Here is a 60,948-nt window from a genome sequence, read left to right as displayed (position 1 = left end):
AAAAAATTTTAAAAATATAAAATAAAAATAAGAAAATAAACATTCTACTGAAACTATGAGAACAGTAACTGATGCCATCGTGAAAGTCACTCTCAGGTCTTATCGAAATACGATGTTAGCCTCATCAACAAAGACATACATGACGTTAGTTTTTCTTATTGTTTATCTTACCTATGAGTAAAGCAGAAGGTTTGTTTCGTTAAAGTCCGTTGTACATTGCTTGTATCACCACTAGAGAATGTAGTATCTACTTTTCTTTCCTCACGATAGTGGATGGCGCTATGGTTTGTCCTTAACATCCAAGATGATCATACATAAACATTACTTCACTTCATATACAACTAGGTAAGAATTTTTTATTTATTACTCAGTTAGAAATTAAACTTCTTACAAATAGGCGAACTCAGAAATATTCTTCAACTGTCATGCAATATCTCAGGTACCCAATTAAATACCCGAGAACGTCCACATGTGAATCTAGAGATAGTACTAGCAATAACTCGAATACAAGTTAGTTACAAGACTGCAACGTCTTTATGTAAAACAGCGTTGACAGGTTGTTGTTTTTCAGATCGGCTTTCATTTTATTTACCACGTCTTTGCTTGGTGACTTCTCCCGGGACAAAAGCCATGAATATTCTGAAACAGGAGAAACAACTATATTGGTACACGTCACATCGAATTCTGTTTCATGGTAAAGATTGCTTTAGTGCCATTACTGTGTTGTCAATAAGTATAAATCGACTGCAGACTTAAAAGTATCAAAAAAAGCAATTCATTCAGAAAAGTAGCTACGAAATAAATTACTCAAGAGTCGAAGTACTCTAAGGCAACTTCTTTTACGCTACGTTTGATAAGAAAACTTGAAATGAACCTTATGGAAAACAATTCTTTAGAGGCAGAGACCCGTATCATGTCTTCATTTAAGTTAGCTATTCTTTTGATGTAGTCCTGAACTACATTCTGTGTCATATTTGCAGCTTTGGTATTTAGATTGTTATTACTGTTCTAGAAAGGTCTTATGCCACTGTCTTAGTCATTAGTACTTAGCGATACGGCAGTGGTATCATAACACAATCGTAGTCGTCATTTTAAATTTTAGGCACTAGTAGTCATTTATCATATTTAGTCTTTTTATTCAGTAAGTCTCGAGGAATAGCATTCATGAGATGACCAAATAATCCCTTCTTCAAGAGCAACCTAGAATTGAGAAATACATGTTTTCACAATAAAATGCCACCACAACCGATACAAGCCCAATCGCATTCGGGAGGACGACGGTTCAATCCCGTCTCCGGCCATCCTGATTTAGGTTTTCCGTGATTTCCCTAAATCGCTTCAGGCAAATGCCGGGATGGTTCCTTTGAAAGAGCGCGGCCGCTTTCCTTCCCCATCCTTCCCTCACCCGAGATTGCGCTCCGTTTCTAATGACCTCGTTGTCGACGGGACGTTAAACACTAATCTCCTCCTCCTCCTCCCAATCGCACTGATAACCAAGGTCAGATGATACCAGGGTGAGTCAAAAGAAAAACTTAAATTTGTAATAACTAATCGAAATTTCGCGCCGTTATCCTGTAAGCTGGTAAGCTTGCTACAAACAGCGTGCAGGTGGCAGCATAGTGCAGATGCACACATACCGTCGCAGTATCAGTATAAAGAAGGCCGCCCTACTTGCGACTTGCACCAGGGAAGAAAAGCATTCTGTTATTCGGTTTTTGCGTAGTGAAGGTGTGAAACCTATTGAAATTCATCGACGAATGAAGGTTCAGGACGGTGATGCATGTTTGTCACAGCAGCAAGTCTGCGAATGGAGTAGGAAGTTCGCAAATGGTGTAACTTCAGTGGAAGATGCTCCTCGTCCAGTTCAGGCACAACGAGTTGTGACTCCACAGAACATTGCAGCAGTTGAAGCCATAGTGAAGGAAAACCGCCGAGTGACACTCAATGAAATTGCAGCATGTTTACAGATTAGTCATGGGTCGGCACACCACATTATCCATGATGTGCTCTAGTTTCACAAAGTGTCTGCAAGTTGGGTGCCACGGCAGCTGACTCCTGAAATGAGAGAACGACGTGTTGATGCTTGTGAAGAACTTCTTCGGCGCTTTGAACGAGAAGGTGATGGCTTCCTTGCAAGAATCGTTACTGAGGACGAAACCTGGGTTCACTTCCACCAACCTGCTTTTTGAGTATCTTCTTCATCCAGCATACTCACCAGACCTTGCCTCAAGCGATTTCCGTATGTTTGGACCACTCAAAGACGCAATTGGAGAAAAGAAGTTCCGTTCTGATGAAGAGGTAAGCCACGCGGTGCATGAGTGATTGCGCGGACTACCAAAAGCATTTTTTTCTAAAGGAATTTATGCACTTTATAAGCGCTGGAGAACTTGTATTGAGCGTGGGGGAGATTATGTTGAAAAGTGATACAGATTTGTACCATTTCTGCACAATAAATAATATTTTTAAAAAATGTAAGGCTTTCATTTGACTCTCCCTCGTATCTCGGATTCTTTCTTCTATATCAAAAGAGATCATCTACCATTAATTGATGCCACAATGTAGCATAATAAATCAACATTTCTGCCTTGCTCTGGTGAAATAATGGTGTTGATGTACTGATTTGTAAACAGCCTCCACGGCAGAAATTAAGTGATAACTATACAACAAACACAAGGATCCTGCAAGACTGTTTTTGTTACCAACAGAATGTTAGCGACTTTGTAACGTTCTGGCCACCTGTGAGTACTTTATCTTCCGAATAGAAACGCAACGAGGCATTAATGCGTCCCAAGGATATCACACTGTATAGGTGTTTCAAAAGTCTTTCCAGTAGTGGGCGAATCGATCAGACAAGAAACTCAGCGAAAGCAATAAAAAAAATCCTAGTCTTCGATTAGCCCTTAAAGGTCCATAATAGGCACTAGTAATAATTTATCGTTATTTAGTCTTTTTATTTAGTAAGCCTCGAAGAACAGCACTCATGAGATGACCGAATAACAGCTTCCTCAAGAACTTCTGATAAATGGAGGCAAGCGAAGTGATCTATGATTCAGAAACAAGTTGAGTTGGGAACTAATGAACTATCTTACAAATTTAGTGAAGAAGAATTGCAGTAGCCACTCGACAACGTAAGAACCATAAAGCAGCTGGCCTGGATGATATACAGGTGGAGGAAGTAAAACGATTTGAACAAGTCACCACGAAATGGCTTGTCGAATTCTTTAATAAATGCTTGCGAGAGAAGCAGATGTCTAAAGTAAGGGGAAAAACCTAAGTAGTTGCCATTTTAATGCTTGGGAAAGAACCATCCATCCGCAAAAGTTGTCGACTTATTTCACTCCTATTTCATTTTTACAATATATCTGAAAGACTTGTTTTGAACTGTTTGAGCTCTTTGATTGACAAATTATTATTAGCTGAAAACGGAGGCTTCAGACCTCAAAGGAACTACTCAGCACAAGCAGCCAAATCAAATCAACACACAGAGGACGAATTTGAAAGAGATGATATCGTTGATATATCTTCAGCCTATAACACTGTGCAACACCATATGATGCTCCAGATCTACAGCATGGCGCCCGGTTTCGCCTTCGTGAAAATAATTGGCACTTTATTGCACAATCTAAGATTCCTTGTTGATTTTCAAGGAAGACGAAATCAACTAAAATAACGACTTGCCTCAAACAAGTGCTTTGTCGCTTGCCCTTTTCAATACACACATCAAAAAAAGTTTTCCAGCACCTCGGTTCCGAGAGTTCCGGAACCTGTATAGAAAATTGGAATGAACAACATAAACATCATTTCCGCTCTTTTTACTGTTCATGAAAACCACACATTGCTTGTTGTACCACCATCAGCGAGACCTTCAGAGGTGGTGGTCCAGACTGCTCTACACACTGGTACCTCTAACACCCAGTAGCACGTCCTCTTGCATTGATGCATGCCTGTACTCGTCGTGGCATACTATCCGCAAGTTCAAGGCACTGTTGGTCCAGATTGTCCGTGTGTCGGAGCCAGAACCTTACTACCGTGGTTTGAGGAGCGTTATAATGGAATCACGTTGACGTCTAGGCGATCAAATTCTCCTGGGGTAAATCCTATGGAACCAATCTAGGTCACTATCGGGTGCCAACACCACGTACGCAGATCAGCTTCCCGTTATTTACGCGAATTACATGACCTGCGCTTAGACATCTGATGCCACATACCTCCACAAACTACCAATAAGCTATAAAATCTCTGATAAGCAGAATCAGTGATGTATTTCGTCAGAAAGATGGGCAAACAAGCTACTAATCAGATGGTCATAATGTTTTGGCTCATCAGTGTACATGACAATTAAATTATCTGTCTTCTCCCTGATTTGCATATATTTTATGGAAGATTGCGTCCTTTAATCTCTAGAAATAGTACAAATGCTTACACCAGATTCATAGGGTCTAAGATTATTATACGTCTAAAACTTATTTGAGTTTTGTACTATTTGTGTTTGCACTGTTTTCATTACAATTATACATTAGTATTTTGTTCGCTGAGAGACTGAGTGAAAGATCTATGAGTGAAACATCTGATAGATACAACACAAAGCTACTTACTATAGTGGAAAATTCCGAGAATCTTCTTGCACGACCACGCTACGGCGTAGTTGTCGTAATCCGATCCGAGAATCGTCACTGCACCAGAAGCATCTGCAAGTGAAATTTATTAATTATCAACACGTTTTCATAAACTTCAAAAGAACTTACAAGAGAAACAGCACTGATGGGGAATACATTGCACCCTCGCTAGCACTGAGACTTCCATAGTCCTAACTTAACTTCCTAGATAAGTTCTTTTGCTCGAATCCTGCCACATCCAGAATCGTATCAGTGAGTCCCTGCGCTCCTATAGTGTTCGTGTTGGACACGTAATATTTAACTTATGGCAGAGTAAATTTCCTTGTTCTTGCTGCGAACTACGACGATATGCCCGCGAACTGCAGCTCTGATTACCATCATTCAACGTTTCCTCGCGATGCAGTGGTCGCATCAACACAGTTAAACGAAAACGGATTGGAGACAAACCCACTTTATGAAATTTAGTATCGACTACCTGACAGCAGATGATGTGTTTCGGTACGTTTTGAAGACACATACACTGAGGTTCTAAAAGTCATGGGGTAGCGATATGCATACAAACAGATGGCGGTAGTATCGCGTACACAAGGAATAAAGGGCTGTGGGTTGACGCAGCTGTCATTTGCGCTGTGATTCATGTGGAAAGGTTTCCGACGTGATAATGACGGCGCAGTGGGAATTAACAGACTTTAAACTTGGAATGGTAGTTGGAGCTATACGCATGTGACATTCCATTTCAAAAATTGTTAGGGAGGGGTAATACACTGTGTCGAGAGTGTGCCGAGAATATCAAATCTCAGCCGTTACCTCTCACCACGGATAACAGCCTTCACTTAACGACCTAGAGCTATGGCATTTGGGTAGAATTGCCAGAGCTAGCAGACAAGCTTCCTTGCGTAAAATAAAAGGAGCAATCAATGTGAGACGTACGGCGAACGTATCCGCTAGGACAGTGCTGTCAAATTTGGCGTTAATGAGCCAGGGCAGCAAACCACCGACGCGAGTGTCTTTGCTAACAGCAAAACATCGCCTGCAGCTCCTCACTTGAGCTCTTGACCTTATCAGTTGTACACTAGACGACTGTAAAACCGTGGCCTGCTAAGATGAGTCTCGGTTTCAGTTGGTAAGTGCTGATGGTGGAGTTAGAGTGAGGCGCAGTTGTACACAAGGCACTGTGCAAACTGATGGTGGCTTCATAATGGTGCGGACTGTGTTTACACGGATCATCGACTAGAAATGGCTACTTGGAGCCGTTCATGTGCTTCATATCCCCTAACAACAACGGAATTTTTACTGATGATAACACGCCACGACACTGGGCCACAGTTGTTCGCGACTGATTTGAAGAAGATTCTGGACAAGTCGAGAGACTGACTTGGCCACCCAGATCTCCCGACGTGAATCCCATCGAACATTTCAGGAACATAATCGAGAGGTCAGTTCGTGCTGAAAATCTTGCACCGGCAACATTTCTGCAGTTGCCGATGGCTGTTGTGGCAACATCGCACGATTTTTCTGCGGGGGAATTCGAACAACTTCTTGAGTCCATGTCACGTCGAGATGCTACACTACGACGGGCAGAAGGAGATCCGACACGATATTAGGAGGTATCGCATGATTTTTGGCACCTCTGTGTATTTTCCGTATGGTAGTCGTCTTACTGTGGAGTAGCTCTGGTATTGTCGAGTACCTCAAATGTGGAAATTAATATGTTCCCTTCATTTTTATATCAAGGCATGGATTAAATGCTAACTGCTTAACGTGCGTAGATATGATCTCCCACGAAAGAATAGGGAGCAATGATTCTTCATTGGATTGCTCGCATGCAGTGGCTGTGCTCATTGTTATTTCAAATATTCTTCTGAAAAGTTTCGGAGCATCGTGATTAACTCCATCAAGCACAGCGCTTTTTAGCCTAATAGTTCCCATTGAATAAACTAACACAGATATTTTATGTCTCAGTATTGTGCAGTTCGCTGCATCAAAAGCTAACTTCCAACAAATGCACTTCCCACTTACTTATATCTGGGAAGTTGAGGGTGAAAACCCCACTACCATCGCTGCTGGTCTGTAACGCTGTGCCTTCGACGATGGTCTCTTTCCGAGTCCTGTGAAAAAGATGTAACAGAGAAGGACGAGTGAGTCGATATTAAAGGCAATAACAGTACAGATTAACATAAATAACACATACAAAAATATGTCAGCACGAATTCAGTCATAATTTGACCAAAACTTATGGAAATTTTAAAGTGGTATTGATTCTATCCCCGCAATACATGGTAATCAAACTGGTACGTGAGTCAGGCAATGACAAGACAAAATTTAAAACTTCAAGAAGTTACTAACAGCAAGTCTTTTCAAATAGTTCAAATGGCTCTAAGCACGATGGGACTTAACATCTGAGATCGTGACTCCCCTAGACTTAGAACTACTTAAACCTAACTAACGTAAGGACATCACACATATCCATGACCGAGGCAGGATTGGAACCTGCGACCGTAGCAGCAGCGCGGTTCCGGACTCCAGCGCCTAGAACCGCTGGGCCACAGCGGCCGGCAGCAAGTCTTTTAATACAGCGTATCAAGTAAGGGATTACAACAGGGAAATCGTCAGTGTTGCTGTAATCGGAGGTCTTGGGGCACTGCCAGTGAAATGCCTGATGCTTAGTTAGCATACATTCTGAGATATTCCCGTATCAGAGGAACTTTTTTATGGATCTGCAGGACATGGAACGTATCAAATTGGTATCAAGTGGATCGGCGTAGAAGTGATAATACCAGCTAACAGTCTCATGCTGCACGTATTGCTGAACTGTGCTTCCGCCTTCTTTGCGTATAGACTTTTTCGCTAAAGTGAAAGGTATTACTTGTTATAGGAGAAGACAAGTCCCAAAGTAGAAAATCTTCTCATGAGGTAAAAAGAAGTAATTAGTATGGTATTAGTTTCCGTCTCCACCTCTTCTGCGGTTTCAGTCTATATTGGTGAGTATTACAATTTTAACGCCAGAAAGGATACCAAATAGCGAAATTTTACTTACTGTGCAAATACGAGTACAATGTAGTAAGAAGAACGCATGATTAAATTTTTAGGCGATTAGGGGAAGCGCATTGTACGAAATTTAGTACCTAGGGCTGCCAGAAATAACGTCTCTAACGAGGTTGGTAATCGGGGCCATCTGAGCTTGGATGGCAGAGTCGGGTACTTTATCCCATGCTGCTTTAACTCTGTACCAGAGTACAGTCGTAGTGGCTGGTACGCGATACTTGTGCCGTCTTGCAGGGTTTACCGTTCCTACCGATTGTAATTGTCGAACTTCGTCCCTAAGGGCATCGATCTTGTCAAAAACTCGTAGAGCCTTGTCACGGACCTTCTCTTGTATGGTGGTCTCGTGGAGTACGTAGCGGATGTCGACGTTTCTTGTCCACCATGGAGCTCCTGTGATCCATCGATAGCAAATGTTTTGCAGCGCTTGGAGTTTGTTGTAGGTGGAGACGCACGCAGTTCCCCGCGAGGTGGAGCCATACAACATTGTGGGTTCCACCGTTGCCTTATACAATTGGAGTTTAGTCTTAGGATTGAGATCGTTACTCTTCAGGAACGGAATCAATGACCTGGCCATCTTCTGGGCTGCCGTCTTCTTGTCGTCAATATGCTGCGTAATTTTTTTGTCAAGGTAGACACCGAGATACTTCACTGCCGGCGACCATGGGATAAATTGGTCAGCTATTTGGAGTCTGTCGTTCAGAACTGGTTTCCTCCGTGTGAATAGAACGGCTGCCGTCTTCGTTGGGTTGATCGTTATCTTATTGTGCAGCGCCCAGCGTTCCATTACAGCAAGTTGCCGTTGCATCCTAGCGATTAGCTGGTCCAAGTGTCGTCGTCAGAAAGGCCGTATCGTCCGCATAAAAACTCGCCGTAACAAGGGGGACTGTTGGGATGTCATTTATATATAAGTTGAAAAGTAGAGGCGAAATGACAGAGCCCTACGGAATTCCTGCGGAGATCAGTTTCATTTCGGAGTTTTTATCGTCGACTCGGACATACAGTTTCCTGTCCTGCAGAAAGCTGTCTATGAGTCTAATGTAACAATCCGCAATAGGGGTAGTGCGATGCAGTTTGACGATAAGGATGGGCCGCCACACCTTATCGTAAGCTTTTTCGATGTCAAGGAAGACACCAATCGTGAAGTGCTGCTTGTTGTATCCTTCTTATATCCGTTCGGTGATCCGTATAAGTTGAAGTTCGGCAGATAACGTGTCCTTGAAACCGAATTGTTCGGGTCGTATAACATCATGCGCTGTAAGCGTGTCATGGAGCCTCTGCAACAGCACTCTCTCGAGCACCTTGCCAAGGGTTGGCAAGAGGCTAATTGGCCGGTAACTGTTGGGTTCTGCTGGGTCTTTACCTGGCTCAGGTATTGGAACTACTCGAGCCGTCTTCCATGACGTAGGAAAATATCCCTGCAGAAGGCAGCTGTTGAGAATTCGTGTAAGGAGCACAGTTGGCTTCCTGGGCAACTGTTTCAAATCGGTGTTGCTTATGGAGTCGTTGCCCGGCGCATTATTCCGAGTCTTCCGGATAATTTTACGGATCTCTGCTGATGTGGTGAGTTGTGGGCGGCTCGGCACAGGCGCAGCACGAAGAGCAGTCCATTCTGCTGTAACGACGGCTTCCTGTTCCTGCAGGTGGACGTCGTTCACGGGCGTCGCTGGTGTAGACATCTGTTCTTGGTAAGTCGTAGCATACAGCTCCGCCTGGGCGAGTTCGTCATAGAGGAGGCCATCTGGTCCTCTGACGGCTCGTTTAGGTGGCCGCTGGTGTCGTATGTTCTTGACTACCTGCCATTCGTTCTTGGTTCGAAGTAAGAATTCATCCATCTTATCTTCCCAGACCTGCTGTTGCCACTCGGCCACTCTCCTGTGCAGTTCTCGTGTTAAGACGTGTGTTTCTCGTCGATCGATCGGGTTTCTATAGCGGAGCCAACGTCACCTGCTCCTGTTTCTCTGTGTCTTCAGTTCTTGGAGTAGAGGCGGGAACTCGTCGAAAGCTACTACAGGGTAGACCGTGTGAGTAGTTGCCCTCCGTTTGGCTACCTTTATCTTCTGCGTCAAAGTTTGCACCGCGATGTCGATGGCTTCCGGTGTTGAAACGTCCTGCGTCGGGCAGATATTGTTGTCAAGATATGTCCGAAATTGACCCCAGTTCAGAGTTTGTGAGGTTGGGGGCGGAAGGTTGGCCGTTGCGTTTTCCACTATACTGATAACAGTTCGGTGGTCAGACGAAAGATCGTCGACAGTGCGGAGCTGGAGGTTCGTCTCAATATTTTTGATGACAGCAATATCTAGGACGTCTGCTTCTTGCCGATCGACGTAAGGAATCCGTGTGGGCTCTCGTGGGCCATGGACTGTGATGCCCAGTTCTCCTTCCATGGCAATCAATGTTCGTCCACGAGGGTTCGTACGTCGGGAATTCCACGCGACGTGCTTGCTGTTAAGGTCACCTCCTAGGAAGATTTTGTCAAAATTGGTGAAGATACTCCGTAGGTCGTCTGGCTCCAGGTTTTTACCGGGGCTGTTGTACGCCGCAATCGAAGTGATGTTGCCTGCGGTCGATCGAACCGTTACTGCTGTTGCCTCCAGATGCTGGAGGTGAGGTAGTGTTTCATGATGGTGCCGCAGTTCCCTTTTAAGCAGAACTGCGGTCCCTCCACCTCGTTGGCCTTGTCTGTCCGTTCTATAGACGTACATGTTACGAAATCTGAGCTCAGTTGTTGGACGAAGGTGCGTCTCCGATACAAGTGCGATGTCGATTTTGTGACGTTGTAAAAATTCAGTGAATTCTGTTTTCTTGTGTTTCATTCCGTTGGCGTTCCATATACAGATTTTCGGGTTTCTCGTGGTCCCAGGGCGATCCATCTAAAAGTGTTCCAAAGGCCTTCAATACACTTTCGATTAAAGAAAGTATCCCCACTAGTTGTTGCTGCACGGCGGTGAGAAGTTTCGCGACATCAGAGAGCGCTGGAGCTATAGATTGCATCAAATGAGCTGGTGAGACGTAGGTTTCCCGTTCCGGTCGGCGTGGTGATGCTGCGTGGGCGTATGAATAATGCTGGCGGTGCTGTCGAGGTGGAAGTGCTTCAGGAGGAGGCTGTGTTACTGGCTGCCGTGTCGCCGCCGGCTGTTCTTGTGGCGGTTGCTGTCGGTGGGGCGGAGGGTGTGGCGTCAGGTTGGAGTTCCGTATTACACGAGTCCTCCGTTGAGAGGGCTGCGGGGAAGATTGTTGTGTGTATTTCCTGAGAAGTTCCTGGTACTTCTGGCAGCCACGCCACGTGGTAGGATGGTCCTTTTCACAGTTAGCACATTTCGGCGGTGCCCCTCGGGGATGAATACATGCTGAAGATCGGTGTTGCCCTTCACATCGAACGCAGCGAGCAGGCAAGCTGCAATAATTAGCTGTATGTTCGAATCGCTGGCAGTGGCGACATTGAGCAGGTCCTTCTTGTCTGTTGTAGGTTTCAATAACGACTTTAGTATATAGAAGGTATTTGATGTCGTAAATCTTGTAGTTTTCCTTTTGGGCTGGCAACGTGACACAGTAAGCATCGTGAGGTCGTAATTCCTTCGTCTTGTCGTCTCGATTTTTAAACTGGTGGACGTTGATGACAGGGAAACCCTTCTCTATCAGTGTGTCTCTCAGTTCTTCCTCCGTAACTTCGGCAGGTAGACGTTTGACAACCACTTTGAAGTCCTTGTCCTCCGCGGCCTGATGTGTAAAAAAGTGGATGTCATTCGACACAAAGAAATTGATGGCCCCGCCGTGGATCTTCATAGGAGTCAAAGTGATATTTGATCCTGTCTCGTTGGTAGATGGCCTTAAGACTGCCGTCAATATTCGCTTTCAGCGTCTTGTTGAGTTCCATGTAGTTCTTAGCATGGTAAATAGTAACGGGCGGGACTTTGCGTAGTAAGTTCCGGCCAGAGCCATCTGTCCCCTCTTTATCTGCTTCGACATTGACATCACTCGTGTGGTCCATACGTTCTGGAGCATCTGTAATATCTTCCGTCGCAATAGCCGCATAACGGTTGGAAGTTTTCAGTTCTTCTGGACGTTGTCGCTTCCGAGAGCTGTTCTGCTTAGGCGTCTGGTGGAGAAAATTGTTCCACGTCGTCTACTTGGTCTTCATGCTGTGAAGGAGGAAATGGACTAGTGCGGTTGTCTATACTTGCTGACTTCGCAGAATCATGTGTCGTATTTCACGTCTCAGTTCCCATTGTTGCCGATCGTTCTGTGTTAGCTGATGTCTCTCGTCAGAGGGGTTTGACGTATGTTGTCCTCCGCTCTGCATTCGCGTATCGCTCGTCGTGGTCCCGTCCTCATTATGTTACCTGTCAGAATCCGTTGTCGTTGCAGGGGTCGTCGCCGTTGTATCCGTCCTGTTGGGAGCGGCCGCCGGGACGGCCGGCGGGGCAGGCCCCACCGACCGGCCAGCGGCCGGCCCCGGCGCGACCGAGCCGGCTGGCTCGGACGCGCGCGTTCCGTTGTCCACACTCATCGGCATCGGGCGCTCAACTGCCGCGGAAGTCGAACACGCGCCAGAACAAATGAACGTGGTCAGCCTATGGAGGGCTCCGCATCCGCGGCAGCTATTCCGCGCAGCAAGGGCGCCACCGCTAAGTCACGAGCAGACAGCGGCCAATAGCCGCTCCCTCCGGTTTCGTATATAGTTTGCAGTTCAGAAATTTTACATTTACCTGTTTGGGGCGCAGTTCACCCTCCTCACGGATCACAAGCCCTTAATGTCGCTTTTTGGGCCCCATTCACACCTGCAAGAATGGACGGCTCAGCGTCTTCAGCGCTGGGCGTTGTTCTTACGTAATTACACTTAAACCACCCGCTATAAGCCCACCAGTCAACACACTAATGCAGATGCCTTGTGACGTCCCCAGCAGGACCGATCCGGCGTTCGACCAGCAGGAAGTCCTGTGCTTCCACATCGACTCTGCCCGCCGGGAGACTCTCGATGGATTTCCTCTGACAGCCACGCAAATCGCCGCTTCCACGCACAGGGACCCCATTCTGCGGCAAGTCCTCCGCTATGTGACCCATGGTTGGCCTCCCTACCTTACCCGACGTTTGAAAACTGACTTCAGCACGTGGCGTCACGTCTCACACAGGCTTTTGGTGATGGAGGACGTCCTCCTGTTGTCCACGGACTCGGACGCCCATCGGGTGATAATCCCTCCAGACTTACGCCACCCCGTCCTGCACTTATGACACCGCGGACACTGGGGATGTCTTGCATGAAGGCGTTGGCTCGACGACATGTCTATTGGCCCGGGATCGATGGAGACAGTGAGCACCTGGTCCGTGGTTGCACAGTGTGTGTGCATCATCAGGCTAGTCCTCCACAATCTTTCGCACCCTGGCCAACACCCAGCCAACCCTGGGATAGGATCCATCTCGATTTTGCAGGCCCCTTCTTAGGCTTCATGTGGCTCCTCATCATTGATGCCTATTCCAAATACCCATATGTGGTTCGCATGGCGTCCACCACCACTGACGCCACCCTCACCGCCTTGGCCCAGGTGTTGGCCATTGAAGGCCTTCCTCAGACGTTGGTCACAGATAACAGGCCCCAATTCACAGCGTCCTCGTTCCAGACCTTCTGCTCCACTAACGGTATCAAACACATTCGCTCTCCCACCATTCCATCCTTCATCCAATGGCGCGGCGGAACGCCTAGTCCGCAAACAGCAGCTGCTGAAATCAGTGGAGCTGTCGGCCACCACCTCGGCCCTCACCTTGTTTCTAGGCACCTACCGCACAACGCCGGTGGTCGGTCATAGTCCTGCCGAACTCCTTCACGGGCGACAACCTCGGACCCTCCTCCATCTACTGACACCATCCCCTTCTGGGCGCCGCTCTCGCTCCTCCCGGCGCTACGCCCTGGGCATGGCCGTGTGGGCCCGCTCCTATGACGGCATACCTGCATGGACGCCCGCTACGGTGACAGCGGCTTATGGGCGGCGAGTGACGACCGTGCAGACACACAGAGGGCTCGAGCGTCCCCACCATAACCAACTCCGCCCTCGGGCACCTGCCTTGATTCCTCCCCCACCGCCTTCCCTGCTTCCTGGTGCGGACACGTCCCTCATGGTGGAGCTCTTCCCTTCCACCTCCATCTCCTCGCCAGCTCTGCAGACACCCCTTCCGCCTCGCCGGGGTATAGAGACGCCCACTGACCGCCTGCCCTCTGGTGACACCTTGATGGATGCCGCAGACAGTCTGCCCTCCCCTCCCCCAGTAGTCCCTCCGAGCGTCTCACAACCCGTGTCCTCATTCCGCCCGCCTCGGCATCGTCCGGGGCATTTCCGCCCCTATGCACCAATTTCGGGGGAGGGAGGGATCTAGTACCTTCCGCCGCGGAAGTCGAACACGCGCCAGAACAAATGGACGTGGTCAGCCCATAGAGGGCTCCGCACGCGCGGCGGCTATTCCGCGCAGCAAAGGCGCCACCGCTAAGCCACGTGCAGACAGCGACCAATAGCCGCTCCCTCCAGTTTCGTATATAGGGACCCGCTCTGCCCTAGTCCAGCCACTCTGGTACTCGCTCTGGATTTCGTTTCTATCTCGGCGGTACTGCGTTCTGGTCGTTGCTCGTTGTTGACATTTGCCTGGCTCTGGTTCCGAGTGGAGTTACGTTTGGTGTTTGGTGTTGTGGTTTCCACAAGCCTCCGTTGTTTATCTCTTCCTTGTTGTGTCGCTCATAGTCGGTCGTGGTGGGTTGTTGTAAGTTGTCGTTGGTCTGTCGTCCGACTCGTCCTGTGTTTACCCGGTGGTGCGTGCTCCACCGCCGGCGGCTTCCCTGCCTGGCGGCTCCGATCCTCAGCCCAAGGCGTTCCCGCTGTTGGTTGTGGTTACAACACTGTGAAATCCCATACGGTCACATCAGGTGCTGGCTAGGTCCGTGCGATATGACGAATTTAGTCCGGTAACGGTCGTTCTCGTAAGAGCCTTCACACATGGATACGTTACTCGTGACACCTTATGTAATCTTGATAATCACGATTCTGCACTTCCTAATTCCGGCAAATGCTGGTAGACATTTCTCCCCCTTATACGATGCAAGATACAATCTTCCCACAAAAAAAAAAAAAAAAGATTCAGATGAGATTTCTGAAAGAGAAACTCTCTCTGTAATATTTCTTTGTGGAAAAAATGTAGACGGTGTTACTTGTACCTACTTTCCGCGATTGGGCGGAATGTTAATTGACACGTTTCGTTAAAAGTTCTAAAAGAGATTCCAAGACACTGCATGATTAAAGACGGATTTCGATTTATCTGCCAGACTGCTCTCGGTTTTTGCTGCTACGTTATTACTTCCTACTTTAGCTGAATAACATAGTGTGTAGAGTCCAGTTCAGTGATCTGTTTGTCCAGTCAAGCAAATTACGATACTTTAATCAAATATTACCCCAAGAGCACTATCCTCAGCTGTACAGAGAAGCCGCTAAAACTATTTCAATGTTTGATTAAACACATGCTTATGAACGTCTCTTTTTCTGTTATGCAATTTATGAATTCCAGCCAGCGTTCGTATTTTAGACCATGAAACTTCTTGTTTTTGACTGTATCACGAATCAAGTTTTAAATATATTACACATTCTAAAACATCACAACTTTATTTTAAATGCCTGTTTATATTGTAAAGTTTTTTTTCTAGTTCTACTCATCGTATTAGCACTATTTAATATATTTATTTAATGAACTAATAAAAGTTGTTGCTTTGGCAGAAAAATAAAAAGTTGAAAATAAAAAAAAATGATAAACTGGTGTATACAGAAGTATCCTGCAATATTCGCCTCTTAGAATTAGATACACTGTGTCCAAGCACGTCTTCTTAAGCTTTCCGCGTGTGTAGCCTTCAGCATTTAGCTGTATCATTCGCGCACCTGCTCAGATTAGAGCAATGATGGAGGAGGTCAGAGCGCTAAGCAGACATAGCTGTGCTTCTGGAGCACGAGCATACTCCAAGAGCGTAAAGGCCTGTTCTATAGCGTCATCAATATACAATACGAACAATGGTTCGTAGGACAATGTGAAGTTACTTCTAATTCTGTTGATGAGTCTCCATTATAACATACTGCATATAACATACTGCATATAACATACTGCATCCTCCTTACTCTCCAGTTCTCCATGCTGTCAAAAATTTTGTTTTACAATTAACGCAATCGCACCTTTGTTACTCTTCACTGATATGCTTTCATCTCAAATGATTTCAGAAGTCAATAAATACTGCGTTCACCTGATTGCATTGAAATAAGCGTATGTGGCGATGCCATGTGAGAAAAGTGCAAGTTGTATTTCACATGATCAGTGTGTTTGGAACCTAGGCTGGCTGGAACGGGTATCATTCTGTTCGAGATACCTCATTGTGTTTGATCTCAGAATCTGTTGCAGAACTGTACGACCGATGGACGTCGATGAGATGGGACGATACTTTTTAGGATCATCTCTGATGCCCCTCTTGTGATCTGTGCTTTCTTCCACTCACTGCACCATTTTCTGTTTAACAGATCTACATCAACTGAATTCACTGTCAGTGTTTGGCAAAACACGGCAAATGTAGAAAAGTAGGCTTCTTTGTCAGCATCTCTGGCTGTCGTCTGTTTGATACTTTGCCTGATGTTGAGCCAAGAGTTGTCAAAGGTTGATTCTCAACTGTAGTGGTAGACTGCAGTCGAATCTGTGGGCAGAGATAATATGCACCTGTTGCATCAACATCTGACGGCCTTTCCTTGGTGACCTGCCCTGGTTCTCCCCTTGTTATCTGCAACATTCGTTTGCTGCAGCATGGGAATCTGGGATCCGTCTGCCTAATTCTTTTGTGTTGAAACTATTATGTATGTGAATTGCTATAGCTTCTCTGAATAAGTATGTGTAATGGTTCTTCTCCACAATGAGAACCTCAATGTCAGTGAATTTTATTATGTTAGGACCTAAAGCAATTCAAAAACTTGACAGTAGTTTCAACAAGAAATAATAAAGCCTCAAAACACGCAGATTTAGGATTGCTGTGCCGTAGTGAACAACCTCTGCAGGTAACAAAGGGAAAATCACAGTGGGAATGACATCTCCTACTGAAGTGACTCCAGTCACCACTTCCACCGAAAAGGCGGTAGACAAAGGAGCGTGTGCTCCAGAAAGCAAGCTAGGGCTAGCATGCTATAGGAGCAGCGAGACGATCCCACCCAGGGGGGAAAACTCGGCGCCCAACAGGAGTACGGCATGTCTCACAGTCGCCGGTCGCGCTGAAGCATCGCCCCTGCACACTACAACCGCAGCAGTGACCATTGGCGACCTGGCTTCACTCAGCGGCACCCTGATTGCAGTTCTCGATAAGGTTTCACGCCTTGCTTCGACTCTACAGCAGGCCTTCGAGGCCCTGATGATGGGTGTCGGAGCGGTCACGCCGACTGTTCAACAACCGGCCTAACCCACACTTCCGACGCAGTGCCTTCCTGGAGTGGCGACAACAATGGAGCTTGCTGGCCTTCATAGTCCTGGCAGCCCTGCTAACGACAGTAGAAGAGAGATGAATCACATAAAAAGACAACGAAACAAGAGAAGTATAATTTTTGTACAGTTTGTTTTGCGTGGCACTATCATATCACAGACCTACGTTGATGTCTTAACAACTTTCTTGCTTCCCACTGTTGAAGAGCAATTTGAGGATGGTGATTGCATCTTTCAACATGGTCGAGCACCTGTTCACGACGCACGGCCTGTGGCGGATTGGTTACACAACAATAACATTCATGTAATGGACTGGCCAGCAGAGAGTCCTGACCTGAATCCTATAGAACACCTTTCGGATGTTTTGGAAAGCCGACTTCGTGCACCGAGCGGGGTGGCGCAGTGGTTAGACACTGGACTCGCATCTGATTTAGGTTTTCCGTGATTTCCCTAAATCGCTCCAGGCAAATTCCGGGATGGTTCCTCTGAAAGGGCACGGCCGACTTCCCCATCCTTCCCTAATCCGATGAGACCGATGACCACGCTGTCTGGTCTCCATCCCCAAACCAACCAACCAACCAACCAACCGACTTCGTGCCAGGCCTCACCAACCGACATGGGTACCTCCCCTCAGTGCAGCACTCCATGAAGAATGGGCTGCCATTCCCCAAGAAACCTTCCATCACCTGACTGAACGTATGCCTGCGAGATTGGAAGCAGACATCAAGGCTAAGGGTGAGCCAACACCACATTGAACTCCTGCATTACCGATGGAGGGCACCACTCACTTCTAAGTCATTTTCAGCCTGGTGTCCGGGTACTTTCGATCGCATAATCTATTAGTGATGCAGATTGTTTACGAGGAAAAGTGTTACATTTTTAATGATAAGAATAAAGTGGATTTTACTATTATAATCTAAGACTTGCCTAATTTTAACTTACTTTAACAATCACATTTAAAAGTAAGATGGCGTAATGTTTTAAATTATGCAAGACAATTTTTATCTCACTCCCTTGTTAAAGTAAGTTTCAGCCATGGAAATTTAGATTACATTACTGACAACGACTTTTTTGTGCTGCATTTCAGCTGCAAGTGTTTCCTCAACAGAATAAAACAATGATATACTTTTCTTTTTAAGCACTTTGTTCCTGCATCACTAATATCTCTTTAAGTCACATATTTTATCTGTGGTTCCCATATTCATTTGTCACCTGACAATCTCCTACGCTGCTGGGAACGAAAACCGGTCAATGATTAGAGAAACAGTCGGAGAACATAATGAGTGTCTTATTTCTTGTTAGACTATAATATTAGTTGATAGTGTCTTAGAAATCCTTGTACGTAGTTTTCTGTAGCGATCTCCTTGTCTTGTTCAGAGCTAATAGTGAAACGAGACAGGTGAACAGCAGGAGTTGCTTACAAGAAGTTGGTCAGGGAGACGGTGATGTCGATGGTGCTGTTGTCTGCGGCGGTTTCTAAGTTTGCGATGACGCATTTGCTGCCCAGCTCGAAGGAATTCGAGTAGCGCTTGTACTCGTACCACGTGCCCAGCAGCTGTCAACAGAAAAACCAAAAGTCTGGCGTAAATTACAGAAATCACTGGAAACACTGCCAGATATGTCAAGGAAACTGCGGTCTATGAGTTTATAACGTTAGTCGACAATACGAATCGTAGACCCAGTAGTGGGAAGCGTCATGATCTCGATACTAGGTACAGCTAGATTCCATTCCAAAGTAGTGCACACCGTCAAGTTGCAGGGCAAGTGTGGAAAACTATCGCTAAAATGATAAGATTAAGACTTGCTCATAATGTCACTAAATTTTAGAGTCCAGCGAGAGAATGGTGTACAAGTTGTTGCAAAAGGAACAGAATGTTGATTGGAGTGGGATTCAAGTACCTGTCCCAAAGAAGAAGCAAAATGCACACAATAAATATCCCATTGACTATATGGATAAATAAGTTATTAGGCAAAAATTTCTGCCATATTATGAACAGTACACAAAAATGCCAGTTCTGATATACCTTCACAGACTGTCAGAAATGGGCTTCGAGACTAGCATGGTGACTCTGAGAAAAACGGTTTCGTCTAAGGTGTTTGATTTTAGAAGGTTCCAGAATAATGTGCGAAAGAAACGACATAGTTCTTAAAAAAAGAATACTACATTAGATTTTCACCAAAAAATGAAAAATTCTGAATTAAAGCGGCCAGTGGTTTATTTGGACACATACTGTGAATACGTGTCACAGCGATAATGTGTGAGGAGCACTGTCTAATAATAGTGCCAGTCAGTGCTTACTTGTTACACGCGGCACTGCATTGTCACGTGACAGCACTCCGATTCCGAGTGCAACCTTCCCTTTCTGTGTCTTCATAGCAAACATGACAGTGCCGTCAGTGTGGTAGGTCTAATGAACGCTTTACCGCGTAATAAGTTATTACTATTATTAAGGGACGTTCACTCAGTGGCACTAACATACTTTACTGCAGAAGCTAACAGTGTTTTGTATCGTAGACAGAACAGATCAAAACATAATTACAGATACTTGCTGTGACTGTGAGTGCATTTTTTTACTCTTTTAATGTCTTGGTGCTGTTTTACAACTTCGTGGCAGACGAAAAGTGTATGCCATGCTGTGCTAGAACTCGAACCTCGGACCTTGCCTTTCTCAAACCGTGTTCTTGCCAACTGAACTACCCAGGAACGATTCAGAGCGCCCTCACAAAGATGTACTTCCGTCAGTAACGCTCTCTTCTTTCCAAACTGCTCAGAAGTTCTCCGAACACCTTGCTGGACTATCTCTCTTGAGAGAAAGTGCTTCCAGAAGAGCTAATCAAGCAAGGTGCCCAGGAGAACTAGTGTAAACTATGGAAAGAAGAGAGCCCTACTGACGTAGTACAGCTGTGAGGGGGCGCCCTGAATCGTGCCTGGGTATCTCCGTACCTTGGTCTGTTGACAGTGTTAAGAGGCCTATAATTTGCATTGAGGTTTTAAGCTACGTGTGTAACTTAGGTAGATAACACTGGAGCTGATTTAACGGTTTGTTTCGTGGGTGTAAGAATGTCGATTTCCTTTTACGATGTTGTAATATAAAAGTTGGGTTCGATAGTCACGTTCGCCTATTGAGAATTCAAGCTGTTGAGGCGCAGAAGCAATATTTGCCTTTATTAGATACATATTCTAGCCTATACATTAAAATTTTGTATAATCTTTATATTTACAGATGTTTTCACACGTCACCTGCCAGCTACGGGAAGCCAAACAACTCGTTCCAAAAGGTTATGTACAGGCAGAATCTTTTATCGTGGTTAAGGAATAAATTAGGTTTTGGAATCTTAGAAAATACCTGCGCTCCATAGTTCAGTGAATCCGAATCAAAACATGGCAGTGTCAACCACATCTACGATGATTTGTCAAGATTTGAGGGACGCATTGGCTGGTGTTCGAAAAAAAATAAGGAATACACTATAACTAAGCTAATCCGTGAAACTGAAATTTCATCAAAGGCACTTTACCAGTGCAAACAAAAGAATAAGATTATCCCAGTAACACTGCGATTTGAACGTGACCCCCTTTAAATTACTTGCCTTGGGAAGCTACTCAGTGCTGGAGACGGTTTTCCCACTCCTCACAGCAGTGTCGAAGCTGGATACTAGAATAACTCTCAGCTGATCTGTTGCTGCCATTTGAATGTTGTGTTCATGTCCCAAAAGCAACGTCCCTTGACTAGTGTTTTGCTGTCTCGTAAAGAGGAAAAAGTCGCAGGGACCCAACACGAGCGACTAAGGACGCTGAGAAGCCGTAAAAATGTTCTTTCTGGACAACAACCGGTTTACTGAAACTGCTGTGTAAGGCGATTGTCATGCAGCAACATACTATTGGTCCTTGTTTTTGGACTTACAGGCGTGATCTTTTTTGTGTAGTCTTTGAAGAACTTCTCGGTAAAATAGTTTCTTAGCCTCTTGGTCTTGAGGCACAGACTCTTTGTGAACAGTTCTCTAGCTATCAAAAAAAGCATATCAGCATTCAGTTGATCTATTATCTCCAGATCGTACTCAAACATTCAAACTCCGTTACCGATAATGACACGTACCAGAAAACCAGGAACATCTTCAATCGATTCCAAAACGTCAACGCACCTGTCACACCTAACGTCCTACTTGTCCTGCCGGAGGTTTCTCGGAACCGCTTCAGAGCAGAATTTTTTCATCTCAATTCATTGATCAATATCTGATGAACGGTGGTGTGACTCAAATACATCTCAGCCGTAATGATTCTGACTGTCAACTAATCATCTGCGCACATTAGATCCTGGACCCTGTCGCCATTTATATGAGTTACTGAAACCGAAAGGCTTCCACTGCGAGGTTCATCTTCCTTCTGCTATAGCTTTAAACCACCGAAACACTGTCTCCGTACGTCTGCCGAAGTTTTGCAAAACTCACCGTTGCATTGTATTCAACTCGGCAGCAAAATCTCTTCGCACACCATTACTCGAAAACAGTGTCACGCATTGTCAAAAAGCACAGAAAAAGCCTTATTCACTAAAAAAGCGCTACAGACAACCAACGTGACACAAACTTGTGCTCCGTGTTGGTTTTAGACAAATGTTTTAATCCATAATTTAAAAAAATAATCTAAGTATAAATATGGTAAGGTGAAAAAAGTCTGTAAGAGCATTGCCTGCGAAAGCATATTCCAGGCTCGAGACTCGGTCCGGTACATGATTTTATTCTGGCAAGAAGTTTCAATCATTACTGAATCGAAATACTGCATTCAATCTGATTACATGAACACTGCCATCACAGGTATATTTAATCCAGTTCTCACAGCTGTATCACATGCCAAAAAGCTTCAGTCATGTATTACATAGAAATATTTCATTCACTAAGGCTACATAAACAGCTCCAACACAGCAGGTATCTCTAATGGAGTTCCAATTGTTGTAACATATTTTTAAATTATGTAGTGTGACGTACTAAAAAGGAGAATGATGGATGAATATGATATAAAATACAGTGTCTTACGATTGCAGGCTTTCTTGGCGTATTTCAGCTATGAAATTTTCAGGGGTTATCTGCCGAGTGGCGTCGTCTTCCAGTTGCAACGTTTCAGTGGATTGCGTATCCATCACCATCAGGCGAAGACTTCGCCTGAAGATGATGGATACGCAATCTATTGAAACGTTCCCACTAGAAGACGACGCCACGCCTGAAGATGATGGATAAGCAATCCATTGAAACGTTGCGACTAGAAGACGACGCCACCCGGCTGATAACTCGTGAAGATTTCATAACTACAGCTTCTTGTTTGAAACGTAATGCATTTCAGGTGTCGTTATTGTGAAGTGGATTAAGTCAGGTGGGTTGAGGTACCAATGAATAGCCATCATAGCTAGCGGACTTAGGTGTACTCACAGAAGTCGAGTCGATGTTGGCCATCGCAGTGACGCTGGGGCAGGACCCAATTCCCAGTAGCTGACCCAGCGCTGGAGACGCCAGCACCACAAGCAAGAGCAGTACTGTTCTCAAAGTCATGGCTACCTACAACAACAAACTTAACACAAGAGGAGAGATTATTACCCCGGATATCTATTTCAGTGTGTGACTTCACGAGAAATTAGCCACATTGTAGTTGGTAGTTTAAGGAAAAGATACGAAGGCATTAGTAGCTACAAAGAACAAATTTCATATTAACAGGAAACTGTACTTAAACTCAGTGGTCAAAAGTGAAAGTATTCAAAAGACTTCATTGTGCTCAATATTAACTTTTCGTGAAGTTCCTGAACGTTTTGTGTTATCTTAATACGATGCGTTTAACGTCTCTGTGTACTGTAGCAATTCATCAATAGGGTATGAGTTTCGTTGTGACGAACAAATTCACTTCCGCCATCTATCCCATAAAACTTATAACCTGTCTGAGACCTATAATCTTTCAAAGGCCCTGGTCTTCTGATTATTTCTCATTTAAATCATATGGACTGGACATTGGTTCTGGAATACCATGAGATTCAGACTTGAAAGGCACTAGCTATTTTCTTTTCAAATGCATTTACCCTACAGGCCTTAATTTATTAGCTTCAAATATACCTAAAGTTACATTCTTCTCCTTCATAGTTAGCTACTGACATGTCCATAGGAATGAAATTTATTTACTGCCTCTACATTCCTCACAAAACAAGCATCTCTCCAGCTACTAATTATAGTAAGATAAGTGTTTAAAAGTACCTTTATTAAAGTTAGTCAGTCATTTTCTCTGTAAGAATGTATGAAGAACGCATTAAAGTATATTATAGACTGTGCGGGTCCCTTCGTTGTTGGACCCGAAATGCTCAGTGTATTGAATACTCTACATACGTCTATTCTGTCGTCGTGACTCTTCCTTTTTCCTCTTCTGCCCCCTGAGCTGTCGGATTAACTACTCCGAGAGTCTACCAAATTTTGCATAGACGTAGCAAATTCGCCTCAAGACTTCCTCATTCACAAATTTTGCTTAATGCCTCTTTTATTTTCAATTTGTAAGTCTTTGTTTTATTAGCATTTCTCCTTGAAGCGTTATTTCATCAGATGCAAGATTGTTGTATTGTGCGCGCAACACGCCGATGTAGTCGCACCATAGCGAAGACCTCTGGTATTGTAATTCATTGGATTGTTCATTTAGAGATAGAGAGCGGCGAGGCTGTAATGTAGATTTATATAATTGCTCATAATTTAGATAAAATGTTTGAAGTACTGTTGCCGTAGGAATTATAATTATTTTTTTAAATTTTTTCATATTATTAATGTGTAACTAACTATGCGGTTATATTTGTTTGCAAGAGTTATTGTGAAAGCTTTACATTGTGGATCGCGGTTTATACACACTTATACATACAGTAATCTTTACAACTACCATTGTATTAGTTGAAGTACTATCCTTGTACCTGTAGCTCACTACTGCCTCGTGTGTTCGCACACTTCTTCTGTACCCAAACTGATTCTCCTCCAGTCGACTTCCAACACTCGTTCCATTGTGCTGCAGACAATTCATGTTAGTATTCCGCAATCACTATTTATTAAAGTAATAATTTAGTAGTACCGGCACCTTTCAACACCTACTTTCTTCGATATTGAGGTTTTACATTAATCCCAACGGTGTTCCAATAATTCTGTAGAAATGTCATCTGATCCGGGTGCCATGTTTCGATTCAGGTTTTCCAATGATATGTCAAATTCTTCTCGATGCATGGCGTAACACATGTGATCTTCATAGACTTCGTCTTCTTTTTCTCCAAAGTTTGTCTTTGTATTTCCTGCGAGAACAGAAGTCTCTGGTCCAATAGTATTACGTTAACAACACATCGCACTTTAATGGAAGGGTTCTCACACAATCTCTGATATTTATGTTTTCAATCTTTATCCCCTTTTTCTACAATCTGTAGGGTCTGTGTATATTCGTTCCACCTTTGAGCCGTCGTTTCTTAACTTTGTTCTCACTTGTCATCTGTGATTTTGGTCATGCTACAGATGCTTCACTTTCGGTAAAAGGTTCCTCTAATTTTCCTATCGGTGGTATCTGCCTTTCGTGTAGTCATGCACGATTCTATCGCTCTACATATTTCTTATAGCCGTTCGTGGTATACATCTTCTGTCGGTATCATTTTTAGCTGTCCGTAAGCTCTTTGGCCTACTTCGACTGCTGCATTCTTCTGTATCCCTGACTTCGATTCAGCTAAGGTGTCATGTATCGTTCATATATTTTAAGTGAACTTTGTCTTTCTGCGTAGTCGTTGTCCTGTTATATTCAGAATTTCATCTCTCAAAGCTACCATCTTCTCTTCTGCTGTATTGCTGTTGTAACCGATCATAAGATTAAAATTACCTAAGAACAAAAATATTTTTTATGTTATTCCGACTTTGAAAAGCAATACGCGAGGAATTTTTACAACAAAAGATCGAAAAAGTAATATTAAGAGTAACAAGAATAATGATAGTTTAAAAACAAAAGCTCTTTAGCAGTAGTGTAACTTGTCTCTTGACGTCCTTGTCTCTTGTTTTTGCCTGTCTTGTGTATCTTGTCGCTCTTGTGTGTATGAGTGCTTTTCAAAGGGTGAACTATATATCTGAATGAACGTCGTTTCATTCTTTCATAAAAATTTTTCGCTCACATATGACCCCGAGACTTCATTTTTCGTGCTCATAACGTGGACTAGCAATATATTGGCACATGCAATAGGAGACTGAAATCAATACGACAGAGAATAAATATTTAAAACATAAATATGAGCGATAGTGTGAGAACACTTTCATTAAAGTGCGATGTATTATTAACGTAAAACTATTGGATCAGCAGAGAATCAAGTAAGTAAAAAGACGAGGGCTAATAGAAATCCTTGGGTAACAGAAGAGACACTGAATTTAACTGAACAAAGGAGAAAGAAAATGCAGTAAATGAAGCAGGCAAAAAGGAATACAAACGTCCCAAAAATGAGATCGACAGGAAGTGCAAAATGGCTAAGCAGGGATGGCTAGAGGACCAATGTAAGAATGTAGAGGCGTATATCAGTAGGGGTAAGATAGATACTGCCTACAAGAAAATTAAAGAGACCTTTGGAGAAAACAGAACCACTTGCTTGAATATCAAGAGCTCAGATGGAAATCCTGTTCTAGACAAAGAAGGGAAAGCAGAAAGGTGGAAGGAGTATATAGAGGGTCTATACAAAGGCGATGTTCTTGAGGACAATATTATGGAAATGGAAGAGGATGTAGATGAAGATGAAATGGGAGATATGATACTGCGCGAAGAGTTTGACAGAGCACTGAAAGGCCTAAGCCGAAACAAGGCCCCGGGAGTAGACAACATTCCATTACAACTAGTGATAGCCTTGGGAGAGCCAGCCCTGACAAAACTCTACCATCTGGTGAGCAAGGTGTATGAGGCAGGCGAAATACCCTCAGACTTCCAGAAGAATATAATAATTCCAATCCCAAAGAAAGCAGATGTTGACAGATGTGAAAATTACCGAACTGTCAGTTTAATATGCCACGGCAGTTTGGATTCCGTGGAAATGTTGGAACACGTGAGGCAATATTGACCCTAAGACATATCTTAGAAAATAGATTAAGAAAGGCAAATCTACGTTACTAGCATTTGTAGACTTAGAGAAAGCTTTTGAAAATGTTGACTGGAATATTCTCTTTCAAACTCTGAAGGTGGCAGGGGTAAAATACAGGGAGCGAAAAGCTATTTACAATTTGTACAGAAACCAGATGGCAGTTGTAAGTGTCGAGGGGCATGAAAGGGAAGCAGTGGTTGGGAAGGGAGTGAGGCAGGGTTGTAGCCTCTTCCCGATGTTATTCAATCTGTATATTTAGCAAGCAGTAAAGGAAAGAAAAGAAAAATTCGGAGTAGGAATTAAAATCCATGGAGGAGAAATAAAAACTCTGAGCTTTGCCGATTACATTGTAATTCTGTCAGAGCCAGCAAAGGACCTGGAAGAGCAACTGAACGGAACAGTGTCTTGTGAGGAGGATATAAGATGAACATCAACAAAAGCAAAACGTAGATAATGGAATGTAGTCCAATTAAATCGGGTGATGCTGGGGGAATTAAATTAGGAAATGAGACGCTTAAAGTAGTAAATGAGTTTTGCTATTTGGGGAGCAAAATAACTGATGATGGTGGAAGTAGAGAGGATGTAAAATGTAGACTGGCAATGGGAAGAAAAGCGTTTCTGAAGAAGAGAAATTTGTTAACATCCAGTATTGATTTAAGTGTCAGGAAGTCTTATCTGAAAGTATTTGTATGGAGTGTAGCCCTGTATGGAAATGAAACGTGGACGATAAATAGTTTAGACATGAAGAGAATAGAAGCTTTCGAAATGTTGTGCTACAGAAGAATGCTGAAGATTAGATGGGTAGATCACATAACTAATGAGGAGGTATTGACTAGAACGGGGGAGAAGAGAAATTCGTGGCACAACTTGACTAGAAAAAGGGATCGGTTCGTAGGACATATTCTGAGGCTTCAAGGGATCAGCAATTTAGTATTGGAGGGTAGCGCAGAGGGTAAAAATCGTAGAGGGGAGACCAAGAGAGGAACACACTGAAGAGATTCAGAAGGATGTAGGTTGCAGTAGGTACTGGGAGATGAAGAAGCTTGCACAGGATAGAGTAGCATGGAGAGCTGCATCAAACCAGTCTCTGGACTGAAGACAACAACAACATGGGATCAGAGACTTCTATTCTCACAGGAAATATAACAAGAACGTTTAATCTCTCTGGTCTTAAGAACTTTAATTTATTTACATGTAGGTCCGTGTTAATTAAATATTAGGAACTTTTCATAAGAAAGTGACTAACACATTAACAGGGACAGATAAAGACAAGTGCCATATATTTTTTTATGAGGTTAACCCATAACTGGCACTATACTGCGATAAGAAGACCTTACGCAACCAGTCAGCCCACGTAGCAACAGCAAGGAATAAATCACAAGGTAACATCATACTTCTTCTGTTTCAGTTAGTCGTGGCCTAATGCTGCCACTGAAACTCTCAACAATGACTGGTTCATCCAACTTATCCAAGTTTCCTATCTTTATCCAACTTCTTCAGCTTAATATTGATATTTGAACAGATAATTCATGGTCAGAGTCGACACCTACCTTTGAAACTCTAAAATGTCGTTTTGAAATCTCACTCTTTCCACTTCAAAAGTTATCCAGAACCTCCCAGTGTACTCCAGTCTCTTCCACCTATACAATGTTCTAGATTTCTTCCAGCTTGTGTTTTAAACCTTTCTATTGACATTTTTATGTGGAAAAATTTGTACCTTGTTTCTGCAACTTTACAACTAAATAATTAAGGATTACCACTGTTTTTCTATTAAAAAATTGTAAGGTGTCAGGCAACTCCAACACCTTCCATGAAAACCCTGACATGATAAGCAAATCCAGTAGTATGTCACATAGCTCTGAATAAATCGTGGCATAAAATTAACCAAAGTAATACGAGTAACGAGTGAGCAAATGGAATACCACAGACTAACAGAAGAATGCCTAAATGCATGTCATACCCTCCCACTGTGAGACAGACGCAGTTCCGAGGGGAGAAACGAGAACAGAAGCCGAGAGCAGAACCGTGTTAAGCGAGAAGGCCCTACGATAAGGGACGGACACCCACGTCGCCAGCTAACCGCTACGACCACACCACCCGCAAGTTTTTAGCGTGAGACTTTTTCGCGTCTCTGTTACGTTAGGACCACCCCCCAGCCCATGTTAAAAGCTAGAGCCTTCCAGAAGAACAGTATAGATCTTACGATAACGCTAAAAGGACCACACCAGCTGTAAGTTTTAGCGTGAGACTTTTTCGCGACTCTGTTACGTTGCAAACTTTAAAAACATTGCCCCACCACGAAAAGTATAACGTTTCTCATTGGATTGACAGAATTTTTGTAGACGGAGCTTAAGGTTAACATTGAGACCCTGATTGGTCAAATGAAAACACAGCCAGATAGTTTTTTTTAAACGAACTTCGGTAAATTGTAGTAAGGAGAAGTTAGGGGAGAGTTGCATCCGAGAGGGCGAGCTGGACAGAGCTGCGCTGTCCACCGCCCCCTGACGGACACCGACAAGGTAATGAACGCACGCGATGCCGCATACCAGCGCATAAAGCTTCACTCAGAACTGCAGAAGTCTCATCTGTTACACCCCTTGTTGCGTAATACTAGTGTCGATCGTCAATTAAAGCTCATGGTGTTCACATTTGCCACTTGAAGTAAAAATCTGAAACGTGATGATTTTTCTGTTATATTGTTATTGAGAAGCGACATCAGCCACTGCAATTTACGACAAGTTAGATAAGTAATTAATGATAATTGAGGGTCACTGTAGACCATTTTGATAGTTTTCTCTTTTGTGAAACTTAATTTAAACCTAGATTATAGATGTGATATGGCATAGGTCATCCTTCGATCCACTGTAGAACTCAGAAACCCATTCACGGAATATTCGTTCACATTTTTGTTGAACGCAGTCGGTTTTTACCATCCTGTATTAAAACATTTCCTTTTATCAATAGTGCAATTTATAAACGATGTTTTGTGAGTAGAATAAAATTTCCAATGGTAAACTTAACTACTTTTTCGACGTTATTTTACCAGCTAACTAAAAATAGGAAAGCCTTGAACCCCTTCCACTAAATTTAGTTAGTATTAAGATTCTTTTACAGGGAGTGCAGTGGAGCTGACGCTGAGATCATTAAATATTTGCTTATATCATCGCTAGTGTCACTGAACTCTTCTGAATTCTACATGTCATGTGTGGTCTGATGTCTCCTTACCAGCAACAGGTCCCAGGTTCAAACTAGTCAATTCTCTAAAAAACACGCTCAGAGCGTCGTTGCGCGAAAGTGGTAGGGAGACACGATATAGAACAAACAGACACCACGCAGAATGTTTAGAAAATGTTTAGTACAGTAATAGAACCAGGACCGACCTACTCCACCTGCCGACCGGAGTGGCCGTGCGGTTGTAGGCGCTACAGTCTGGAGCCGATCGACCGCTACGGTCGTAGGTTCGAATCCTGCCTCGGGCATGGATGTGTGTGGTGTCCTTAGGTTAGTTAGGTTGAATTAGTTCTAAGTTCTAGGCGACTGATGACCTCAGAAGTTAAGTCGCATAGTGCTCAGAGCCATTTGAACCATTTGAACCTATTCCACCTACGGAGCAAGCTGGCCCTGCAGTTGGGTCAAGTTGGACTACAACATTATATTATTTAATTTAGCTACGCTATTGATCACTTAATGGAAAATATTTCACTTTTAATGCTGACAATGTTTTTAATTACAAATTTCTACAGCTTTATGACAGAAACTGATACCATAAATCATGTTATCATTTTATAATAACAGTATGACAGAAAAGTACATCTAAAATATTTATGTCTTCGCCTGAGTTTTCGACAGGACCTTTCCAGCTCAAAATTCATATAAAAGTCCTTTCACGTCGTTTTTAACAGGTGACCGACATGCCCACCTTCTTATAATTTGTGAACTGAATCCATTCATCACCATTATTACTGTCAAAAAATGACTTAAGACACAGGGCATCCTCATCCTGATTTCCTTCGTCATAAAGAACTTTGTCCGGAATGTCTACTTCCTTTTTGCGCATTATCCGAGGAGTTTTTCATGTGAGTTGGAGCTTGGCCACGGCCTTTTTTTTTTTTTTTTTTTGGAAAATAGATTTTTACGTAGAATATTCGTATTTCTCTTCAAAGTGTTTTCTATTATTTCTGTGGCGTCTTATTTGCATTGTAATTCATATTTCACAGGAACGTCTCTCAGTATTGCTGAAGTACTTTTCCATTTGATGCTGTTTCTTTTCTTGGTGCCATTTCTTAAATGGTTTGACTTCTTTAGCTGTTGGGAAGCACAATTAGTCATGTGATGTGATGTCTAACTTAACAAGCGCTATAACTGACAGCATAGGCCCTCCACTGTGTTCTTGAGCAGCGGAAGGGCCAACTTCAGCTATTAAACCAAATGCATTAGAAACAGGTTTGTATGTTACGTAAGAAGACACAAAGTCACTATCACTGAAAATGTACCTGTTTAAGGAAGACGTATCTGTCACTTTGAATCCAGCCAGTATGTTTCTAGGCATAATTGCGTTTGGTAGAGCAGTTTTCGCAATGCCTGAGAGGTCGTATATTGTCACTGGTCGTTCGTTTGCTGTCGCCCATGCAATGCATTGAGAGTTTACAAACTTCTTCAAAGAGCCGTAAAAAGTTCTATCTACGTGCTGTAATTTGTCGTTGGGGGAGCTGGAAAAGTCAAAAGTGTGACACCACTTTTTTTTTTTTTTTGCAATAATGTAAGACTTCAGCATGTCGATGGGAACTATGGTTGTCAGTCATAACCAAACAAGAATGGTCTTTGGAACACCGAACTTGTGGTACTACACTGAAGCGCCAAAGAAACCGGTATATGCATGCATATTCAAATACAGAGATATGTAAACAGGCAGAATACGGTGCTGCGGTCGGCAACGCCTATATAAGACAAGTGTCTGGCGCAGTTGTTAGATTTGTTACTGCTGCTACAATGGCAGGTTATTAAGACTTAAGTGAGTATGAACGTGGTGTTATAGTCGGCGCAAGAGCGGTGGGACACAGCATCTCTGAGGAAGCGATGAAGTGGGCATTTTCCCGTATGAGCATTCTATGAGTATACTATGATTATTAGGAATCCGATTAACACATCAAGTCTCCTCACATCACTACGGCCGGAAAAAGATCCTGCGAGAACGGGACCAACGCCGACTGAAGAGAATCGTTCAACGAGACAGAAGTGCAGCCCTGTGTCAGCTTGCGAACCATTCAACGACACATCATCGATATGGGTTTTCCTGACTCGTGTACCCTTGATGACTGCACGACACGAAGTTTTACGACTCACATGGTCCTGTCAACACCGACATTGGACTGTTGATGACTGGAAACATGTTGCCTGGCCGGACGAGTCTCGTATCAGATTTTGTCGAGCGGGTGGACGTGTATGGGTATGGAGACAACCTCATAAATCCATGGACTCAGCATGCCAGCAGGGGACTGTTCAAGCTGGTGGAGGCTCTGTGATGGTGTGGGGCGTGTGCAGTTCGAGTGATATGAGACCCTTGATACGTCTAGACGCGACTCTGACAAGTGATACATACGTAAGCATCCTGTCTGATCACCTGCATCCGTTCATATCCATTGTGCACTCCGACAGACTTGGGCAATTCCAGCAGGACAATGCGAGACCCTACACGTCCATAATTTCTACAGAGTTGCTCCAGGAACATTCTCCTGTGTGTCCACTTGAGCATATCTGAAATGCCCTGCAACGTGCTGTTGAGAAGAGATCCTCACTCCCTCGTACTATTGCAATTATATGGACAGCCCTGTAGGTTTCATGGTTTCAGTTCCCTCCAGCACAACTTCAGACTTTAGTCGAGTCCATGCCACGGCGTGTTGCGGTACTTCTGCGTGCTCGCGAGGGCCCTGCATGATATTAGGCAGGCGCACCAGTTTCCTTTGATCTTCGGTGTAAATGTTGCATGTATTTCAAGCTGCTAGTTTCTCTCATCCAGCCTGAGGGATAGGCACCACATTTGCACACAAAGAACCTTACCCGATAAAATGTGGCTAAAAGTTAATCCTAAGGGATATGAAAAATTGAAACACACTATTCACAGTTGGAATAAGAGCTAAAGCCATAGTGATAAGTGACTCTCTTTCAGCAGATGTTATCCGGACTATTTTACATAATCCCCTTCGAGCGACTATTCTATCAGTTCTTTGGACTGTAGCGATTCCTGTTTCACCTACATTGTAGATGTCATTAGGGATTAGCTCAAATCTCTGAATTTGTTGCAGTACTTATCTAAAGATTTTCTAGGAATGTTAATGTCTTTACTCACTGCCCTAAGTGATATTTCATGCTGTTTCATTTTTATCACTATTAACTTCGTAGTTGCTGCAGAAACATTGCCTGTGGGAGTTGCCTTTCTATAATTTTGAACTGTCTAAAAACTAATAGAAATATGACTGATTTCGAAGATACGCATTTATTTGATACTTGAAAATATGTGTCCCACGATGTCCCGTGACTAATAATTTCCAATTTACTTTACAATAGTTTTAGTTGAATATATGAGCACTGGCTATGGGTATTAGAAGAAAACAGAAGAAAAAAAATCAAACATCGTATAGAGTTATCGGTTTAAAATCAATTCAGGAGACAATTTGCTTGCGTAAGAATCAATTTGGTTATGATCTAGATGTTGATTACATTGGACCTATTGAAGATAGTAAGAGTACTTACAAAGGAACAGCGAAGCAGGTTGGCCACCTCATCCGACGTGCCCCTGTTGGAGTGGGCCATTATGCCCAATCACCATGTTGGAATCACTTTATATCGTTTACGAAAACGTTTTAAACATGTCCGTCGTATACAGTGTCAAAATAATCGATAGTATATGAACTTTAATCGCTATACTTATTTGTTTACTAAGGACGTTGTCTTGGCGTATACAACAAAATATCCTGAACAACCAAAATTTACTGTCACTAAGAAGAAAACATAAGACGCGTGACAGTCTTCGTTCGACAATCTAACTGCACTGATGCGTTTGTGGAAAGATGACGGTATTGTTGTCAGCAGTCTCCTTGGTCGGTGGTGTATTCCAACTGCAGTTGAACGAAATAATACCAATATGCCATCGTGCAGTGAGACCTATATGCCCCGGTCTGCCATTATATGATTTTGTGTTGATAATATTTGCCTCACCAGACTTTACTTTCTCTTCCTCCTGCTATCGTACATTAGTAAATGTCGCTATATATAACCATAAATTATCAAGTTATCTTTTCAAGTTCTGTATGCCGCCTGCACGATAAAGAACGCTAACAGTTCACACCTCTATGTGGAAGAAGATATATATATATATATTTTTCTGATGATCACTGCTTCGTGAGCAGTCCCCACCAGGAGAAGCGCTAATGCAACATTTTACCGCGAAACGTTCTGCCCAAGAGAGGTTGCATAACATCGAAAATATAAGGGCTGTAGTTAATCCTCGATTTCAGCCGTGTTACAGTACCATCACAATTATGTGAAGGTGGTTAACGTTGCAAGACCACATCGGTTAACCATATGGGTAACGAGTATTGGCCCTATAACTACTCAAAATGCTGTTACCCCTCTTCAGGAACCATGTTAGCGTGGCCTCTACGCGGATACCACTGTGGTCTGGTTGCACTTACGCTATCTTTGAAGCAATCAAGTTACCCCACAAAGACAAGATCGTCGCTCTCGACACGAGGGGCCACGGAGGGTCTTCGTGGAGACCAGAAGAATAGTTCTGTCACTGATTTACTCATGATACGTCGCTTTGTTATACACATTTCTGTCCGTAATAATTATTTCAAGGTCTTACACAGACCAATTGACACGTTAGTCACTAGTGAATACCCCTTTGTTACTACCGTAAATCGCCTTAACATAATACTGTTTCCTTTTTCCCTTCCAAGTATTTACTATTCATTTCAGTTTTATTTATCGCTTTATCACTTAACACACTACCGACCATTAAAACTGCTACACCAAGAAGAAATGCAGATGATAAACAGATATTCATTGGACAAATATATTATACTAGAACTGAAATGTGATTACATTTTCACGCAATTTGGGTGCATAGATCCTGAGAAATCAGTACCCAGAACAACCACCTCTGGCCGTAATAACGGCCTTGATACTCCTGGGCATTTAGTCAAACAGAGCTTGGATGGCGTGTACAAGTACAGCTGCCGATGCAGCTTCAACACGATACCACAGTTCATCAAGAGTAGTGACTGGCGTATTGTGACGAGCCTGTTGCTCGGCCACCATTGACCACACGTTTTCAGTTGATGAGAGATCTTGAGAATGTGCTGGCCAGGGCAGCAGTCGAACATTTTCTGCATCCAGAAATGCCCGTACAGGACCTGCAACATGCGGTCGTGCATTATCCTGCTGAAACGAAGGGTTTCGCAGGGATCGAATGAAGGGTAGAGCCACGGGTCGTAACACATCTGAAATGTAACGTCCACTGTTCAAAGTGCCGTCAATGCGAACAAGAGGTGACCGAGACGTGTTACCAATGGCACCCCATACCATCACGCCGGGTAATACGCTTCCAACGTGCTGTAAGCAGAACGTGGATTCATCCGAAAAAATGACGTTTTGCCATTCGTGCACCCAGGTTCGTCATTGAGTACACCATCGCAGGCGCTTCTGTCTGTGATGCAGCGTCAAAGGTAACCGTAGCCATGGTCTCCGAGCTGATAGTCCATGCTGCTGCAAACGTCGTCGAACTGTTCGTGCAGATGGTTGTTGCCTTGCAAACGTCTCCAACTGTTATCTCAGTGATCGAGACGTGGCTGCACGGTCCGTTACAGCCATGCGGATAAGATGCCTGTCATCTCGACTGCTAGTGATTCGAGGCCGTTGGGATCCAGCACGGCGTTCCGCATTACCCTCATGAACCTACCGATTCCATATTCTGCTAACACTCAATGGATCTCGACCATCGCGAGCACCAATGTCGCGATACGATAAACCGCAATCGCGATAGGCTACAATCCGACCTTTATCAAAGTCGGAAACGTTATGGTACGCATTTCTCCTCCTTACACGAGGCATCACAACAACGTTTCACCAGGCAACGCCGGTCAACTGCTGTTTGTGTATGAGAAATCGGTTGGAAACTTTCCTCATGTCAGCACGTTGTAAGGTGTCTCCACCGGCGCCAACCTTGTGTGAATGCTCTGAAAAGCTAATCATTTGCATATCACAGCATCTTCATCCTGTCGGTTAAATTTCTCGTCTGTAGAACGTCATCTTCGTTGCGTAGTAATTTTAATGGCCAGTAGTATATTTTCTGCTTGTAGACGGAGAAGAAGACGAAGGAAAAGAAGAAGAAGTAATGTAGAATTCTGTTGAAGTACCAGTATCTAACAACTTCTTAAGATATTCATCAAACTTCGTACATAAGCAAATTTCGTAATTTTATTGTAGGTGACAGTGTTGTGCCTGGAGAGTAGTGTAGGTAGGAACACGTGATGTTTAATGGTCGGTTTTTCCATCTAATGACCGATTTTAATATCATATGAAGGTAAGTGCAAAAAAGACCGCCATAAGAAGTTCCCGCCATTTTCTACTGTTTTTCGTTGTTGTGAGACATGAGGTTGCGATTTGTGCAGCATTTGTAAATACTACTAGTCGTACATATTTAAACGCTGCACAAGATATGTTTGATAGTTGTACAGGTTAATTACCGTCTTTTGCGACTGTAATGAAAGTCTTATCAAGACTAGGTGCGTTTTGCTTCGTTCTAAGCCATCTACAGTGGCCAGGTTTTTTGTTGTTGTTGTTGTTTGCTTATTTCTTGTTGTTCTTGCACGTGTGTGTTTTGGGTATTCAGCACATACGAAATGGTGAGATGACAGTAGTTCTTCTGAACATAGAAACGTGAATTTTTAATGCAGTAAATGTACTGTGTGCTGAATTACCAAAACATACACGTGGGAGAACGACAACAATGGAGTAAATAAAAAAAATCTTAACTCTGAAGATACTTTAGAATAAAATGAAACGCTTCTCGTCTTAATAAGACTTTCATTACAGCTGCCAAAGACGTTAATAACCTATACAACTTGTTTATCTGCAAAGGCAGAAAAAAGGGGCCGAAAAAGAGAGAAGACAACATATGGTGTGGTTGCTATTTGGAGGATATTATTAACTCTTCATTTGTAAGGTTTCATGGTGAGTCAAATTCTACATATTTTTGAAGCTAGCCACGCTGTAGAGAGCAGGGGGCCAGACCTGGGGTCTTTAGTATTTTCAATATTTTCGAAGACGAAGGACAACTTGTAAGTATCCATAAATAAGTTCCAGTTCTGACACCGTTAAGAAAACAGCGTAATACCGACTTTTAAATCATTTTCTTGAAAGAAAAACACCTGACAAAATCACATTTTTTGTTTCCCTGTGGCCTGCCTCCACGCCTCCTCCCGTCACCATCGACCCCCTCTGTGTAGTGGAATAATGATGTCACACACATACTGATGAATACGCTCCTGGTAAGGTTTTCTCGATTGTAGCACTTTTAAATTTTGAGCAGAATGTTTGTTCCTAGGTACATGCTTGTGTTGATCTTGGAAAAGATTTTCACATTTGGAAAAACTTCACTTTTGTAGAGTAATTTTGCAGTTTTCAGAAAACGACTTCTATTAAAGTCTAACTAGAGGCCAGAGTCTGAAAATAGTTTCACGGTAAAACAGTAATTCACATTAAACATTGACAAATTTGGTAAAAGAGATGTGCACAGTTATGAGGCAATATTACGTTTAAGTCTTACATAAAGCAACAAGACTGTTCCACCCTGATCATGATATACTGACGATATTTCTTTCTTTTCGTACGATGGCCCAAAGGGAAGTGTTTGTCAGTTACTCTTCCTTCTGGATGATGTTGGAAACTGCCTGCATGGCAAACCTAAATTTACTCTTCTGACTCTTTACTTTCATCTACAACACTCGTCATCAAGCATTTCTTCGTTTACTCACGTATATAAAGGCTCATCGTCTAAATTCTAAAATGTTAATAAGAATTGTTAGCACCAATAAAGAATGTAGCATGAGCGTTTGATTCAACTGACAAATCATTACCTCTAATTAGCGGAAGGATGTAATTGATCAGTACGCCACAACCAGCAAGCGCTTGGGTAGAGAGACGGTGTTGAACGCTACGATTACGCGGCGTGACTGAGCTTAGCTCCTAAATACTGCGTGCTTTTGTTCTGAAACACGCCTTCACTGTTGGCGCTTCTTATCTTCTCTATCTCGCAGATGCTTATATGAGAAGGCCTAGGTTATCCTGCTGTGTACAGCGAGATAGTAATAAAAAATTCCAAGAAGGAGTATTAGTGACAATTTGACGCCCTCAAACCAAGCGGAAAGTAATGTTACTCAGAAACACGTGTAATAAACATCTTATAGATTAACGCTTGATATCTAAGAAGGTCAGGTTAATAACCCAGGAGAAAAGTGCAGAGAATGTGCTGTGTTGCGAATGGTTTACGAGACGTATTGCCTACTGGCTCTCTTCTCGAGTTTCAGGCTGGCATTCGTTTAACGACTTCCTGTCGTATCACCAACACAAACAGCTAGCATTCCCAAAAGTTCACCATTCATTGCTGGTGGCCGTTTAAGTTGAACCGGCGGCCGGAGATGGAACAGGGGTGATGTGAGTCCAGGTGGTGCAGAGATCAATCTTCTATGGGATGTATGTATTACACTTCACAAAATGGACGTCGGTGACACTCCAGAAATGTTCAAAACAAACCACTGACTTGCACCATGAAACACGAATGAAAAATGGCGCCCCACAGCATTACAAACTCCTCATGGATGATGGAGAAGGGTTGATGTATCAATTTGAGGTAAGGGGGTCTGGTCCGAAAACGAGCGAGTCGAAGGCTATAAGCGAAAACAGTTCTGCTGCTTCTGACAGTGGAATACATGTTCTGTTAGATGTTGTTACCGAGGTTGTAGGGTAGGCAGCTTCCAAAGGTGGTAGTATGGACCAAAACAAGAAAAATATATTTCGTAAATATGGTCTCTAAATGGCATACCTTAGAGCTGTGGGCACTTGTTCACTTTCAGTAGTGTGAAACACGTCTCTTCAACTGCAATATCTTTGGTTTCCATAATTTTGTAGGATGTAATGTGGATCAAAACAAGAAAAAAATGTGCAATAGATGTGCACTCTAAAATACGTACCTCACGAGCTATGGGCAATTGTACAGGAGAACAGACGCGTGTCAAATTAGCGAATATCATTATTTGCAGATAGCTCTTGTGCTATGCGCTTTGGAGCCCCTATTTAGCGGACATTTTTTTTCTTGCCTTGGTCCGTAGTACCTCCTTGAAAAATATGGGGACCAAAGAGCTTGCAGTAGAAGAGATGTTTCGTGTACCATAACGTTTGGGAAAGTTGCAACACCCATAAAGAACAACCTGAATAAATCTCAACTCAAAGACTGCCTACAACAGACTTCCTGCAACCAATAGCTGAGGTTACGGATTACTAGCATACAAGTATATCCACCAGCACTCTTGTGTGTGAACGGGAATATCAGTACAGCCCGAGCTTCTTTGGATGAAAAACCAACAAACCAAGAGTACATTTAAAAGGAAGTGCCACATGTCTCACTGACAAGAGGAGCAATGCCAGCATTTGATTAAGTTCCAACGAGACAGAATGTTCAGTCACTGGTGAATAGATTTGTCGTTTCGCGACACAGTGGTTCGTTCATAGCTTGTTCATAAACAATGGTGATTCTGCGGACATACCGTTATCTTGTCTGTATGCTATAGCGTATGGAATTGTTTTGTCCAGGCTGTAGGTCTGGTGATGAAGCATTACGTACATCAGGCGTGGACCTGCATGCTGCGCTCTGGACTGGTTTCGCGCTTTCCGAAACTTCTCAGACTGCAGTATGAATGAGAATACCGTCGTCGACATGTTGACGCCCATAATCAAGTGCCTGGAATACAGACGCATGTTAGACACCATCATGGAGAAAGCAATTTCGCATCTTGCCTCGTTGAACGCTATTGCGAACAAATTCCGTATTTAACGGTTTGGCACGTCTATATGTCGGGGCCTAGAATGTCGGAAGTTTGAACGTGGTAGAAAAGCTAGAAAATCGGAAAAGGGAAAAGCTAAGGCTCAGTCTGTACGTAGTGGGGGCTAGTGAAGTGAAATGGACAGAAGACAAGGATTTCTGGTCAGATGATTGTAGGGTAATATCAACTGCAGCAGCAAATTGTATAACGGGAGTGGGATTCGTTATGAACAGGATGGTAGGGCAGAGAGTGAGTTACTGTGAATATCAGTGAGATTGTTGTTATCATCAGAAACGATAGCAAACCAACACCAACAATGTCACTTCAGGTACGCATGTCGACATCGGAAGTCGGAGATGAAAAGATAAAGTAAATGAGGATATTGAATGGGTAGGTCAGCAAGTAAAAGGAGATGAAAATCTAATAGTCATGGGAGACTGGAATGTAGCTGGAGGGGAAAGAGCAGAAAAAAGCGTTACAGAAGAGCCTGGGCTTGGTATTAGCAGTGAGAGAGGAGTAAGAATAACTGAGTTCTGAAATAAATTTCAACTAGTAATAGCGAATACTCCGTTCAAGAATCACAAGAAGAGGAGACATACTTGCAATAGATGTGAAATTAGATTCAGCCATGGTCAGGCAGAGATTTAGAAATCAGACTCTGGGTTGTAAGTCGTACCCAGGAGCAGATACAAGAGACTCAGATCACAATTTAGTGGTGATGAGGAGTAGGCCGAAGTTTAAGATACTAGTGAGGAAGAATCAGTGTGCAAAGACGTGGGATATGGAAGTACTAAGTAATGGAGAGTGTAAGTCAGCCTATGGTTGGGGTCTGGCGCGCGCCACTTGTCTATGTAAGCTAATTATTCGGGGCCACCTTCCACGCTCACTCAGAGTGCACCTCTCTTGCGCACGGTGAACTGGTCTGTCAACTAACCCCAGTACAGCTCTGGGCGAGTTGGCTAACTTCACACAATAAGTATGATTAATTTAATTTACCTACCACCTACCTAACTGATTCTCGCTTCCAAAAAGAGGGTTGCAGGTGGTAAGTGTCAGGGAATAGCATATGCAAATGGGAGAAATGCTTAATAAACAATGATTTATTGTCTAAATGATACTTTATTATAAGCTGTACATAAAGTTGGTTATGATTAGAATATTTTCTAGAAAGACAATTCATTCAGTGACATACTGAGAAATCAAATATACTGGCAATATTCCCAGTTGGACGAGTAAGAAGGTTACGAGCGTTCGGTATGGCTCTATCACATCTATACTATCAATCTGAAAGGACGATTAGCAACTGACATCGATAGTGCAGTGATCGAACGCACTTCTACGGTTTGTTCTCACTACAAGGCGCTACTCTGGAGGTCTGATGCTTTGCGTGAGGTACGCGATGGTGAATTGGAATCGTGATCAAAATGTCTACAACCCGGTGGAGCGTATATTACCGTTTTCAGACAGAGCTGCGTCCAGGGGCAGTGCTGGCGACGTGGATTGCTGCATGCAGCCGATTCCGTAGATGACGCCTGCTGATGTGCGACCCAGCTTTACCGAAAACTGTCCGCAGATGTCGACAAACGAAACTGAGAACTCACACTCTTACGCAGAGTGCACAAGAGTATATAAAACGACCGTCTCCTGAGACGACCATGGTAGATCTCTCCCTAAATTTCCCTCCACAGCACAACAGGCAGCTTCTTTGTTTTTCAAGAGAGGAGCCAATCGTTGCTCTGTAACAAAGTTCCTGTTTCTATTGGTATATTATTCACATCTGATATCTTACTCAATCTGTGTTGTAATTAACTGAAATTGATTGCCAAAGTCCTACCTGTTTCAGAGGTACTTTTATCAATAAGGTAGCAACAGGAAGTGACACATTATTCTACATGGGCCCTAAACTTTCATCTTAAAACCCTATATCCAGAATTAGGTTTCAGTTCTAAATATTCATTTACCTGATTTTTATATCTTAATGCAGACTGATCTTTGACTTGGGTAAAGGTGGTAAATTATTCGCAGATCCTAACACCAGAATGACTCTGGGAACGATCTTTTATTACTTTAATGCAATCAAAGAATTCTCTTGGCTGCTAGATTTTACTAGTTTTAACATTCCCTTCCACTTGTAATTTTTCCTAACTTTCGAGCCGTGATGTGGCTCGCGTTTGTAGGTTTCCGCCCTCTGTTCGAGGCCAGACGGTATCGTTTAGTTGGCAAGGTTGCAGTTGTTGACTGGCGCCACTCGGTTTCGCAAGCGTTGCCTGTCAGCTAGTGGTAGCAGCGGCGGTTATCGATATGTAGTAACTGTCACCCTATCTTTGGGGCGACATCGTTGTTTCTGCAGATCGTGTGAGTGGGCCAGTTCGGTTGTGGAATCAGGAGAAGCCAGGTCCGGACAGTGCGTGAACACGCCGGAGCCAATGGCGGCAAGCATGGACTGCCGGATGGAAGGGCTGTGGCCACTAAAGTGCACGACTTCGTCGTAAACCGGATCCAGCAAGCTTTAAGATGAGTGCGTTTCAATCCAAGTAGAGAAACCTCCACCACTTTGATATCCCGCGATTCTCCAGTGACTTGGGTTCGTGTTGCTGCTCGTACTGTCGCTGAGGCAAAGAGGAGCGAGTGGAGTGCCTGGGGAAGGCGGATCTGATTAGCTTCCCTCGACTTCTTATTACTATTTATTGCGTTCAACTTGTTACAATTTCTTAAGTTTAACCAGCGGTGATTTTTCTTGCCTGGAGGCCGCTAACACCCCATTTACCTGCCCTGGGGGTTAATGTATGAAACGACAGTGTACATTTCCCCGCCTTTCCGCTGCTGTCCGGTAAGGCGTGTAGTTTTGACAGCTTTCTTGATTGTAGGCCGATTGGTGATTCCTCTGCTCCGGTGGTTCCTTTCTCGTTCCGGGAGCTCTAAACACAGTATTCTGGACGTAGTCCAAACCGCCGGTTCCGGCTTTAGCGTATTGTCTCATTGTTGCATTTGGTTTATCGGACGTCAGGTAGCTTCTGCAAGATTATCATTAGTCATCCGTTAGACTGCCACTAGTCTGAGTTACCATCTTGTGAAGTGAATGCAACTCGTGGCTGCCTATCTCATCGCTCGCGAAAGTGTTTGTTGCCAGACCTTCTCAGAGGTCGATTCCAGGAGCACCGTCTGGATCAGTTGCCTGTTTTTTAATTACCTTTCGCTATTGTATTTGCTGTTTTACAGCAGGTTTCAAAATTTTTACATTATTGCTGTTCCTGGCGTGTTAAGGCCTTCAGCCGTGATTTTGGTCATTTGCCTTAAATTTTTAATTTGGTATTTTTTATTTATTGTTGAGTCTGGAATTACAAGTTTAAAATAAAATGTGTGTAATTGTAAAAGGCAGCCAGCAGTAACTGATTATGGCTCCGTGCATAATCGTAACCGAATCCTGCCTTCCCTTGATTACCAGCAGGTTTTATCTTTTCCTTCGTATCTGGGTGTACCTTACCTTCTGATTGTCTGAGCGTAATTACGCCCCTGCTATTATCGCTGAATAGTTTCATTAATTGTGCAGTTATTATCTTTCTCATATACTCTTAGAGTAAACAGCATACCGCGAGGTGATGCAATTCTCAACAGCATAGGAATCTCAGCAGTGGCCCACGCCGTTGCTTAGCATTAGTCTGAGACGAGGGTGCTGGGGAGCAAATATGGCTGTGTCCATCCCCAACCAGCAGGATGTGAAATGAAGTAGGAGTGTTGAGCAACAACAGCAGTCAGAAGGTAAACCATCAATAAACTGATTTCTGCCACTTTGTGGCACCCAAAACACAGATATCAAATTGACTGCAACTTTCTGCAGAGGCACAACATAAATTTTCACACACATGTAATTTTAACGTAGATGGAGATCTGCGACACTGCAGCGATATTCAGAATCACTAGGTTTTGCACACCAGTCATCCACACTGTTTATCAGCCGCGTGGGGTAGCTGCTTTTGCTGTTATCTTCCATTGTGGGTGTTTTCTAAATCTCTTCCTCTTGACTTAAAATCGTTTTCTCATATTCACTTTAAATTCTGTTGTCTGTAAACAATGTTTTAATACTGCAGTTACTTTCCAGTAATGTTTGCATGCGTATAACACTGCTGTGGAAAGTCATGGGACAACGATATTCAAATGTACAGATGGTGGCGGCATCGCGTACGTAAGATATAAAAGGGTAGTGCACGGGCCGAGCTGTCATTTGCAATCAGGTGATTCATGCGGAAAGGTTTCCGACGTGATTATTGCTGCATGACGGGAATTAACTGACTTTGAACGTGGAATGGTAGTTGGGGCTAGACACATGGCACATTCCATTTCGAAAATCGTTAGGGAATTCAATAATCCGAGATCCACAGTGTCAGGAGAATACCAAATTTCATGTATTACCTCTCACGACGGACAACACAGTGGCTGATGGCGTTCACTTAACGATCAAGAGCAGCGGCATTTCTGGAGAGTTGTCAGTCTTAACAGACAAGCAACACTGCCTGAAACAACCGCAGAAATCAATGTGGGACATACGGCGAACATATCCTTTAGGACAGTGGGGCGAAATTTTGCGCTGCGGGATATAGCAACAGACGACGGACGCGAGTGCCTTTGCTAACAGCTCAACATCGCCTGCTGCGCCTGTCCTGGGCTCTCGACCATACTGGCTGGTCCTAGACGACTGAAAAACCGTAGCCTAGTCAGATGAGTCCCTATTTCAGATTATAAGCTGATGGTAGGTTTCGAGTATGGCGTAGACCCCACGAAACCATGGACCCAAGTTGTCAACAAAGCAATGTGCAAAACTTACAGTGGTTGTGTTTACATGGAATGGACTGGGTACTCTGGTCCATCTGAACCGGTCATTGACCGTAAATGGATTTGTTAGGCTACTTGGTGACCATGTGCAGCCACTCATGGATTTAATTTTATTGATGACAATGCGTCATTGGGCGACAATTGTTCGCGACTGGTTTGAAGAATGGCGAATGATTACGCCACCAACATCACCCGACGTGAATCCCATCGAACATGGGTAGATTAGTTCGTGCACAAAATCCTGGACCGGCAACTCTTTCGCAATTCTGGAGTGCTATAGAGGCAGCATGGTCCAGTATTTCCACAGGGGACTACCACCGACTTGATTCCATGCCACGTCGAGTTCCTTCACTACGTCGGGCAAAAGGTCAGATACGATGTCAGGTGGTGTCCCATGACTTTTGTTACCTCAGTGTAATAATACATTATCAGTGTAAATAATTTTAACAATCATATCATTAACATTAATATTTTATTGTTACTCTAGTGATTACGTCTTTGCATTTCATTTTCAGCGTTAAGTGTTTGTACAATGTTTCCTGCTTCCTCGTAGTTTTTCTACTCTGGCTTGGCGGCGGGTTCCCGTGTAACAAGTAGTTATGGCGAATTTCTTGTGAAAACTACACCCAGTTTTCCAAACAGACGTGGGTGTCGGCAGACATGTAGCCAGGAGCGGGAGGGGGAGTGCGCAAGACCCTAAGATTCCAATTTCGTACATAAATCAAACGTTCAGTTTCGATGTGTGTAATGCCACAAGAACTAAATTCCATATGCGTTCAAAACACTTATTATATCCCATAGAATTGAAGCGTATGAGTGTCTGCAAGGAGTAGAAAATCTCTGCTCCAGATTCCGGAGGGGGGGGGGAGGGGGGAGGTATCAAGTGACCTCTATCGTAAACACCACCTCTCCCTTTTCCTTTTGACGTTTGTATACACGCATGTCCCATTTTGGAGTTAAGCTATTGATGTGTTTCATTCAGTAACCACATCTCTAATTAACGCAAATTCCCACAATGACACAATTATTCGCGATATTCTGATTGGCTCAATAAGAAAAAGAGGCAACGCAAATTCGAGTGGAAGAACTGAAGAATTTCTTGGAAAGATTCCAGCGCGTTGATGAATGCTGGTTACGACTGTTCTTGGACCCCGAGGTCAAGCAACCGTTGTGTTTGCTGCTTGTTACCGAGATTAAGTGCGTGTGCCATTGTTCATAAATCCACAAGATAGTAGCGCTCCTTCCCGTCTTCAGAAGTTTCCTGACTCTGATACGGTGTGCGGTTATCCACTCACTTGCGAAACACCGATTCCATAAAAGCGTGGCGGTATTTTTTGAAAAACCTCGTAAGCAGCTTTGTGCTCAGCGTTATAGCATGCTCAGTGCGTAACACTGTACGCTCTCAATAGTCGTCCTGGTGTTCGTCGGTACGGTTTCTTATCGTTTGTACCTCTTCAGTAGAGTGAAACAGAAACTTTTGACGTAATGTTTTTAAGGAATGGTTCGGACAATCCAGAAGAAGATTGTCTTCTACTCCTATCATTCGCATGGACTGAAAATTTTATCCGTCTTCTGCTGCACCATCCAGAGTCATTGCATTGATTAAAACTCAGAAAACCCAGTCAGAAACTGTGACAGTAAAATTACCATATGGCCATCATCATTTATGATTTCCGTGGTTTCATCTAAAGCATAACGGTTCTTCTAAAACCTCCATGGCCTGTTTCCTCTCATTCTCAATCAGCTGCGCAAAGAGCTTGTGTGTCAACGGAAAACTGAACAGTAATAGTCATTAAGTCCTTTCTGTAGTACTAACGTTTGGTTACGGATAAAAACATCGCTAAGGCCTGAATTTTTTCCATCAGGTATCCAACAGAGTTGTCCACATACCAATGATATTTGCAGAACCTAGTATCAGTAACCGAGGAAGAGACAGCAATATTTCAGAACTGTTTTGCCGTATTCTTGTACGCATGAACTAAGCTAGTCAGTCAAAAGTTAAGTCACTCCGTTAAAAGAGAGCACTGATCGCTTTTCGGTCTGTCGATGGTGCAGAACTGGCTCGTGGTGAGCATGTAATAAGCCACTGCTGATGGAAGTCATGGCAGTGATGTGATGCGTATATGCTAGTCGTCTGTACGTCTTCACTGGAGTATGGTGGATCGATGGAAGAAATTGGCAAAATGGGAGTATGAATCGCGCACTGGGGGTTCCGTACAAACTGAAGATAGTTTATCCACGTCGGGAATCGAGAACCTGAACGATTTTTATCTTTTATCGATACCGATACTCGCAAGACAGTCGTCCCGGAAATTCCAAGACTGTATCAAAATCTCTAAAGTACTTCCTCAGACTAATCTGCATATTCAAAAAGAAGCGACCATGGGACTTCACTTTATATACGTAGACAGAGAAGATTTAATAAAACATTTCTAATTTACTTACTATACATGCCTACAACTTACATTTTATGTTTGCATGCAGTAATGTTCGTCCATTACGCTTTAGTCGGATGATGAATGCAATTGTGTAGAAATGGCTATAGATATTTTTATGTGATATAATTACAATTTAACAAGTTCCAGATTTTTTTTTTACTTTATTAGTATTGTGATATCTTTCTGTTTGGCAAATTTCGTGATTGTGGGTCAACGGGAAGCACCCTATAGGTTTCGATGAGTGAGTTTTAACGTATCAAAATATGTGACGAAATGGCTAAACATTTCATTGCATTGATTTAATAGCTTAAAAGTTTTATTGCGCCAAGGTACCATAGATCTTCATATATGACATAGATTTGTACTTGATAAGCCAATGTGTTCCAGCGAAATAGGGTGGTAACAGACGAATAGACACAGATTGATAAAAAATTACAAAAAAAATTTTTCTTGTTTTATGATTAGAATTAAGAATTTTAGGATATTTTCCTTTACTTGTACCGCGAAACCTTGCTTCTTCCCAAATTTCATGAGTTTAGGTCAACAGGAAGTATCCTATAGGTTTTGATGAATGAGTTTTCAAGTATCAAAATATGTGACATAAATGGCCGTCTGTTTTCATTGCATTGACTTAGGAACTTAAAGCTTTTACACCGCCAAGGAATCGTAGATATTAATATGTAATATAAGTTTTAACATCACACATCTACTTGTTCTGAGAAAAAGGGTTCTTAATAATTGGACAGACAGGCGACAAAGCGACCCTCTGAAGGGTTCCGTTTTTACAGATTGAGGCTATCGTGTTTGGAGGTGACCATGATCTGAATATGAATCATGTTCCCCAGTTTGACACTCAGTAATGCGCACTGACCAAGTGTCTATAGCGAGTGGTGTAGATCTACTACGTGCAGCTATGTGACACCGTGCAAGAACAATTGCCGGAAAATATGCCGACAAGGATACGAGAAAACTCTCACGTCTTGCTAGTGGTACTTCGTCTTGTATCTGGTTCGAATTATTGCGTCAGTAAGCCGGCCGGTGTGGACGAGCGGTTCTAGGCGCTTCAGTCTGGAACCGAGCGACCGCATGGATGTGTGTGATGTCCTTAGGTTAGTCAGGTTTAAGTAGTTCTAAGTTCTAGGGGACTGATGACCTCAGAGGTTAAGTCCCATAGTGCTCAGAGCAATTTGAATTTGAATATTGCGTCAGTAAATGGAAGGTCAATCTCAACCGGTTTCGGAGATGACATAGCGAAGGAAACTGTATGAAATAGATATTATGAGTAGGGTACCATGCAAACCATCATTGCTCACAGAGGCACAGAAAGCTGCATGTCCGCAGTGGACAAAACAGTACAGAAAATGGACACTATCTGATTGGAGGCGTGGAATGGAGTCCGAAAAGTCGCGATTTTGCCGGTTTTTAAATAATGCAAGGCAACACTGCACTGATGTGCATCGAGAGTGTACCCCTAACCGGAGGTGGCTCTTTCTTCTCTTCCTTTTTTAGGAAAAGGATGGCGGGGTTTTCGTATCCTACCTTCACCCACTCATCATTTAGGTTACCGGGAACATAAACTAGGATGTTTATTACAACATTATTGACGAGAAAGTGTTTCCGCTTCGCCTACGTCTTCGTCTTCGTGGTGGGTATGTTGTAGATGATCATGTCGTCCAGGATGACAACAGCTATATTCACAGAGCTGCTTGCATAATTCGTTGTCTAAGAAACCTCAGGCAACGTATTTCAACTCTACTTGCTCGCTAAATCACCCTATCTCAATTCCAAATAAAATTTCTCACAAGGAACCCCTGTGGTGCAAGCTCACGAGGTATATCTTTTGAAATGTTCATTTTCGAGTGATATATTAACAAAAATGACAGGAAAGGTTTAGCTGATAATGACATACCACGTGCATTGACGATGGGAGGGGGGGGGGGGGGGGGAAAGGTGCCGGGTGGCGACAGAAAATGAGCGTCCAGGAGGTGCAGAAATTAATATCCTATGTGATGCATGTATTACATTTCAAAAAATGTGACAGCGCTGACATTCAAGAAATCTTCAAAACAAATCATTATCTTCCACCATGAAAGCTGAATGGAAAATGGCGCGTCGCAGTGATCACAAACGTTCGTACAATCAAAATCGATGGCGAACTCCTTGGGAGTTAGAAACCGTGTAGGACGTTCAGATAGGCATCCACTCTTAAACAATGCATATAGTCATCCTAGTGTAACGGGGTGATGAGAACTGATGGAATGTGACGCCAAGCAGCCGAATGCGAAACAGTCTGTCGTTGAACTTATCATAAAACTGGTTATCCTTTAAGGCGTAGCTACAGTGCGATAATATGTTTTATAGGCACGCAGAAAGCAGACATTCAGAGGTTGAATCTGTCCAGTTGTTCCAGATAGTATTAATCGCAATGTCACGAAGGAGGGATAGTTTGCTCTAAAGGAGTATGATTTTTTCACGCAGACCAGAAATGAAGCAAAAGCAAGTTATTTTGACGAGATACTGACCAGAAGCAGTGTTTATATCATAGTTGTATTTCTGTTATGGCTATTTTTCCACTCTTGCTTACTGTGACGTAAATAATCCCTTCAACCAGTGCAGGATCAATCACACGAGAAAGAATCGTAGGGACCAGAGCACCTCCAACATTTTGCAGCACAATAAATAACTTTCCAGCCAGTTTACCATCCAGACTAACAGTAGGCGTAACTGTATACGAATGCATTAAGTCATAACGTTGATACAACTCTTTTCGTACCTCTAATTTCCTGAGTTCATTTCATACGCATTTCCTCTTCAAATTCCGATAGAGCGGAGTTCTAAACAAATTGCTTACTGAACTATGGGATAAATTTATCTCATCTACAAATTTTAGGGCCGATTCCGCAGTTTGCTGTACATCGTCATGTTGATGCTTTGTTTGAAATTTCGTTACCTTAGGTTTTCCACTTGTTACGCTACCATCTACTGCTTTCCTTGACATCACTAAAATCGGTTGTGTGCAGTTCGATATGCATAACGTAGTAGGTCACTATCATGCACACCCTGAAAATTGTATAGAGCATCCTTGAAACTCAAATACCCTAGTTTTTGCAAGAAATGTGCCTTGTTCTCCCTTGAATATCCATAGTTTTTCTTATGCACTACACGGTCATATTGCTGCGGGCTTATTTGAAAATTGTTCACAATTTTTTATTGTGCTGCGGATGATGTTCCACGTACATAACCATATTTAGCACGCGCTCCCTGGACAACGATTGTCCTTTACTACTTTTCACTGCAGACGGTATATGCGGCTCGCTGTCCGACAAGGATGATGAGCTACATGGCTCAGGTGCTTCAATATCAGTTTCACTTGTTAAGCACGTATCGTCATAATTGTACTCCTCACATACATTGTCCGCACAATCGAGTCTATATGACACCACACATTACACTGACGCATCTTGCAGAAACACTAATCTTTTCTCACTCCTTGGGTCCCTCTCTGAGGAAATATCAACTCTGGCAACTATTGTAGATATAATGCAATGTTCCCTATGTTTATCGTTGCCATTGCTTTGTTTTGTGTCAACACCACTATCACTGTAGCAGTGTGGAGTTATTCGTTGACTTAATAGTTGAGGAGGAGGGGATTGGTGTTTAACGTCCCGTTGATAACGAGGTCATTAGAGACGGAGCACAAGTTCGGATTGAGAAAGAATGGAGAAGAAAAGCTGCCGTGTCCTTTGGAAGGAATCATCCTGGCATTTGCCTTAAGCGATTTAGGTAAATCACGGAAAATATAAATCGGGATCGCCGGACGCTGGTTTTAACCATCGTCCTCCCGCATGAGCGTTCAGTTGCTAGCCACTGCGCTACCCCTCTCGGTACGAAGCATTTCAACTAAGATTTCCAGCCTCATTCCGTACTCACCACTCGATAAATACAGTCCTGCCCCCTGTTGCCATCAGCAGCCAATATTGTAGCTGCATGGTAGGCAGTATGTGGGACGTCGAATGCGTAAACATCATTGGACTTTTGCAACCTCGCACTGAAGGTTGCATGTCATATTGTTTGGAGCAGCAATTCAAATAAAGCAATCAACAGCCCCACATCTGACACCTGTAGCCGATCTAATCATAAATGAGTGCCTTCATCTGGAAATGGAATACGTGAAAAAGTCACTTGTGCACACTCTTTTCTCGCCGAATTGAGCCCGTTACGAAGGGCAGAGGCAGTGTTACATGGTATTAGTGTGATGTCTATTGCAGGTAAATATTCTTTGAAGATTAATTATAGAAGTAGAGGCTACTAAGGAATTCATCTACTTTTTCCCCTGAAAATCTGTGGATTTGCAATTTGTTGCCTGTGTCTACCAACAAACGGTTATAGACTTCGGCACCAGAGCATAAAACTCTGAGTCCTAGAAAGGGGATTATAGTTTAAATAGAAATTATTTTTACTATTAGTATTGAAGTTGTGCATTGCTCATTTCATTCTAAATTTATCTTTGTTATTAACCATCAACACAATTAAGGGAGAACATAATTATATCGGTAATCGAGGATAACAATCCCTACGCACCTGAAATGAATCCTACAAGATGTCTTGTTATCGGTTCTACGCAATGTCGACACAGCACACTTGTGTAGAATAAATTCATTTTGACCTCATCAGCATGCCCTAAAAGATTGTGCCATAGGACGGTATTCAGTGAAAGTATGCTTGTATTGCCATCTGCAGTTCAAAATAATGAGATTTCCAAGATAAAGAGGTCAGAACCGAGATTTTTCGCTAACTTACTTATTCAAATGCTTGTGCCACCCCAGGGTATTATTGATATGGATGTCAAGGAACTTCCCGCATGGAGCCTCGTGCAGTTAATGCCAATCGATCTGTTTTTCTTGTAACTATACGTCATTTCTAACACGATGGGCTGAGCTGTTTGCTGCGAACTTGTTGTAAACCTACTCTGTCTCCCAATGGAGATACACTCCTGGAAATGGAAAAAAGAACACATTGACACCGGTGTGTCAGACCCACCATACTTGCTCCGGACACTGCGAGAGGGCTGTACAAGCAATGATCACACGCACAGCACAGCGGACACAGCAGGAACCGCGGTGTTGGCCGTCGAATGGCGCTAGCTGCGCAGCATTTGTGCACCGCCGCCGTCAGTGTCAGCCAGTTTGCCGTGGCATACGGCGCTCCATCGCAGTCTTTAACACTGGTAGCATGCCGCGACAGCGTGGACGTGAACCGTATGTGCAGTTGACGGACTTTGAGAGAGGGCGTACAGTGGGCATGCGGGAGGCCGGGTGGACGTACCGCCGAATTGCTCAACACGTGGAGTGTGAGGTCTCCACAGTACATCGATGTTATCGCCAGTGGTCGGCGGAAGGTGCACGTGCCCGTCGACCTGGAACCGGACCGCAGCGACGCACGGATGCACGCCAAGACCGTAGGATCCTACGCAGTGCCGTAGGGGACCGCACCGCCACTTCCCAGCAAATTAGGGACACTGTTGCTCCTGGGGTATCGGCGAGGACCATTCGCAACCGTCTCCATGAAGCTGGGCTACGGTCCCGCACACCGTTAGGCCGTCTTCCGCCCACGCCCCAACATCGTGCAGCCCGCCTCCAGTGGTGTCGCGACAGGCGTGAATGGAGGGACGAATGTAGACGTGTCGTCTTCAGCGATGAGAGTAAATTCTGCCTTGGTGCCAATGATGGTCGTATGCGTGTTTGGCGCCGTGCAGGTGAGCGCCACAATCAGGACTGCATACGACCGAGGCACACAGGGCCAACACCCGGCATCATGGTGTGGGGAGCGATCTCCTACACTGGCCGTACACCACTGGTGATCGTCGAGGGGACACTGAATAGTGCACGGTACATCCAAACCGTCATCGAACCCATCGTTCTACCATTCCTAGACCGGCAAGGGAACTTGCTGTTCCAACAGGACAATGCACGTCCGCATGTATCCCGTGCCACCCAACGTGCTCTAGAAGGTGTAAGTCAACTACCCTGGCCAGCAAGATCTCCGGATCTGTCCCCCATTGAGCATGTTTGGGACTGGATGAAGCGTCGTCTCACGCGGTCTGCACGTCCAGCACGAACGCTGGTCCAACTGAGGCGCCAGATGGAAATGGCATGGCAAGCCGTTCCACAGGACTACATCCAGCATTTCTACGATCGTCTCCATGGGAGAATAGCAGCCTGCATTGCTGCGAAAGGTGGATATACACTGTACTAGTGCCGACATTGTGCATGCTCTGTTGCCTGTGTCTATGTGCCTGTGGTTCTGTCAGTGTGATCATGTGATGTATCTGACCCCAGGAATGTGTCAATAATGTTTCCCCTTCCTGGGACAATGAATTCACGGTGTTCTTATTTCAATTTCCAGGAGTGTATTTTTTCGGGTTCCCATCCAGGAAACTGTGTTGAAATTCCTCGATCTTTGATGAATTGATGAGCGTCACTCCCATCATCACCTGGCAAATTGTTGAGATTACACTTGTTCCATATATACATATATAAATGGTAATACATTATCAATATGCTTGTTATCACTAAATATAACAGTTTTTAAGGAATTTTTCTGCGTATTTAATACCAATTTTTTTTAGTTTCTCTAGTAGTTTTATGATCTACACAGTCCAGCGTTTAGGCAAGATCAGACAGTACCAACAGAATTTTTTTTCTTGTTTAGTTCTACCGGAACTGATACGTAACATTCTATATTGCTTTTCCAGTAGAGAAGTATAGTATCTACAGAAGTATAACTGAACTACTGTTGATACTTTTTTTCGGAAGGTTGAGCCAACACTGTTTTGTAAGTCACCATCTAAAACTTCTTTGAGAAACAGGAAGGGAGAAAACAGGTCTATAATATAGGCCAGTTGTTTATCTCCACTTGTATAAATGGGTGTCACAAGTACAAACTTCAGTCTTTGAGGAAGTACAACTGGACGCATTGACTGGCTAACAAAGTTAACTCAATAGTGGTGCAACCAAGTATGCACATAAAATAATGTCGTGTGACAAGGGCCTCCAGTCGGGTAGACCGCTCGCCTGGTGCAAGTCTTCCGATTTGACGCCACTTCGGCGACTTGCACGTCGATGGGGATGAAATTATGTAGATTAGGACAACACAACACCCAGTCCCTGAGCGGAGAAAATTTCCGACCCAGCCGGGAATCGAACACGGGCCCTTAGGATTGACAGTCTGGCGCACGCTGACCACTCAGCTACCGGGGGCGGACAGTATGCACATCATTCTAGTTCTTTGGTTGAAATACCATCATAACCAGAAAAGTTACTGCTTTTTCGTTACCTAATGATTTTAATTAATTCGTTAACAGATGATTGCCGTAACTGATGTTAGTGGTGCTGAATGTAATATCTGGCTAAGTAAAACTAATACACCAATTATGTCAGTGTATTTTCAGCTGCCATTAGAAATAAATCATTAAATTTAGTGGCCAAAGATTTGAATTTAGTGTCATCTCTCTCACTACTATTGTTATCAAGAGACTGAACTTAATTTGTCTCATCAAGCTTGCTTCTTTCAACTTAATAACCCTCCAGACTGCCATTGAAGACATAGTGAAAAAATTTACAATACTGTTTTTTGTCCCCTCTTAAGTGCTGGTTATTGTAGTTCTCCGCAAAAAAACTCTTCTTAGCACAATATGCCTTGAATCTAGATGTTAGCCACCCTTTCTCTCGACTTCCACCCATTATAAACGGAAACGGATTCATAATGTTGCAAGGTTATTTTTTAGAATACAATTTCACACTGTAAAATCTCCTAGAACTGTTTGCTAAAATATTGGCCTAGCCTGTACTTCTGCTGACTGCAAGTGCTTTTATGGAAAAGATAATAGTCTCCTGACCAATTTTTCCGATGTCGGGATTTTTGTTGATAAAAGGAGACTGACGATTTCCTAAAGTATAGGATTTTATTGAATCCATGATAATCCGACAAAAACTATAATTTCACAGACGCCGTAGATGGCATAATGAGAACATTTTGATTACTGTCATTATCTCCATGACTGGTTCAGTGTAAATAAGTTAAATGTGTACTTTGAATGTTGCGTATGCTATTCCACTGTAGCCACTATGGTGAATTCATAAGACGTCCTTTCAATAATTTCAAAACGTTTCACCGACCTTCAAAGGAGCTTATGAATTCAGAATAGCATAAAGAAGTAACTAAAAAGTCAAATATTGTTGTTAGTTTTATGACAAAGGAAACTAAGAGTGGAGAACAACTCGTCAGAAACTAGTACAAACTAATCACACTAAGTGGAAGACAGATGCTTCGCGTATTGTTTTGCGCATTACGTGACTTGCCTTTAAGAGGACCGAGCGAGGTGGTGCAGTAGTTAGCACACTGGACTCGCATTCGGGAGGACGACGGTTCAATTCAGCGTACGGCCATCATGATTTAAGTTTTCAGAGATTTCCCTAAATCGCTTCAGGCAAATGCTGGGATGGTTCCTTTGAAAGGGTACGGCCGACTTCCTTTCCCATCCTTCCCTAATCCGAAGCGGACCGATGACCTCGCAGTTTGGTCTCCTCCCCCAAATCAACCCAACCCCTTTAAGAGAGAAAACAAATTCATAGGCTAGTTTTGAATATTTGTTTCTGTTTAGAGTGGTCAAGCGACGAAAAACTGCAGAAACATTTTGAAAGTGTCCCTAAAGATTCGACCGATATTTCTCATAAAACACAAGAGGTATAGATTCTGAAAGAAGCTGTACAATTCGGTGTTACGCATTATCATATAGATTGTACTTGAATGGGAACACGACGTAGTTTACACGTAAAACGATTTTAAAATCGGTTTTGAAGCTTGTAGTAGTGATTCAGAAGTGCAAAATACGAGAACTATTATCCGTTCGAAAGTTTTAATGGCAGGAAAGCACTTAAGAGAACAGGACATACGACGGGACGAAAAGAAATGTCGTTGGCCCTAAATGGCGGGAAAACGTAAAACATAATAACAAGTTTTACTACAATTAACTATGCTGTTAGCTTTTCTATGTTTATAACATTTATCTGTTGCTAAAAGTGCACTGTAGAAAGCAATAGGAGAAAGTGGTAAGCAGGTAACAATGTCCTACAAATTTCTAAATCACATACATAAGTAAAATATTTTGCCCTTCCTGATATGTAAATCTACTTGCGACCTTGTCTGCAAATATGTAGGTTGAGGCTCTCTGTTGGCTTCTCTTTAAAACTGAGAAAGAAATTTAAAGGGAGAACGTCAATTACCAGTGGCCAACATAAAGAAAAGAAAGGCCAATATTAACACTCAAATTATTAGCAACCGGAGACCCGTTAGTGACTGTATCGCATTTCAGTAGCTACTGTGATTATATATCAGATGGTTTCTGATGTCTGCAGTGACATACGGAAAGCACTTCAAGGATATTTTTGAACGGTATATAAGGAAGATAATACAATAAATTATGATTAACGAAATGTGAAACATACATAAGACCTGTCACATAGCATACTTGGTACAATCTGCGTACAATTTGTTAGAGAGCAAATAGTGTGATCCCAGTTAAACCATTTTATTCATCAAAAATTGCTAACAGTGATACATCAGCTATGCAATTACAGATAGCGTGAAGTAAATGATGAGAATGATCAGGTCTTTCGTAGATTTTTAACTTTAATCAACACAAAAGATATAAATTCGTATTTGTGTACTTTCACGGAAATTTATTGTGCTTCTTTTCTCCCCATTTTTTTTAAAAAAGAAGAAAAAGAACTACGAAGCTTGTGCTTATTGACTCTGTTCCCGTCTGGTGCAAACATCTAATACATTTATTGTCTTTCTCAAGTACGTAGTTGGGTCTTTGAGAGATTCGGCAGTTTTCTACCAATCATATTTCTCTTCCTTCGGCATCTGCTATTCGTCTCTTAGATGCTGAATGAAGATTGTTGAAGATTAGATAATTGAGATGGTACTGAATAGAATTGGTAAGAGGAGCAATTTGTGGCATAACTTGACTAGAAGGAGGGATCTTTTGTTAGGACACGTTCTGAGGTATCAAGGGATCACCAATTTAGTGATGGAGGGCAGCGTGGTGAGTAAAAATCGGAGACCAAGAGATGAATACACTAAGCAGATTCAGAAGGCTGTAGGGCGCAGTAGTTACTTTGAGATAAAGAAGACTGCGTAGGATAGGGTAGCATTGAGAGCTACATAAAACCAGTCTCTGGATTGAAGACCACAACAACAACATCTCTTCTATTGCGGACGCAGGTACAGGGGTTGGACAAAACCATGGAAACACCGGAGAAACGCATGCATGCATGCATGAACATAAATGCAGATGCTAACCAAGCTTCCAGGTTGTACTGTTGTATCTGGATACGAATGATACCTGTGCAATGCCCTCAATAAGTTGCAAGTGTCAGTCGTGGTCAGAACTGTGTCTCGTGTTGTTGTGAGCGTACTACGTCGGAGCTAAGTCAGTTCGAAAGTGGGAAAATGTTGGTGCTCAAATGGTGGGTGCTTTCGTACGTCCGTAACCACAGTAGCCAGAAGTGTATGGTTGTCGAAGAGGCACCGTATCGCAGATTTTTGACATATAGAGAGAAAGCGCAAAACATAATCCTCCAAGCAACAAGCCGAAAGAAAGCGTGTGCTGAGCGATAGTGACAGACGGTGATTATAGCGGATTGTGAGGAAAAATAAGAGGACACCATCTGCAAAATTCACTGCAGAACTGAATGTCGCACTCGCGAACTATGTTACCACCAAAAGAACACGAAGGCCGAGCTAGTACTCCAAAACCACTCATCAGTGATGAAATGCCCGTAAAAGGATGTCGTGGTGCCGAGTCCATAAAACTTGAACTGTGGAGCAATAGAAGAATGTAGTTCGGTCGGCTGAGTCTTGTTTCACAGTGTTTTCAACTTGTAGCAGACTTTACGTCCCGACAGTGCAACAGGGCAGGGGTTCGGCGATGATATAGGCATCCAAGTCGTATTATTCCATGGGCCCCACGGTTACTCTGCAATGTCACATTGCTGCCAAGGATTATGAGAATATTTTGGCTGATCAGGTCCATTCCATAATACAATGTTCATTCCCCAGTGGTGATGCTGTGTTCCTAACAACAAGGCCCTTGCTGTTCGCAAAGTTTGCATAGCCGGCGACTGGTTTTGCGAGCACGACGATGAATTGTTGCATCGATATTCGCAACCAGTCACTAGACCTCAATATTAGTGAGCCTTTGTGATCTACCTTGGAGAGAAAGAGGCGTGATCGCTGCAGCCTCACTCATCGCTACTTCAACTTGCCACTATTTAGCAGGAAGAAGGATAAAAGATTCGCTTGAAAACCATACAGGACCTGTATTTACACCTGTTTTCCTACACCCTGTTAGGCACAATAATGTGTTGGTCTTTTGGTGTTTCCATACTTTCGTCCACCCTGTTATGATACTTCTATCAGCAACAATTTAATTCTCTTTAGCCCACTCCATCTAGCATGCAACTGAAGTCAAACAACAAAAGTAGACAAGATAGCAGACGATAGCTTTCTGCACTGCTGGCGACGAAGTGGTGAGGATGCGAACTTCCTTTGAAGGTTCACTAAAAGACCGACAACCAGCGAATCACTAGTGAACTAGTAGGGTAATGAGAGCATCACCCCAAACTGCATTGTTGACGTATTTATTCAATACGGAATGGCAGCACCATCCCATGCCGCATTGTTGCCAAATTTATTCAAGATAGAATGGCGCCATCACCTGACTCTGCATTTTTGCCAAATACATTCAAGATGGAACACATGTATAAGAAATTTTAAATGTGTGCAAGAAGTGATGTCATGGTCACATGACCTGATCTGACATGAAAGTGGTAAAATTGTGAAAATTGACGGAAAATACGTACAAACTGAGGAAAAATAGGACAAAATGTGGGGAACTAAAGGCAGAATGAGGGAGCACTTACATATCTGCTTGTTGTAGGAAAATTCTTGTACATGGAAAATAGTATGTGACAGCAAGAGAAATACAAGAAAAAGTTCACATGGAGGCGCCAGGTACAGGATCAGTCATTTTTCGTTGACACCAATGAGACAACTGAAATAGCTCATTTAATGGGGATGACCACCAAATGTAGAGTAATAGATTTATATATGTCGGATCACAAGCCCCGGTGTGACCGCAGAGTTTTCCGCAACCACCTTGTAGATTTGTATAAAGTACCTTAAGCCAAATAGGACTGTATTACAAGCTTGGCGGGTGCAACACACAACTACAGGAAGCATCACATGTGTTGGCTAACAGATACCTTACAGATTGATTGCTGCATAGTTTTTAACAATATTCTGCTTTATGACTGATGAGGTAACAGGGTTAAATAAAAGTTCACTGTTTTCTTTGATGCTTCCTGGGAAAAGAGAACCATCTGCCTATAATTGACATGGATCTGTTATAGATGATAGTAAATAGGTGGAATAATCGGTTGAGATGGTTGTACCAAGGTATGATTTAATGGTAGACATATGATGCATTCTAGAGAGAGGGAGATGTTGTAGCATGTCATTTATCACACATATAACCACTTTTTCCGTTGCTCTCTCGGGATGTATCAACTGTATGGTATAACCTGCGTTGTAGTCGTGTACAACAGTGTGTTCTGTGTGTCACTTAGAGCGCTATCTACCTGAGATCGTTAACAACAATCCTATTCATACCGCAGTCAGCAAAGGACTTCCAGCGCTTGTGTGATGAATCATGTCCACCAAACATATGCGAAACCTGTTTCAGCACCCTCCTCTAAACGAAAGAACATGTGTGCGAAGAGTTCCATTTCCCTGCCACATTTTGGACCTAAATCAAATCCCCATTTTAATAACTGCAGTGAAGTTTTGACTTGGGTTTCTGAGGTACTGCAAACCCTGTGTGTAGATTTTCTCGACAGATGTCGTGTGTGGAAGAGAGTGTTCCGTTCACCGACTAAGGGTAGCAGGCCGTAATTTCACACGTGAAACACCGCTGCTATGCGTTTGTCTATTTCCTCATAAGATGTTGTTCTCTTATGCATTTTCCTTTACTGACCATCATTTTATAGGACTAATGCGAGCATAGCAAATATCCAAACAGTAATCGGAAGTGAACAGTGGGAGTCATATATCTCTGCAACGCTATAGTGCGTGGATCACAAAGAAGGATTTTTGGGAAAAAAAAACATGTATCGGACATTGGATTGCAGTGATGACATTTCTAACATTAAGGGGGATAAAATGGATGATAAAGTTGTTAAGGAAGACAGATTTCGATGCCATTATGTTGTTAATGAAAGACAAAGTGGCTGGTGTAACATCTTAGAAAATTCAAGTTTTAACTTTAGCTCCTCCCTCTTGATCAAAAGTAAAAATGTCAGAATTCAGTGTTGTGGTACAGTAGTTTTTCATACAGTAGTTTTATTGGTGATAGATTCTTTTCTTATTTTATAATCTATTACTATCATTTTTTTCTAATACACTTGAAGGCTGCAGACAAGCCAACAGAAACTCCTCTGAATTTACTTTACAGTTTTAGTATTTACATGAAAACGGTTTTACATATGGCATATCGACATAGACAACAGGCTAAACAAATTTTTGCCTTGCAGTTTAACGTAGACATCAGGCTACAACGTTGGAGGTGGGAGGGGTGGGGCACTGTCTCACTCCAGCTGCCTTGCCTTACAACTGTATTTGTTATAAAGGGCTTTGGAAGTTTCGTCGATCAACTACCATTAGTCAACTGGTTTATGATTTGGATTTGGCAGTTCAGCTTTCCTTTCTGAAAAGGAAATTCAAGAAGTGCAGTGACAAATTTGAGTATTTATGGTAGTTTTGTCTTTAAATTTTGTTATTCACACACATTCAACAATTAGCCGAGATCTTGGCGCATGCCTTTGTATCGCAATGGATATCGCGGATTGGCTGTCTGCTCCACGTCACCACTGATAGAGGCAGACAATCTGAGTCTGAATTGTTAGCAAAACTGTCAGTACTTTACGGCATGAACAATCTTTAGACAACCAGTTATCACCCAGCAAGCAATGGAATGGTGGAATTATTGGCATTGCACCTTAAAAGCAGCCCTGATGTGCCATGCGACTGGGTGTACTGAAGCTTTACCAGTCGTCCTACTAGGACTCTGAAACACGTACTGACTCGACATGGTTGGTTCCTCGACCAAGCTAGTATATGGGAAGGCACTGAGACTACCCTGTAATTTCGTAGAAGCAGCTCCATGACAAGAAGTGGATCCTTCTAAGCTCGTTGGGTGTCTCAAAGAGCACATCCAGAAGATAGGCCG

The 60,948-nt window shown here is 43.1% G+C and overlaps 1 protein-coding gene across 1 annotated transcript; it reads right to left on the bottom strand.

Annotated features, from left to right (window-relative positions):
• Window positions 1-372: 372 nt before the first annotated feature.
• LOC124798313 (apolipoprotein D-like) lies at window positions 373-37,457 on the bottom strand. The gene is made up of 6 exons (XM_047261655.1): window positions 37,369-37,457; window positions 22,554-22,692; window positions 18,557-18,690; window positions 6,636-6,724; window positions 4,596-4,688; window positions 373-639 (listed from the first exon to the last, which is right to left on the bottom strand). Exons 2-6 carry the CDS (start codon window positions 22,671-22,673, stop codon window positions 512-514), a joined length of 564 nt encoding a protein of 187 aa, XP_047117611.1. The 5' UTR covers window positions 22,674-22,692; window positions 37,369-37,457; the 3' UTR covers window positions 373-511.
• Between the last annotated feature and the right edge of the window lie 23,491 nt (window positions 37,458-60,948).

The sequence above is a fragment of the Schistocerca piceifrons genome, chromosome 1 (assembly GCF_021461385.2).
Source record: "Schistocerca piceifrons isolate TAMUIC-IGC-003096 chromosome 1, iqSchPice1.1, whole genome shotgun sequence".
Lineage (NCBI taxonomy): Eukaryota > Metazoa > Arthropoda > Insecta > Orthoptera > Acrididae > Schistocerca > Schistocerca piceifrons.
This window is presented reverse-complemented; position numbering and strand designations above follow the sequence as displayed.

Bases quoted from the DNA above. Each gene is read 5' to 3' on its own strand.
- LOC124798313 (XM_047261655.1), bottom strand. From the start codon at position 22,673: ATGACTTTGAGAACAGTACTGCTCTTGCTTGTGGTGCTGGCGTCTCCA. The intron at 18,691-22,553 runs GTGAGTACACCT...TTCTGTTGACAG, and splicing joins CCAACATCGACTCGACTTCT to CTGCTGGGCACGTGGTACGA. The intron at 6,725-18,556 runs GTAAGCAACTCC...TCTTTTTCACAG, and splicing joins GTCTCCCTGACCAACTTCTT to GACTCGGAAAGAGACCATCG.